Raw genomic sequence first — 71,137 nt, 5'->3', positions numbered from 1 at the left:
CCCTGAAAATGGCAAAGAGACACACTTATGAAGCACAGTTTAAACTGAAGGCCATCAGCTACGCGGAGGAACATGGAAATCTAGCAGCCGCGAGAGAATTTAAGATTAATGAAACGATGGTTCGCAAGTGGAGGAAGCTGGAAAACGAGCTCCGACAGGTCAAGAAGACGCAGCTGAGTTTCCGCGGACATAAGGTGGTCCAAGTTGGAGGAAAGACTCGAGCAGTGGATCATCGAGCAAAGAACGAGTGGGAGAAGCGTTTCGACAGTCACCATTCGACTAAAAGCAGTAACGCTAGCAGAAGAAATGAAAATTGAACATTTCCAAGGAGGTCCGTCTTGGTGCTTCCGTTTCATGAAACTGTGCCATTTTTCCATCCGGACCAGGACTACGGTAGCGCAGCAACTTCCAGCGGATTATAATGAAAAGCTGGCCATCTTCCGCTCCTACTGCAGCAAACACATCGCCGACAAACACATCCAGCCCAGCCACATCACTAACATGGACGAGGTGCCGCTCACTTTCGACATCCCGGTGAGTCACACTGTGGAGAAGAAGGGGACCAGCACGGTAGCGATACACACAACGGGTGTTGGATAGATAGCTTGGACTGGGAGGACTGTAAGGTGCTAGTTCGGTTTGCAGCTACCACTCCCCGGAGTGTCGGCCAGAACACTGCTCAAGGCCAGGATGAATGTTCAGAAGGGAGACAATGAAGACACCGAGGATAGTGCAGACTCTTGTATTGACTTCACACAGTTAAAGGTAACAGAGGAGCAGGTATTGCATACAGGTTCAGGTGCGTGGGCGTGTGTGTGTGTGTGTGTGTGTGGTCTCTGAAAGGAACAGAAAGAAAATACTACATTACTAAAGTGTTCACAACAATAACTCCAGAGTACATCAACATAAACACAGGTGGGAAATAAACTAACATCCCCTTTAATACCATAGGCCATATATTACCCACGACTCACTTATAGACCCACTGAGAGAGCTAACACAGTACACAGTTATACCCAACCACATGGCAGGAGAGTTAGCTTAGCTTAGCTTAGCTTGGCACCCGCTAACGGCACAGACAGAAACATAGTCATTTCCCCCCTAACCTCAGTTACAGTCCCAAACGCATCTTATTATCACATCCTCACACATCACAAACTTACGTTGCTCATTAACGCACACTTCTCACGGAATGACCAATTCTCTGCCGGTAATCTGGAGCAGAAAAGCTCAGGTGCCTTGCCCACGTTTCTCCCTGCCCACAGTCTCTCTCATACAAAGCGGTGGGGTGACCTCTACTGGCCACTCTAAAAAACTACAGGTGAACAACTGAACAGAATAAAACCATAACAGGCCCCGTAGCAGAGGACACCATGAGAACGTTAAAGGGGGAAGTGTGGGCGTAGATTGTATATAAAACCCGCGCCCTATAATCAGGAGCGCCTTATGTGTGTGTTAAATACAGTAATGGCACACATAACTGAGACTGCGCCTTTTAGTACGGTGCGTCTTATGGTCGTGAAAATACGGTGTATATATATATATAGCTCGCGAAATACCAAGGGCTCAGAGAAGAGCTGGAGAAGATGTGGAGGGTGAAGGTAACAGTGGTCCCAGTGGTAATCGGAACACTATGTGCGATGACTCTCATGTTAGGCGAGGTCTCTGTTCAGAGGAGTGCAATCCTTGGAACAGCTAAGATGCTGCGCAGGACTCTCAAGCTTCCAGGCCTCTGGTAGAGGACCCGAGCTTGAAGGATAAGACCGCCCACAGGGGAATTAAAAAAAAAAAAAGTATATATTTTTTGCTTGCTAATGTACTTCAAGATTATGTAGAGTAGTAAAAATCACACATTTTAGGATAAACTTGAAAGAAATATAGATTGGCAATACAGAAATGAGCTAAGATGTCACATGTGACATAATATTTGGATGAATTGTAAATGGTAAATCATGTATGATACTTTGAGGCCCCATACAACAGTATCATTTCCTAAATGTCACCAGTAAGTAATAAATATTTTATGAAAATTTGACCTTATTTGGCATTGCAGAAGAGGTCATAGGTCCAAAGTAACATGATATTTACAGTGCCCATATATCATTCCCTATATGCCTACATGTTTTCAATATGAATAATTGTAATGAGAAACATAGTTTTAATAAATAACCCTGTGTAACCTTATTATCACTTGGACCATTAGCTCCATTTTATGACCTTGAAGGAGAGGTCAGAGGTGTTGAACATGCACAGCACACATGTAAGAATCATATTTTCAATGGTTCACATTCGCCAAGTGAATACTGAGATTACTCTAAATCAGACAAGCATGGGGGCTTCCCCGTGTTTCCTTTTCTAGTTGTGTTGATTTGAATAATTAAAAATATGTCTGAATAGTCTTAAAGTGACACTTACAGGCCCTTTTATTGTTATGCCAGTGTGATCACTGATACAGTAGTTACAACCATCACAAATGAAACCACAGAAACTTCTGCTCCGATCTTCTTTCTCACTCTTCTTCTCTTCTTCTTCTCCATCCTGCAGGGCTCGTGCTTTGTTGACTGGTATAAAGCGTTTTGCTGTTACATGTGTTTCTGGTGCCAGATGCATCGCGAGGTCAAGATCAGGAACGGCCTGTAACTCACCAGCTCAATGATGGTCACTACTCAAGTTGTGAGAGGATAGCATGTAACCATTTTGGCTGTTGGTTGGGTGAATATGACAAAGTTATTTGGTATAATTTTGAAATAACACAATAAATAAGAAAAGTTGATTTCTGCTTCTATTAGGCAAAAACAAAAATATAGCCTGACACACCAGCTGCCCTGCCCCCACCCACCCACCCACAACACGAATGTGTAAGTTCCTGTGCTCGTGTGGTTCAGTGCAATATATAGAATCAACATTTTTTTTTTAGGTTTGGCAGCATGTTGGGTATATAATATAATTGAGAAAATTTCTTTACTCTGGCCAGTAAAATCTGTGTACTTTCACATGCTCACGGTTATTGTAATCTTTCTGAACTTTTGGTGAAATAAAAAAATATTCATATTCACCCAGTATGTAGCTCTACTTTAGTTTTTGTAGTTGGTGCTTTTGAGCTCTTCAGATGATGATGTTAGTTCCCTTATGTGTTTTTTTATGTCCCAGTCTTATCTCTGTGTTTGCACGTTGTGCCCAGGTTAAGGTTAAGACAGAAACCTTTCTGTCTTTGTGTCAAGTCTGAATGTTTGAGTCCATTCCTCTGTGCTAATTAGTCACCATCCCCTCATGTCTCCTCACTCTCAGCTACCTAATGTTTCTACTATGTTTTTTTCTAGTATACGTTTTGGTTACAGTTCTTTCGGTTCCCCTTTACATTCTTGCATTTTGTATTTGCTCATCGGCCAAATAAACGGCTCATTTTCAGTTTAACCTCACCTTCTAATGAGTGTGCATTTTGGATCCTGACCACTCACCTTTCCGGGTTATGACAACTCACCCTGGTCTTCTAAGTTGGATTCTGTGAAATTCAATTTTATTTGTCACATATCATAGTTGACAGATCATAATAATTGCTTTACATTGTAAAGTAAAGACCGAAGAATGCAAGATTGTGTTCAGCTGTGCATTTTAAAAAGTCAGGTAAATTAAAGACACTACTATTCTCCACCAAGATACCTGATCTAGTGCCACTTTCTGCTTAACAAGCTCATCATCACATTTTTAATCACATGTAGACTTCTTAAAACTCTAAGCACAAAATAAACTCTTCCAACTAAACCCAGAAAACCTCTGAAAGTTCCGGGCAACCCATGAACCCATGAAAGCAGTTATAACTGTGCTCACAACCACACAATGTTATCAGATCATGGGTGTGTATGTGTTATACATTTAAATCCCTGAAAACCGACAGTTAGGGGATGCAACATGTTTATAATAACAACAAAAAATGGATCTCCTACTAGCTAATCACTTGAGTGATGTACAAAAACATGAGTATATAGTGAAAATCACTGTGGTAACAAAGCATCTGCTAAAATTAACATTTTCTCTTTTTGGTACTCCTCTTATTGACATAAGAAATAGTGTATAGTAAAGGTAAAAGCCTGTTTATCACAGCTGCTCACATTGTTTCCTGTCAAAGGTGTTACCATGTGGTTGTGGTCTCTGATCACTCCTGTGGTTGTAGATGTCTATCACTTTGCAAAATGTGTTTCAGAGAGTAACGAGGTGTTTAGAATTTTGCAGAATGTTTAAATGAGATATGTAAGTGGTTTAGGTTAGTGTAGAGAATGGGAGTTGAGCTTTAGCAATTCAGAAAACTGCTATAATCGACTGTTGAGGAATAGCATGCACTCAACATTTATACTGTTTAAGTCTGTTTTTGATATGAGGAAATGAAAGCATGTCGTGTGTTTATTCATAGGTTCTGCCCCATTTTGATAGCTGTGGTCACACCGCAGATGAACTTTATTTGTTCATTTCTGTCTGCATGGTTTTAGCTGAATCAAAGTATGATGAACAGTTTCACTGTGACAAACAGAGGGAAGGTAGTCAGAACTGAGGGGATCGAACTACCAGAAGGCAACAATGCAGACACTGAAGACCGTTACAAGTACTTGGGGATCCCACAGGCAAATGGGAACCATGAAGAGGCTGCTAGGAAAGCTTCCTAGTACGTAGTACCTGCAGAGGGTCAGGCAAGTCCTGAGGAGTCAGCTGAACGGTAAGAAAAAGATCCGGGCCATCAACACCTACGCCCTGCCCATGATCAGGTACCCTGCTGGGATAATAAGCTGGCCAAAGGAGGAGATAGAAGCCACTGACATCAAGACAAGGAAGCTCCTGACCATGCATGGAGAATTTCACCCCAAGTCCAGCATCCTGAGGCTGCACGCTAAGCGGAAGGATGGAGGCCGGGGACTGGTGAGTGTCAGCACCACATTCCAGGATGACACAACAAACATCCACAAATACTTTAAGAAGATGGCCCCGACTGACTGTGTGCTCAGTGAATACCTCGGGCAGCAGAAACTCAAGAAACAGGAAGAAGGGAAGGAACCATCATGGATGGACCGGCCCCTGCACGGTATGTACCACCGGCAGATAGAGGAGTTGGCTGATATCCAGAAATCCTACCAGTGGCTGGACAAAGCTGGACTGAAAGACAACACAGAGGCACTAATCATGACAGCACAGGAACAAGCACTGAGCACAAGATCCATAGAGGCTGGGGTCTATCACACCAGGCAAGACCCCAGGTGCAGGCTGTGTAAAGATGCCCCTGAGACAATCCAGCACATAACAGCAGGGTGCAAGATGCTAGCAGGCAAGGCATACATGGAACGCCATAACCAAGTGGCCGGCATAGTATACAGAAATATCTGTACCGAATACGGCCTGGAAGTCCCAAGGTCAAAATGGGAGACGCCCCCAAGGGTGGTGGAGAATGACCGGGCTAAGATCCTGTGGGACTTCCAGGTACAGACGGAACAAATGGTGGTGGCTAACCAACTGGACATAGTGGTGGTAGACAAACAGAAGAAGACGGCCGTAGTGATCGATGTAGCGGTTCCAAATGACAGCAACATCAGAAAGAAGGAACACGAGAAGCTGGAGAAATACCAAGGGCTCAGAGAAGAGCTCAAGAGGATGTGGAGGGTGAACGTAACGGTGGTCCCAGTGGTAATCGGAGCACTAGGTGCGGTGACTCCCAAGCTAGGCGAGTGGCTCCAACAGATCCCGGGAACAACATCGGAGATCTCTGTCCAGAAGAGCGCAGTCCTGGGAACAGCTAAGATACTGCGCAGGACCCTCAAGCTCCCAGGCCTCTGGTAGAGGACCCGAGCTTGAAGGATAAAACCGCCCGCAGCGGCGAGATGGGTGTTAAGTTTTTATATGTATATATATATGTATATATATGTGTGTGTGTGTGTGTGTGTGTGTGTGTGTGTGTGTGCGTGTGTGTGTGCATAGAGAGAGGGAGAGAGAGAGAGATTGGATCAGTATTTGAGGTTATTTAATTAAGTGATTACTAAATCTAAGGCAAGCTAATAACATTGTTGCAGAGTTCGTGACAAGTTGGCCAGATAATGCACTGCAAGGAACATTTCTGCAAACATTAAATGACCAAATGAAAGATCAGTTGGTTTCCCTGGACTTTTCCACTTTCACAAGGCACTTCCTGTTCTGGTGTGCAGTACTCTCTGCGTCAAGTAACTTCAGAACCAATGTAGATGACAACTACATTGGTTCTGAAGCGCATTTCCTCACAACTTACCCGGTATGGCCAAAAGAGTCCACCTACCAGTAAGGTTGGGGATACTAGTGGGCTTCGCTATTCAATCTGTACTTTCCATTTGTCTGTCACCATTTACGCTGCACAACATTCTTTTCCACTCCAGGCTCTAATAAGCTCTGTCACTGAGCAGGTAAAGCTACCTCTGCAACTGTTAACCACTCCCATTCCGGCTACTGTGTTCGGCACCATCACCTACCAAACCAGGACCACCCACCTAGTAGTTTCAGGTAATCACAGAGAGACTCTCATCTTTCTCATTTTTGCAGCCCCTAAGACACCTGTCATTCTGGGATACCCATGGCTAGAGAAGTATAACCTCTCTCTTTCCAGCCCAGAATAACCTGAGTGGCCTAGTAAGAGAGTGGAAAATTGAGGTTTCTTCTGTCTCACTCATTGTTTGAATTCATCAGTTCATTTCTCAAGTTTGAAAGAAGTTTTTGTGTTAATTTGGGGGTTAAGATCTGTCTCAGTTCCAGATTCTACCTCACCTCCTTGCTATGTGACATCCTGCTCTGGCTTTCCCTGTGACTGTCTTCTTACAAATTCTTATTGCAACTAAAACTTCAGAACTCCTCAGAGTTGCTTCACTCAAGTTTGCAAGTTCAACTTTTTGTTTCAGCCTAAACAAGTGTGCATGAACTGTTTTTTTAAAGAACATTGTTAAGCTCTCCACATCAGCTCTTAGACTGATGTCGGTCTCTGACTGTTCAAGATATTTGTAGAACAGTTTTTTTTAAAAGCCACAAAATGTTCCAAATCAAAACCTCAGCCCACCCACTACTTCCCTCACAATTTACAGGTATCTATTCCTCTTGTTCTTACTCTCATCTTCAAAGCTTACAGAACCAGAGGAAAGGTAAGAAAAACCTTTTATACTAATGAACATCTTAAACACAGTCAGTTCTTTGTGAACATATGATACTGGCTGGTATATAGTTAGTTTCATCAGTAAGCTGCTGTGAGTTAGTTAAAGGAAAAATGTAAAAACTTACAATAAAAATGTAAAAATGTATATTTCTTCAAGAAAAACATGATCTGGATGTGTGATAATTATCACTGCTGTTAGCACAGCAAGGATAAAGGAAGTAACATTTGAGCCGTTTAAACTCATTTCAACGACTATTTTGTCATACACTAATCTGCATTAGTTCAGAGGTGGGTAAATGTTAGTTGATGGGTTTTATGTATGTATATATATATAATGCACTACTCTCAGTAGTACACAATTTCTGTGATGTTAATAACAACATTTTTGTTTTTTTCAAAGATTTTTTACATCAGACATCTTGTGGTGTGTTTCCTCCGAGTTACAGCCCAGAAGGCCTGGCAAACATGTTAGCCCCTATGTTATTGAAACACATCAACCTTTTAAGGATGCTATAGACATATGTAAAGTCTGGCTAAAACATTTCATGTTTCCATATAATTTTTGGTCACAAGCTAGTTCACAACCTCTGTTGTTCCCAAGCATGGAAAAATTGAAGGATTCTTGAAATAAGTGAGTGTTGTAAAGATAAAGTTTTACATTACTGATGCTAGAAGTTGTTGTTTACTCAACAACGGTTCCTGGGCCTTTTGCTCAGTGCTCAAAACCAAGCAAATAACATCGAAAATAATGGTACAGTACATGCCATGAACACTCTTCATAAGTTTTTGATGTAGTGTGTCTTGAATCCTCAGCATTATTTTGGATGTGTTACAAACAGTTTGTGATTTCGATCTGTTTAAAACAATGACTGTATAAAAGTTATTTGTTTGAAATGTGTTGTGAATGCTGTTTATAAACTGTGTTTTATCACATTTATGAGTTTTAAAAGATAATTTTAGTGTCAAGGGTCTTTGTAGTGATGTACACAAACCGGGAGACTATTATTTGTAAAAAAAAAAATAAATAAATAAAAATAAAAATAAAAATCTACAATGTGCACAGTAATGTTTCAAACCAGCTATTATCTTTTTCATATTCTACTAATTGGGGGTGGTAGAGCAGGTGGCAGAGCAGGTCACCTACTAACCGGAAGGTGGGTGGTCCGATCCTAGTCTGCTCCAGTCTTCATGTACAGTCCAAATATCCTTTGGCCAGATAACCTCAGATGCATCCGTCGGAGTGTGAATGTGTGTATAAATGTTAGTTAGATAGCACTAAACTTAGAAAAGTGCTTGTGTGAATGAACCAGTTGTGTAAAGCGCTTTGAGTGCTCAGATAGAGTAGAAAAGTGCTACATAAGAACCAGTCCTTTTACCATTCTCCGTACACAGGAGCAACAACCACTATAACCCTTCAATGTGTCTCCATTTTTACCTTCTTTCCTCCAGAAATGGCCGTCTACCAGCAGCCCACCCAGGTAGTGACGGTCACCACCACAAATCTAAACCATGGGGAGTGGAGCACTGGACTCTTTGATTGCTTCAGTGATATGGAAACTTGTAAGTTAATCTAGAAAACTCTACAAACAGTAGTGATTTTTGTATTAACTGTCTCATCAGACTTTTATTCAGAAGGTCTTGAGTATCTGACCATCTGAAGTTAGAGCTGAAGTCAGCATATAAAACACAGAATGCACAAGCCAGTTGTTGAAGGAGAACTTATTGAAAAGGGAAATAAACTTCTGTCTTTACATATTTTATTCTCTTCCGTCAAGGTTGCTGTGGCCTTTGGTGTTTCCCCTGCATGAAGTGTGATACAGCTGACAAGCACGGCTGGTGTTACTGCATCCCATTCTTTGACCAATGCTACATGGTGTCCTTGTTGCTCCGCCAGTCGATCAGAGAGCGCTATGGCATCCCTGTAAGGCTGGGTGGGAGGGAAACTATTTAATGTAAAATCTTTTTTTTTTTAAAAAGATAACCTTTGGGGAAAAATCCTACAAAAATCAACATAAAAAAGAGGCACTCTTAAAGCATCGGTGGGCAAGAGATGAAAATAGGGCGTTGTTGGAATGCTACTACGCAAGTAACCTTGGCAGAAGGGGTTACATGAATAGGATGAGGGACCTATGGAATCTTCGATGCCCAACATCCACATTGACGGCGAAACAACTAGTAGCTCAGTGTTCCAACATTCGAAAGAAGGGATTGCTCTCAAAGCTAGAGATTGACGAGGTACAACACAAATGCTACGGCAAGGGGGAGCCAGGATGACAGGTCAGGGTGGAGATATCACCACCCCCACCCGAGATTGGGCCTAAGTGTGATAGAAGAAGGGATGTTGAGTGAAAGAGGAACTGACCTGAAAGACAGGCTAAGCTTTAAACCTGGATTCCCCATAGCCGGTTACCAAGACTACTTGAAGTACCCTCAGATCTGCTAGATGATGTAAATGCAGCGCTACGGATGATACCTACAGCCACCATTACCGAGACTAACAAGCTGATCTACACTTCGGCAGCAGTGATCAGTGAGATGTTTGGCTACAAGTTGAACAGCCACAAGGAGCAGTACCCTCCATGGATAAGGAGACTAGAGGCCAAGATCAAAGTAGCACAGAGGGAGGTTAGCCAAATATCGGAGCTGCAGAAAGGTGCGACAAAGAAGGTGCCTAAGAAGTATAGCAAGCTGTCCATCCCTGAGGCTTTGGAAACTGCCAAGCAATGACTCACAGCCTTGGCCAGCCGCTTGAGGAAGTACACCGAAGAGGTCAAAGGCAGGAGAGTAAACCAGCTGTTCTCCAGTGAACCAGCCTTCTGCAGGCAAATGGGAACCATGAAGAGGGCGCTAGGAAAGCTGCAACCACCAAGTACCTGCAGAGAGTAAGGCAAGTCCTGAGGAGTCAGCTGAATGGTAAGAACAAGATCCGGGCTATCGACACCTACGCCTTGCCCATGACCAGGTACCCTGCTAGGATAATAAGCTGGCCAAAGGAGGAGATAGAAGCCACTGACATCAAGACAAGAAAGCTCCTGACCATATATGGAGGGTTTCACCCCAAGTCCAGCACCCTGAGGCTGTACGCTAAGCGGAAGGATGGAGGCCGGGGACTGGTGAGTGTCAGCACCACAGTCCAGGATGACACAACGAACATCCACGAATACTTTAAGAAGATGGCCAACTGACCGTGTGCTCAGTGAATACCTCGGGCAGCAGAAACCGTAGAAAGAGGAGGAAGAGGAGGAACCATCATGGAAGGACAGGCCCCTAAACGGTATGTACCACCGGCAGATAGCGAAGGTGGCTGATATCCAGAAATCCTACCAATGGCTGGACAAAGCTGGACTGAAAGACAACACAGAGGCACTAATCATGGTAGTACAAGAACAAGCTCTGAGCACAAGAGGCTGGGGTCTACCACACCAGGCAAGACCCCAGGTGCAGGCTGTGTAAAGATGCCCCTGAGACAATCCAGCACATAATAGCAGGGTGCAAGATGCTAGCAGGCAAGGCATACATGGAGTACCATAACCAAGTGGCCGGCATAGTATACAGAAACATCTGTGCCGGATACGGCCTGGAAAAAAAGGGAGACGCCACCTAGGGCGGTGGAGAATGACCGAGCTAAGATCCTTTGGGTAACAGTGATCACAGTGGTAATCGGAGCACTAGGTGCGGTGACTCCTAAGCTAGGCGAGCGGCTCAAGCAGATCACAGGAACAACATCGGAGATCTCTGTCCAGAACAGCGCTGTCCTAGGAACAGCTAAGATGCTGTACAGGACCCTCAAGCTCCCAGGCCTCTGGTAGAGGACCCAAGCTTAAAGGACAGACCGCCCGCAGGGGCGATCGGGGAATTATATATATGTATATATATATATATATATATGTATATATTGCATATATTGCAGTAAAATGACATATTTTAGGATACACTTGAAACTTGAAAGAAACATATATGTGCAATATAGAGATAAGGTCAGAGATAACATGTGACATGACATTTGGATGTAAATTATTTTGGATACTTTGAGTCTCCATATAGAAGTATCATTTCCTAAATATTGCCAAACAGTAATAAGTAAAATATTATGAAAATTTAAACCTATTTGAAATTCTAAAAGAAGTCATAGGTCCACCATGATATTAACAGTGTCCACCCACATAGCAGACAGGTCTGGCCTGGTTCTGGTGTCAATCCGGCACTGCTGGCTGACTTCTGGCATGGTAAGTGGCACTGTTGGGAAGTTTACTTTTAAAATGTATTCCACTACAGATTACAGAATACATGCCCCAAAATGTATTTTGTAACGTGTTCCGTTACGTTACTCATTGAGAGTAACGTATTCTGAATACTTTGGATTACTTAATATATTATCATGCTTTTTACCACTACATGAATGTACTATTGCTGTGTAATTTATTACTATTACTGAAGGTTACTCGCCATACCAACACCGACTTGATTTTTAAGTCTTAATATAAAATGAGTAACAGTAGGGTGGACATTTAGTAAGGCTGCACTTTTAGCAGCGATCTCGTATAGAAAACTATTCTGCCCGTATATAAAATAGGTCCGTGGCTCCGAACCGTAAAGGGACCTCTGGCTAATATGTCGGGTTCCGTGTCGGGCTCATAGCTGAAAACTAGCTTTACTTTGTTGTCTGGGTCAACTTTGCTAGCAAGAGACCGAGAGAGCTGTTGAACGACTGCTCCAACGGAACTTATTCTTTCAGAGGAAAACAGGAACACATTGTACAATCAAGCCTTAATAGCTTACTTACAACTGGGGTCGTCAAGCACTCTTTTTGGCTGCAGTGGTTATTATTATATTTACATGCTTCCATCTCCCGTTTCTGGTCGGTGACAACTCTTACTTTTTGACTGTCTTTTTTCTCCCTCCCTCGCGCTCACAGACACATAACGGGTATGGCAGTCCATTCTCCCCGCAGCACGGACTACACTGGCCATGAGGCTACATTCTTTATGGCTATGCCTGTAACACTCTGCCTATTGCCTTCATAGTAAATCATTTTTTGAATAACTTTTGAAAATATTTCTTCACGTCATTATGCAACTAGGGGTGACATGGGCCACGAGATTGAGACCCAGGCAAAAGAGCCTCTTAATGCGTGTTTTGTTTGGGTTTCCACCGCCGTGGAATTACCAAAAATAGAGAGGGCATAGCCTAACATATGAAACAGGAAAAGACCGCCATGTAATCCATTTATTTCAACAAAGTAACTGTATTCTGAATACCACCCTTTTAAACGGTAACTGTAATGGAATACAGTTACTCATATTTTGTATTTTAAATACGTAACGGCGGTACATGTATTCCGTTACTCCCCAACACTGGTAAGTGGAATGTCATCCAGATATGGGCAGGGCCTGGCATAGATAGCACTGTTTATGTGATGGCATGATACATCTGGCCTGATTGTGGTTTGGTTTATGTGGCCCAGGCTAATCGAAAACAGGTCTTCCCCGGATCCAGCATCAAGCTGGCACTTCTGACTGACTGGTGTCTTGGCAGGGTGAATGTCCGAAGACCGAAATGCCATGTTGCAATAATATACTGCTATGGTAGCCAACGTTTCAAATGCAGGTTTCACAGGTTTATGAGTGTACACTTTATCCAAAACCCAGTGAGGGTTTACTCATGTTTACCAACTGATCGGAAGGTTAGTGGTTTGATCTCTGGCTCCTCCAGTCTGCATGTCAAGCGTGTGAATGTGTATCAATGTAGTTAGGAAGCACTCAGTTTAGAGAAAGTGTGTGATTGGGTGACTGTGGCATGTTATATAGAGCACTTTGAGTAATCTGGGAAAGAAGAAAAAGGCTATATAAGAATCAGTCCATTTGATGTCTGAACAGAGTTTCGTCATGTTATTTTGTACTACTATGTTCCGGCACATGTTGTTATTACATGGCTTGATTAAGGTACACATTAGGCTGACATCTGGGGCGAGAGCTGAAACTGTTCTGGGCCAGCACAGGGCCTGCAGTGTGTCTGCAACTGGCCTTGTGCTGGCCCATGCGTGGGCCACCTCTGGCAAACCAGATCTGGGCCACCAATGGGCCGTGATTCTTTGCGGTATGTGGGCCATGTGTAAGCACATTGTGTGGGCCAGATCCGGGCCATACCAATTTTGCTGTGTGGGCATATGTTGTTCCCTATATGCCTACATCCTGTCAATAGGAGCAATGACAATGAGAAACATAATTTTAATAAATAGCCCTGTATAGCAATATTATCACTTGGACCATCCACTCCATTTATTGACCTTGAAGGAGAGGTTGGAGGTGTTGAATATACGCAGCACACATATAAGAATCATATTTTCATCTTTACAGGGTTTTTTGTGATTTTTTTTTTTGTAAATACACCCCTTTTTCAATCAGAATTCATTTAAAACATTATGAGTTATTCAAATCAAATCAAATCAAATCAAATTACTTTTATTGTCACGTCACATGTGCAGGTACACTGGTACAGTACATGCGAGTGAAATTCTTGTGTACGAGCTTCACAAGCAACAGAGTTGTGCAAAAATACAATAACGTAAAACAAGCAAAATATAAGAATGGCTAAATCTGAGTGTAAGAAATATATGTACAATATAAGAGTGTATGCATTACTGGATGTGTATACTAAATATGTTTTTGTTTTTTTGTTTTTTTACGTGTGTGTGTGTGTGTATGTGTGTATACATATTTTACAAATTAAATAGATTAAACAATAAAATAAAATATATAAAATATACAGAGGTTGGTAGTTGAGACGTGCAAAACAAGTGGCATTTATATACAGTGTGGAGTGCACAATGTTGTTGAATGTGGGTGAGGTGTCTATGAAGTGTTCAGCAGTCCGATGGCCTGATGGAAAAAGCTGTCTCTCAGTCTGCTGGTTCGGGACCGGATGCTGCAGAACCTCCTTCCTGATGGAAGTAGTCTGAAGAGTTTATGACTGGGGTGACTGGAGTCCTTGATGATCCTTCCCGCTTTCCTCAGGCACCGCTTCCTGCATATCAAGATGGCGCCGAGTATGGCAGCCTCGTCGCGAGCTCCCCCAAGCAACAGCTGTTTTTTGTGTTTAATTTTACTTTTCCTTTGTTTTTTCACGAGTAGCACATGTCTCCTTGTGTACGACCGACAAACTTTACTGGACATAAAAGACGGACTTTCTCATCACTTTCCGGAGTTCAAGTTTTGCAACACGGACCCTCCGTTTGCAGACCCCCCATTCATCTCACCTGAGACGCCTTTGTTCTGGGCCAGCGGAGGCCGCAAACGCCGACGCATAGGGAGAAGATCTGACATTCTGGTTCGCCTGAGACGGCGCACTAACAGACCACCGCTACCCAGTTTATTACTGGCTAATGTGCAGTCTCTGGAGAACAAGCTGTGCGAGCTTCGGGCATGGATCTCATTCCAGCGAGAGATGCGGGACTGCTGTGTGATCTGCCTCACAGAAACCTGGCTATCGGACAAGGTACCAGACTCCGCAATACAACTACCGGGGTTCTCTGTGCACCGCGCGGACAGGTCACAGGATCTTACTGGGAAAAGCAGAGGCTGTGGTGTGTGTTTCATGATCAACAACAGCTGGTGCGAACGTGTACCCGGTCAAATCCTTCTGCTCACCGGACCTGGAGTACCTGATGATTAAGTGCCGGCCATTCTGGCTACCGAGGGAATTTACAGCAGTGATTATTACGGCTGTTTACATTCCCCCACAAGCCGACACTGACCGAGCACTCAGGGAACTGTACAGCGCAATCAGCAGTGAGGAAACCGCACATCTAGAGGCGGCGTTTATCACGACCGGGGACTTTAACAAAGGAAACCTGAAGAAAGTTTCACCAAAACTCCACCAACATATCCATTTCAACACTCGTGGAGACCGGCTACTTGACCACTGCTACACCCCTTTCCAGGATGCCTACAAAGCCCTCCCCCGCGCCCCATTCGGCCAATCAGATCACCGCTCCATCCTGCTCCTGCCCGCCTACAGCCAGAAGCTGAAACAGGAAGCTCCAACCCTGAGGGCGGTGCACCGGTGGTCGGACCAATCGGAGTCTACGCTGCGGGACTGTTTTGATCACGCGGACTGGGAAATGTTTCACGTGGCTGCTAATGACATTGATGAGTACACGGACTCAGTCTGCGGATTTATCAGGAAATGCGTGGAAGATGTCGTCCCATCCAGAACAGTTAAATCCTTCCCAAATCAAAAACCCTGGATTAACGGAGATGTTCGCACGGCACTGGCGGCACAGAGCTCCGCTTTTGCTTCCACGAACACATCGGACTACAAACACGCACATTACCAACTCCGGAAGACGATCAAAGCAGCCAAACGTGAATACAGGGACAGGGTGGAGCAACAGTTTGACAACCCTCGGAGTATGTGGCAGGGACTAAACACGATCGCAGACTTTAGAGGGAAAACCAGCACACCGCAGACCACGGCCTCTCTGTGTGAGGATCTAAACGTATTCTACGCTAGATTCGACACAGCGAACACCATGAGACCGGACAGTGTGCGCACCCCGGATGACGTCAGTGCGCACACTGTGTCTGAGGAGGATGTGCGGAAGTGCTTCAGGAAGGTGAACGCGCACAAAGCTACTGGTCCGGACGGGATTCCCGGCCGCGTCCTCAAGTCATGCGCGGCTCAGCTGGCTGGAGTGTTTACACACATCTTCAACCTTTCCCTCTCTCTGTCTGTAGTCCCAGCCTGCTTCAAAATGGCCACCATCGTCCCTGTACCCAAATCCTCCACCATCTCCTCATTGAACGACTGGCGACCTGTAGCCCTGACCCCCATCGTGAGCAAATGCTTCGAGAAGCTGGTCAGGGACTTCGTTTGCTCTGCGCTACCCAACTCACTGGACCCTCTACAATTCGCATACTGCCACAACAGGTCCACTGATGATGCCATAGCCCTGACACTACATACTGCCCTGTCACACCTGGAGAAGAGAGACACGTATGTGAGAATGCTGTTTGTAGATTACAGCTCAGCATTCAACACCATCGTTCCCTCGAAGCTGGACAGGAAACTGCAGGATCTAGGACTGAGCAGCTCACTCTGCAGCTGGATCCTTAACTTCCTGACTGACAGACGCCAAGTAGTCAGGCTGGGCAGCACCACCTCATCCCCCATCACACTGGTGCTCCACAGGGGTGTGTACTGAGCCCTCTCCTGTACACACTCTACACCTACGACTGCACGGCCACTAGAAACTCCAACATCATTGTGAAGTTTGCGGATGACACTACAGTGGTGGGTCTTATCACCAACGGTGATGAGACGGCCTACAGGGAGGAGGTCAGCGCCCTGACCCACTGGTGTCAAGACAACCATCTCACCCTCAACGTCGCAAAGACAAAGGAGTTGATAGTGGACTTCCGGAGGTGCAGAGAAGTACACACCCCCATCACCATCAACGGCGCTGCTGTGGAGAGAGTGAGCAGCTTCCGCTTCCTTGGTGTACATCTGGCCGAGGATCTCACGTGGTCGGTACACACAAACAAAACAGTGAAGAAGGCGCAGCAGCGCAGCAGCGCAGCAGCGCAGCAGCGCCTCTTCTTTCTCAGGAGACTGAAAAGATTCGGCATGAGCCGAATTCATTGTGATGAACTGTGTGTTTTGCCAGTTTGATAAAACTTAGTAACATAGAAAATTGACATAAATAGTTCGATGGGCCATTGCTATGAATTGTGGGATGGCATTTTCTCGTCAAAGAACTACAACTTGACTGTTGGTTCACATTCGCCAAGTGAACACTGAGATTATTTTAAATCAGACAAGCATCTGGACTTCCCTGTTTCCTTTTCTAGTTGTGTTGATTTGAATAATTAAAAATATGTCTGAATAGTCTTAAACTGACCCTTAAAGGTCCTCTTATTATTAAGCCAGTGCGATTGCTGATACAGTAGTTACGACCATGACAAATGAAACCACAGTAACTTCTGCTCTGATCTTCTTTCTCACTCTTCTCCTCTTCTTTTTATCCATCCTGCAGGGCTCGTGCTGTGATGACTGGTGTAAATTAATTTGGTGTTACGAGTGTGTCTGGTGCCAGATGCGTCGTGAGGTGAAGATCAGGAACGGCCTGTAGCTCACCAGCTCAATGATGGTCACCACTCAAGTTGTGAGAGGATAATATGTAACCATTTTGGCTGTTGGTTGATTGAATATGATATATTTGGTATGATTTTGAGATGATACAATTAATAAGAAAACCTGACTGTTTCTACAGTATGAGGTAAAAATAAAAATATATAGGTTGCTTTTTCCCCCCCTACAGCATTTCAAGAATTTCTAAGTTCCTATGCTCATGTAGTTTAGTTCAATATGTAGAATCAAGATTGTTTTAGTTTTGGTAGTGTGTTGGGCATATAATATAATTGAGAACGTTTGTTTACTCTGGCCAGTAAAATCTGTGTAATTGTACATGCTCACTGCTATTGTAATCTTTCCCAAGTTGAATTTCACATTTGCTGAAATAAAAAAATTATTCATATTCACCCATTATATGTTGCTTGTTGTACATTTTTGCTCAACTGAGGAGACATGTTTCTTGAAACCCTGAATATGTAATTCGTACATTGGCAGCTGAGTAGTGATGGTAAATTCGATTCTTTTTACTGAATTGAGTTTGAGTCAGTTGCCCAGAGAGTGCAAAAATGTACATTTTCACTCAAACTTAATTTGTTTCTCTTTTCATGTATATCCTACTGCTAAGATGATTGAAAAAGAAAAACAACTATTTTTATAGAGCAAAAAAGAGCAAAAGAATTAAATTTCTAAAGGGAACATTTATTTTATTTATTTTTATTTTATGTTATTAGTATTTTCCTCAAATGTGTCAAATATATATTTTCTCATCTAAATGTCCACTGAGCTGTGTGCCAGGGGGCGGTAATGCGCCTTAACATTGGTTGCCAACCAAGAAGGAGAAGAAGAAGCTGTGAGCCAGGAGGGAGGGGGTGAGTGACTGAGGTCGTGTCCAAATTCATGGGCTGCATCCTCCTGAGGACGCATTTGTAGGCCGATTACGTCACAGCGACGCACCGAAGGCTGTCCAAATTCGTAGACTCCTCTGAATGCAGCCGACAAATGCTTCCTCCTTTTCCCCGAATTTGAAGGATGGGTCGGGTGTGTCCTTCTTATTATTCTGGGATATAATTCTGGGATATGGTGGGCCACCCCCCATATCCCAGAATTCATAGCGCGGCCCAGCCCGGCAATGGCGGCCGCTACTAAGTTTTAAAATTACTCTTATTAATCTTTCTGGGTCACAAAATAAACTTTTAACATATTTTCAGGCGAGAATGTAGCTGTGTAAACTTCAAATATCTGCTCGGTTTATCAAGATATCACATATTTGCAAAAGTGCTTCGACGTTTTCGGAGACGTCTGTTACCCACCAGCTCGATAGCTAACCGAGAGCTCGAGGGTCACTGAAGCCGCCGAGAACGGCACAACTCCCGGCACATCATTTTCAGATCACCGCGGACTTTCACTACTCAGGTTAAATGTAATATATAAGTCACTTAGACAACCTAAAAAGGATTGTTTGGCTTTTTTTAGTATTTTATTTGTTCGTGAGTAAATCAGTTTGGCTGAGATTAAAGATATTAGATTAGATTAGATAAAATAAAACTTTATTAATCCCCCGGGTGGTTTTCACACAGCATAATAAACGTCAAACAGAAAACTGATTAAACAGAAGTGTGAGATGGTCGAGAATTTATGCCAGTGTCCTGTTATATTTTAGATAGCGAGGAGCAAACGGCCGAGTTTATTAAACTCCACCGAGACAGCAGTGATGCTAATCAGAAGGCTAGACCGTCCAATTCCACGGCTGTTTACTTCCAGCCTACCCGACCTTCTGAGGACCCGGCCCACGCAGACCGCGAAGGCCGGGTCCTCAGGAGGATGCAGCCCATGAATTTGGACACGACCTGAGTGAGTGACGCCGAAACGCCCACTGACACCCTGGGCATTCTGACCTTAGGAAATCACATGATAGGGTGGGGCTAGGTTTCACAATGAGCTCACCTGAAACCTTGGCTGATTGTGACCCACACCCGTTTTCACACCTTGGCTCATGTGATTAGGTAGAGGATCATCAGGGGGTCCTTTTGTCCCCTTTGGGGGGATACTCCCACAGGGTTTAAATCTGGGACTCTCCACCATTTGACCCTAGAACTGAAGAAGCTTCTCGGATGAGAGGTGAAAAGTCTTCAAGCAACCTAGAGAAGTCCAGACGCTTTTCTTTCCAAGCTCCTTAGACTACGATGACCTGGATGACTGAGAACCTTCACAGACAGAGTGAGTGAGTGATTCGTTCATGCTACGATTCAGCACTACAAGGGAGGGGGTGAGTGAGTGAGTGAGTGATTCATTCATGAATTCATGATTCGCACACAGTGGCGGTCCTAGCCTGTCTGGCGCCCTGGGCGAACACTCCCTCTGCCCCCCCCCCCCCCCCCCCCCCCCCACACACACACACACATAAAACATATTAAGGCATGTACATTAACATAAAACTGTTGTCAGAACCATAATGAATTTCACCAGAGAAACACACACACATATGAAGAGACAGAGTATGCATAGCATGCAAACGGCTACCAAACAGCTATCATAATTCGTCATACAATGAGAACAGGACAAATCAACAATTGACAATGACTAATTAATATTAAAATCTGTAACATAATGTATTGTTTGAAGTTTAGTCTGTTACTGTTACTATTTTTACCATTTCTTCTTGGACCAACTGTAACCCACATATTTTCATTAGGGATTAATAAAGTGTTCTGATTCTGATTCTGATTTTTTCAGGATAGATGACCTGCCAATATCCAATGACACATCTGCTTATCTGTATCTTTTGCTCGTTTCTCCTCCTCTTCTTTTCTCTTTTTTCTAAACTGAGCACCTGATGGCTTTGAACTTTTCTTGTCCATCTTCCATTGGTTTTAATTTTGCACTCGAGTATGAACACAAATCCCCCAACCCGAGGATCACCACAACATAACCTAATAGACCTACACCTTAGTTCACAGATTCACTTTGTCTAGGGTTTATTTCTGGGATTTCGCACAACCCAGGATTCAAATCATGAATACATAATGGGCTTGGATTTACAACATTATGAATAAAATCTGCTCTATTTAGAAGCAGCTCCTCCCCTTTTGACGGGTTGTGTGTGAGACTTTAAATCATCAAACTGTAAATTATAAATTTTAAATTGTTATTGATCCCTTTACCCCTGGTCCTAAAGTGTATATTTATTTTCTTACTCTTCTTATATATATTGTTTGTTTACTTGCACTGCTGTAACTGGAGCTTCGTCGTCTCGTCTCTCTATATACTGGACTGTATATAGCGGAGATGACAATAAAGTTTACTTTGACTTCAGCAGCAAGCAGGCGCACCGAGGGCTCTCGCGCTCACTTTTCACGTATAGAATTTCGAAAAAAAACATCGGTGCAAATTGTAAGTCTGTATCATAATGTCTGGTGTTTTCGTGTTTGTTGGTTTGTTTTTATTTTGTTTTATTTTGCGAGTTGGTTATTAGATGCTGCTCCAGCCAGCCAGAGACTCCACCGCCACCCCACCCTCTTCTCCCTGTGCCGCAAGCAGCAGGCGCACCTCGCAAACGGAGGGCGCCCTTACTCCCAGCAAATGGGCGATAGAAAACCGATCGGTGCCTATGACATTCCCAATATGCGCTGGCATTTTTTTAATTTTAATTTTAATTTTTTTTGATGATGCACGTGATGCCGCTCCCCACCACGATGCCGCTCCGGGCAACCGCCCGTGTCGCCCGTATCAAAAACCGCTACTGTTCGCACATCACTACAGCTGAGTCTTGCTGGCCAGCTAGTGTCTTCCAGGGTGTCTGTTTAAAATCCTAAAATGATCAAACGAAAGACCGATTAATCTCCCAAGATGAGGCCTCTTCCTTTGAGGACTTTGTTTCCTTAGTTGTCTGGTACCTGGGTCTTTGACCCAGAGTTTTGAGATTGTTTAGACTTGTCATTTATTTCTTTGATATTGTGAAAAAGCCATAGACTGAGCAGTAAGTAAAGAATTTTGAAAAACAAAAATGAAATGTGGATTTTTTTTTGTGGACTTACGGTCTTTTGTTGTCTTGGCAGTTGTAAAGTGATCTAGAAGAAAGGGGGAGATGTCACACCGGTTCCTGTATTGTGTGGCATGCTGGGATATTATAATAAAAGTGTATCAAATGAGTATATGTCATGTAATGTCGCTGTCTTGTCAAACTGTGTTAATTTTCAGCAGATCACACACAAATAAGAAACAAGCAATCAAACAGTTACAGAGGCAAAAATAACCATGATCTTGGTGAGCAAACTGCTCATTAGCAGGAAGAGGACCTCGACAGGAGAAAGAGGAACTGAAGACTGCCGGTGTTTGGAGTAAAGCAGGAGTGGCGACCGTAATACCATGATACGATAATCGCCGTGGCGATTCGCTACCGGTATAGTGTGTAGGTGAGCGGCGGGGGCGGCTTCTTGTTAAGGATCCCTGGCGATAATACGCAGGAGCTGTGAGCACACGCTACTGAGTGTCCGGTAGCGTCAAGCTACAGAGCTACGCGCGGTTTTCGTTCACCACGAGCATTCAACGGATCTCACATACATACAGAGCTCTTTTGTGAGCGGCTTTAGACCGACCGCACCGGACGTCACGGCATAACGTGCTACGGAACTCACGTCAGTGTGAGCGCGCGGCTCTGACCACAGCTGGGTTGCTGTAACACAATCGCCCCGAGGAGCACCTGCGTACAGTGACCGATACCCAAATACCTGATACCATCATCTGTTGGCTCGGTGCTCTGAGGGAAACATGCCGAACTTAACTTCACAGCTGTGTCGGTTTGGTGAAAGCAGGAGCCGTGCGCTCTTTCCACTTTCACAGGCTTTCACCTCACAGGCCTGAGCCGCAGAGTTGTCTTTACCTGTGGACACATTCTCGGCTCGGTAATGCGCAGTATTACGCTCCATTTACTTAGTCTGACCATTCAGCACGGTAACCGTGTGATAACCGTCAACATCCAAAGAGACGCAAACATGGGAAATCACACCTTTGAGCTCCAAATATGCTTCAGCGGGAAATCTGACTCTTAACCAAACGCCGTATAACCGGACGTGCACCTGGCCAGCAATCAAACTACTTGGGATGATGCAGTCAGCGATCATTGTGATTGACCAGTTCAGCACCATCTTTTCCTTCATTGCTCCAACTCAAATGAAACGGAAGGAGAAAATGACTATGTACCACCATTTTTATTTGTACTTACATAATAAAGAATTTAGTTCATTTTTCCTGTTTCAGTCTTTTTGTGTGTGTGTGTTTCCACACTAAACAGCTAAAGTAACGGGGATAAGGGCAGCTTGAAAAGCCAGGACCTCATTTCTATAATGAAATAACTACTTTCATTAGCTGTATTCAGTCTCAAGCCATGGATTAATCCGCATCAGAAGATCTGAGTGTGACTTGCTGTGTTTTAGCCTTCAGCCTTTTAGCCTTTATGCATGTACAGTCTGTACTTCAGACTCAGCACAACAGCGACATCTAGTGGTTTAATATGCTTACAGCAGCCCGTTAACTCCACTGGATGAATGAATGATCATTGTCCATTCACTGATTAACCTGGAGGTAATGGCTGAGACATATGCTGCGATTTGCTTTCTGCACATCCTCACTTTATATTCGACAAGCCCTTTATATTTATTTCCCTTCATAACTTTACAGTATTCAGAGCTGTGTCAACATCAGGAGATTGCAGAGGTGCGTCATATGCAGAGATGGGCAGTAACGCATTAAAAGTAACGTGTAACTGTAATCCGTTTACCTTTTTCAAGTAATGACTAAAGTAGGGGATTACTATTGCAAAAAAGTAATTCGATTACTGTTACTTTCCCGTAAGGACGCTGTGTTACTGCGTTACTAAACCATGATGTTGTTTGTGAGAGAGTCTCATGACAATGACGTACGAGTGAGACGTCCGTGGTAGCAACAGACGTGTTTAGATCATATGGAGTGCGGGAGAGAGTACGACCATGCAGCACTCAAAGGTTGGAAGTACTGACATTACTTTTAGTTTCATTCCGTAAAAATTGACAAAAACATTAGCATCCGCTGTTCACTCTGCGTGGGAAGAAAACTTCTTTCTATAGCGAAAAATTAAACTTCAAATCTGAGCAAGCACCAAGCACGCTGCCACAGGAATGTGAAATTCAGAGAAACCCCCAGATCCCCCCACTGACATGAACGCTGCGGCTACCACATCCAGTTCCACCGGGGAAACCCCCCCACTCCTGCTAAACAGGTGAAAATACATTTAAGAGCGACAGGACTGTTTTACTTGTATCTATTTGAAAGAGTGAGTGTAAACACAAAAAATTATTTTATTTTATATGCTGGGGTGTGCAGAAAATAGGTTGAAATGTTAAACAAATTTCTTCCAGTCAGAGGATGTTGCATATAATTTAATTTTTGCTTGATTCAATGTGCATAAAGTTAAAAGATTAAAACTAATAAAACGAGTTTTAAAAAGAGACTTTTTCATGTGATTCAATTTTATATGATGGATTATGCAGAAAAAATAGAACTGGGATGAAAGATCTATTGCTTTATAACACATTCATATTGTGTATCATGTTTTTTTTAAAAGTAACTAAGTAATAAAGTAACTAATTACTTTTGAAAATAAGTGAATAGTAGAGTTACGGGATTACTTTATTGGAGAAATAATTTTTTAATTAGTAACTAATTACCTATTAACTATTTTCAAGTAACTTGACCAACACTGGTCAAATGTTTATCATGTGTAGTCCTCTAATGAAAGTTCACTATGAGCAGCAGAAGTGGCAGTTACTGTTCCCACCAGAGTCAGAGAGACATGCTTGATGAATATTCATGGATCTCGTTTTAGTTCGAAGTGCACTGCTTTTGCTGAAGCTTTTAAACTGGATCACAGGTTTAGTATAAACAGAAAAATAAATAAACGACGTTCTCAGACTTGTGCTTGGAGTAAATGGGTTGCACTAAGTATATCAAACCACTAGATGTCACTGTGGAGCCAAGCCTGAAGCACAAAGCCAACACAGAAATTTACTACATAGTGCAGTCTATTATCTGAAGACTGAAACATTCACGTCCTGCTTCTGCTGAACTAGAAACTTTTTAGACTTTGCCAGGATTCCTCATTAGACAAAGAGTTAAAAAGTAGACCTTTACTTATTTATTCATCTGTCAGCACACTGTTCAGATCATTTATTGCCTGCCTCTTCATGCAGGCATTAAAGCCCTGAAAATGACAGGCTTTACTTGATCTATGTAGGGACACATTTAACACACTCATTGTGTTACTTCACGCCTGGCACTCCACCTTCTTCCTCATACGCTCTGAGTGGAAACTTTAACATCACTGAAAATAGACAAGACAGTATATGTCTTGATGCATTCTCAATCATCCAGGAAAGTAAATCTCCAAAAGTTGAATCTGTTCATCTGGACGTAGCGTTTTGTGGGAGAAATGTTTCGTCACTCATCCAAGTGACTTCTTCAGTCTGGTTTCAGTCATTATGCAAATGTACTGTTTATAAGGTTTGGGGAAACCTGCAGTCAGCTGAGACTGAAGAAGTCACTTGGATGAGTGACGAAACGTTTCTCCCACAAAATGCTACATCCAGATGAACAGAATCAACTTTTGGAGACAAGACAGTAAAGACACTGTGTGAGACAAGCGTCAAAGTAAAGACTGAGTAGGAAAATCATCAAAGTGCTTTACTGTAAAAAAAAAAAAAAGTTTCTCCTCCCACTCAATCAGTGTTATGGTGCTGTGGGTCTTTGCGTTCACCAGTCAGACTCTGGCCAGCTCAAAAGTGATTGTTCCTGTTTCTCTGTTTGGAGGCTGACACAGAACAAGCTCAACCAAATCCTCAGAGTGGCAGAATGACGGATTATAATGCATGTGACCTAACAGAGAATTGTTCCACAGGTACAGAAAACCCTGCAGCTCAGTCAGAGGGGTGAAGTTAAAATACCATCAGTGGAGAGAGAACAGGTCTCCTGGTGTCACTCGGCCATCTTAAAAACACACCAAAACAATCTAGGTCAGGGCAGGGGTGTCAAACACACAGCTCACCAAAGCTCACCTTTCCACTGTGATCTGTAAACATATGTGTAGTGACACTGGCCTTAATGAATGTGGGAGAAGAAATCTGTGGAAATTGCACTTTTTTTTCTCCTTAAGACATCTCAGGCTGTTCATCATCTGCTGTCTGAATGGATCGCTCATTAAATGATGAAAACAATATAACAAGAAAAATACTTCCCTGCTGTTTGCTTCAATTTTAGGGGCAAGACTTGCGCCTGGAGACCGGCTGTGGCCCAGGTGAGCACTTTTGATGTGGTTGTGATGTGGTGCTTGTGCGTCTTTACACTTGCACTTTAATGTCTTCCTGAAAGTAGTGCTCTCTGAGTAATTTATTCTCTCTGTCAACAGCTGACTATTAGTTTTTATATCAGCTGTGTTGCAACAAAGACACAGTTTTCAGTCTTGCTGTTGTAATGTGCATAGACTTTAGTGTGTGCTTCCGATTTTATGTTTGGGAAATTAGATAAATGGTTACCTAACAAACATAAACATCAATCTTCCCAAACACATGTTTTCTATTAAAAAAAAGAAGGAAAATGTAGTATTCTGTATAGTATACTTGTAGCTAAGATGGGGAAAGAACGTGGAGTCCCCGTCTCTTATTCTTTCATCATGTGACCTAACATCTATTTACTTATACTTATCAAATTCAATGGGCTAGGACGGCTCTCCAGGGTGGGATTGATCCTGGACAGGATGCCTGTCCACTGCAGCGCAAACGCAAAGAGACAGACCTAGTTAAAACTGCCCGGCAACTTAACCTTCACACGACTTTGTGCTGTGGGAGGAAGCTATGGCGAACACTCAAACTCCACATAGGAGGCCCCTGGGAGTTTGAACGCGGACTTTCTTTTTGTGAGGCAGCAGTGCTAACCATTGCACCACTATGCTGCCCTGACACATTAAATCTAATATCCTTTGTGAATTGCTGTAACACCTCTAAGACTTCAAGGTTTAATAATACCACCAACTGAACTAACCCACAGTTGTTTGGCCCACAGCCACCATTTCCGAAAAAGTGCTTAGTCTAAACCAGAGAAAGACTTTTGCCACTGCAGACACGTGTTTTTACAGGCTGACACTTTATCAACACATGTGATACAAGTTTATAACGCTTCTAAATGCGTAACTAAAAAAAACTGACTCCCAAAAAATCTTTGAGAAAATATTGTGAAAAACGTGTTCTACTGTATCCAAAAGGTCCTTCCTTTCAACACGGAAAACAGAAAAATGAGGTCAAAATACATATATATTTTTAAAAAAAGGTGTTTCGTTGGTCTGATATAGAGAGTAGATCAACCTAAACTCTGGCTCAACTTACCTCAAACTAGTGTGGCAACTTTCGCTCAACTACTTTCATCTGATATTCAGTTTCTTTAAAAAGTACAACATATAAACACTACGCCGATAATATCCCGCTGATGGGAAGTGACATGCAACTGTAAGAATGTATAAAAATGTCAGTTGTGTGCTCTCGTGAGCTTATTTCACGCACACAGGAAGTTATGCTCGGCTCTCTACAGTCTCCTTTTGTGCACCGTTAAAAGAAAGAGGAAGTTTTCTGTCACCAGCTGAGTGCGTTCACATGCTGCGCACCGCCACACTCAGCCAGCGCGCAGAGGAGAGGGCTTGTTTTTCGGCTATGGATGTCTACCAGGAGGCTGTGCAATATCTGGAGTCACAGAACATACCAGGTGAGAGCAGATTTAACCTGAATGTTCCAGCTGTTTTCTTGTTTTGTTTGCTGGGAGGGGAAAAAAACAACTTAAAAAAAGCTCTGCTATTAATACTTTTTCAAAGACAGAAAGAAAAAAACAGAAGGAGATGTGAGAAATTGTGAGCTTTTCTCCCTCTGACTGAACAGTGTCTGCTGCAGTGGCAGAAGAAGCTGATGTCTTGGAGGAGGACGTTTTCCCAGAGGAGGCAGTGTCCTGTTTTCTCTCCCCGCTGAACACTGAGAGCGTGGACTTCCCTGACACCCCTGTGAGTTCACGACTCCAGTGTTTTGTATCACTCTGCGGACTCTGTACCTTCTTGAGTTTGTCTTCTAGACTGCATTTAGTTTTGCAGTACTTGTATTTTCATGATGAAAATAGAGAAGGATCAATGGCCTAGTGGGAAGTACATATAAAAATATCTCTAGCACTATAGTTTTCACCTTTTATACGTATGTAAATTTGAAAGCAACCAACACAGAACAGAAAGTAGACAGAGTGAAGCAGTGAAGTTTTGCTACATATTGGTAAAACTGACCTTTCTGGCTATTATGTTGTTAAAAAGACACAATTGCAGGTAGCACCCAGGAAGACAAACAGGGAGAAATCTAACTTTGTGTTGCAAAATCTAGAACAAAGGTGCCTTAAAGAGTTGTAGTGTGATTCCCATGTTTATCTGACTTATGCTTGAGTGGCAGTTACATCTCAGGAAGCTCTCGCATCATATACAAAAAAACATAAAAAAAAATTAAAACATCGTACAAACCTGTGAAACTCCAACAACCTGTATGAGATTCGTGAGAAAAGGCCTGAAGCTCGATTTGCCCTTCGTGACTTGCTTTAGCCACGGGACTTTAACAGGAACGTCTAACGTTCTGATTCACCCTGAAAGTCCTGCGGTGATGATAACTTTGGCCTTTTTTTTCAGATGTTAGCATCGCAAATTTTGTAAAAACTCTTTGACAATAACCTTGAGTCTGAGGGGGCGCTGTGATGTATTCTCATGCTTTGCACACCTGTGATCCAGACAACATGCAGCAAGGAGGAATGGTTGGAGAGGAGGCTCACGGTGCTGAAAGGCATCCTGGAGAGCGAGGAGATTTACCTCAGAGAGCTGGACACCCTGTTGATGGTAACATTAACCCACACAGACACAAGTACAAATTTGCATTTCTCAGTTCTTATGTTTAGCTCTCTGTTCTCGTTAGTCAAAGACAGGTGTGTCATCACTTGTTCACTGTACTGAATATTATTTTACAACAATAAAAACTATTAGACTATTAATGTTTCACTTCTGCTTTGTTGTTCAACTGTAACCACACTTACTATAATGATTTAGCCTGTTCTTGGTTAGTTAACATTACCTTTTTTTTAACATGTTACACAGGATCATGTCCAGCAATCACATATAACAAAGTCTTGATTATTCAGCTTCCTTCTTTAGTGGTTAATAGATTGTTCTCCTTTGTGGATGAGGCTTCCCCTTTTCTTTTTATAAAACTATTGAAACCACTCCCATGTACAAAGTAAACATGTAGCACAAGGTGCAAGAAGTTACCTTAGCTTTACGTGGCTCTGAACGAGGGGCAGACAGTTTTTAACTCTCATTGGTGCTTGTTTTTTTCTTTTGGGGCGATCGTGGCTCAAGAGTTGGGAGCTCGCCTTGTAATCGGAAGATTGCCGGTTCGAGCCCCGGCTTGGATAGTCTCGGTCGTTGTGTCCTTGGGCAAGACACTTCACCCGTTGCCTACTGGTGGTGGTCAGAGGGCCCGGTGGCGCCAGTGTCCGGCAGCCTCGCCTCTGTCAGTGCGCCCCAGGGTGGCTGTGGCTACAACGTAGCTTGCCATCACCAGTGTGTGAATGTGTGCGTGAATGGGTGGATGACTGGATGTGTAAAGCGCTTTGGGGTCCTTAGGGACTAGTAAAGCGCTATACAAATACAGGCCATTTTACCATTTTGTAAACTAAAGTACAGGTGTGCTCACTTTGCATACACTCATCATGAGTGTGAATGTCATGGTAATCTTGCGCTGCTATTCCAGCACCACTGATAGCAAAACAGCCCCAGGCCATGATGCTATCACCACCATGCTTGACAGGTAGTGCAGTGTTCTCAGGTTTGAATTCATCTTTATTCCTCCAAAAACTATTCTTGTCATATTGGCCAAATAGTCTGACCACAAAACTTTCTACCAGAAGGCATTTGGCTTGCACATGTGGACTACTGCAAATTTTAATTGAGCTTATTCAATTTTGAGGATTGAGGATTCAATTTTGGAGCAAGGTCTTTTTCCTTGCTTGCCACCCTCTCAGTCCACGTTGATGTAAAACTTCACTTCACTGTGGACAGTAACTCTGGTGTTCCAGCCAAAACATTCTCACTCCCAAAGCATAACATATTATGCTATGTGACAAATCGTTGGCATGTTATCTTTCTGTTTGGACTCAGTCTGCATATGTACATTTATTTTAATCGCTTTGGAAGACGCCACCTAACACCATCAAAGTTGTGGTTAAGGTTAGAGATAAGGTTATGGTTAGCATTAAGGTTAGGGTTAGGGCAGGAATACATGGCTGGAACAGCTGTAATCCGCAGCAGTGTCATTCTGTTGGATTTCATCCACAACCCGGCGCGTCCCGTGGGAAAGCAAAAGGTTACCTTCGCGTTCCCAATGGACGCCTCGGGATGTGACAAATCGTTGGTATGTTTTGCGTCGGGAATGAGAATGGGCTGGTTCCAGCAGTCTCCAGTTCATTGTAGGCTCGAGCTTTAGTGGGTTGTTGCTGAGCATCCTAACCAATTCCCTCTTGTCTGACTGTTTGGATCTTCTTCCATTTCTTGGGAAAGAGGAGACGCATCCAAATAACTTGCACTAAGTACAATTGTTTGAAGTGACGATCTTAGAATCTGCAGTCGTGCAGAAATGTCTCAAAGAGACTTGTGCAAATCTGCAGTTCTCCTTCTCAGAGTTTCACTGGGTTCCTTGGACTTTCCCATTGCTCTGAGTGTTGGCCAACCAAATGCCAATAAGCGCTATCAAACAAAATTAAGTCAGGAAATGATGACGCAATAACGAGTGCCTGAATCTATTTTTCTTTCTCTTTTTAGGGCTATTAATAACAACAGCTACACTCATTTCCCCATTCCTACAGTTTCTGACTCATTTAACATAAGACAAGAAAAAAGATGTGAGAAATGAAATGAAATTGTGCGGTTGATCCTTTAGCATGGCTGCTGTGTTTTGTGCAGTTGTGAGCTGACCACCGTGCTCTTATCACTGAGAGACTAAATGTAACATTTGGTATGCACTTCCGGTTATCGTGGTGGTTTGCATGTATGTGCCAAAGGCAACGAGATGGTTGAATAAAGCTTTGCAAGATGTATCACATGTGAACTGCACGTTTCACACATTCATGTCCTTCTCACTTCACCACAGCCTATTTCTCTTTTCAGCATACCACATTGTTCTTCTTTCTCACCCACACTGGCTGCCATTTAACACAACTTTTATTTTTTTTAATTGTTTTGCTGTCTAGCCCATGAAGGCTCTGCGGGCTTCAGCTGGGACCTCTCAACCAGTTCTGTCCAGCCAGCAGGTCCAGACCGTTTTCTACCAGGTGCCTGAGCTCAGAGACGTGCACCAAACGTTTTACACAGGTCTGAAAGCCCGTTTGAGTGCTTATGACCAGACTGAGATCAGCACTGGTAACGAGACAGAAATAAGATGCAGAGGCTTTGAGCTGGTGGTCGGGGACCTGTTCCAGAAAATGGTAAGTTTTTTGTTTGCATTGTATGTTATGCTTCAGTTGTGGAAATCCACAGACAGATAAACGACAGTTCCCTAATGGTTCAGTAGTTACTCTCCATTCTCCTTTTTGAGAATCATCAGTTAGCGTAACATGCATGCCGTTAGATTGTTGGAGGAAGTTGTGGGATAATCCGCACATGGACAGGGAGAATTAGGCCTCAGCTAGCCAGATGTTTGAAGGAGGAACTTTCTTCCTGTGAGGCGGCAGTTCTAACCACAGTGTGACTGATACTTTTTTTCTGAGCCCACGGTGGCTCTCGTTAAATGTGTTTTAAGTGACAGCAGGCAGCTGTTTTAAAAAAACAAACACTCCATTGTACACTGAGCAATTATTTGCTAAGCCATAGGCTCTGTATTTACGGACTTTACTATGATCACAGAGGAGCCTTTAACCACATATTTTATCAGTTGAGTCAATGAAGATCAGCAACACAGACAAAACGAGCACAGCTTCCTGCACAAACGCATTAACATAGTCATTGAAGTGGTCAAGCTTGAATATCAATCTGACATCAGATGTTCTGCAGAAATGCTTTTCTGGAACAGACACTGAACTTCTGATTGATGCCAATCGCAGCTGCTCAGCTTAAAACGGTGCTTACTGGGTAAAGATAAGCGCGTAATGTCCACATTCATTTGTAGCTTCATTGCTGCAACAACCTCACCTGAGTTGGTGTGCTATGGACACATCTGAATCAGTCATACAAATCAAACACTAACACACACACAACTAATTTTATTCTGTTTATGAAGTTACACACAAACAGGAAATAGGGACAACAAAGCTTAATGCAGTCGTCAATTTTATACATATATATATTAGCCTCCTTATCTTGTAGAGCAGGGGTGTCAAATATAAGGATCGTCTTTGGAAAACATTTTGTAGGAGATCAATTTTAGACTTTTAACTGTATTTTCATAAAATTTACAGCATCTCCTACAGATAAAAACCTCCCATACAGCATTTTGTACTATAGTGGCAAAGTAACCGATAAACAATTAAATGACAATGAAAAAAAAAACAGGAACATTCATATCTACCATAAAAAGATCTGGTTTTTACAATGTGTCCACAGAAAAATCATTTCTGTGTAATGATAAAAACAATCCCCTACCAGAACTTATTCTGTGATTTTATTTCTTACAGTTAAACCCAATACTACACTAGTATTTATTTATCATTTTATAAAACTGAGACATGTTGTTGAAATTGCCCTTCTTTTTCTCATATAAGATATGTCAGGGATTAAATGTGCAGTTAAACGTCTTTACATTGACAGAAAAGAAACTGTCATCCGTCTGGTTGACTTGAGATGAAAAGCTGTGGCCTGCAACGTAAAATGAGTTTGACTTCCCTGTTGCAAACGGTCGTGGTGGAGGGACTATATCCCCGCTGACATTAGGCAAGAGGTGGGCTTTACCCTAGCAGGTACCCTAAACTATTAAAACATATCTGTTTGCAGTTGCTGTGCATTTTAAATGTGGGAGTGGTTCAGTTCTTGATTGTGTTTGATTATTCTAAATTGGGCATAGGTGTCAATGTGTGGCAGCGAGATGATACCAATGCAGGACACAGAGCCATCTGAAGCGCCACAAAAAGTGAGCCTTCATTGGCTGACCCAACAAAAAGCTAAAGGGGAAAGAACAAAAGATCCCAAAGAACATTAGAGTCAAGAGGCAGACACAAACTGACCATATACTGTACTATACACATGCATATGAGCGGGTGATTGGAGGAAACAGTCAAACACAGATGACTACAATGAAAGATAAAGTTGATAACAATGAAAAGGAGAAGAGCAGAAAGTAAAACCAAAGCAAGACAACAGAGAAAACTAACCTTCAATAAAACAGGAAGTAAGAATGAGTCAAATAAAGGCAGGCATGACGACTAATGCTAAACATGATGACAGAGGCAAGAGAACACAAAAGCAGGGAGAACAAAGAAATGCAACAAAACCAACAAATACAGCAGTGACCAAAGGACAACAAGTGCTTTACCAAAACCTGAGAGCATGATATAGGCGTGAATGAGAGGAGGATAATGAATCGAATAAAGTGCTGTAAGGATCTACTGTAAAGTGCTACGAGTCCTCATTAAGACAAGAAACTGGCTGCAATACACATTGTGGTACAGCTAGCATACATTTCCAGACACTTTGATCATTTTCTGAAGACAATATGACTCTTCAAGTCTCATATTGCGATGAGTCACAGAGACGTGGTGTGACAGATGGCTGAATTCCATCTGGCTGTTTCAGTTTTAGGTTTGCTGTTATTATTTTACTGTAATGGAAATGAGCTTTTGTTTGTTGTATGTAACTCAGGTTTTGTCCAGTGACTCTGGTGAACTTTAGCTATAAAGGCCAAAATCGTCTTTAAAAAATCTCCCCCAGAAAGATACGGCTGACAAAAGGGAAGCATGACATTCACAGAAGTGTCATTTTTCCTGTTTCTGACTAAAAGTTTAGACATTGGGTTAAAATGTTTGCACACCAGGCAATTTTAGATGGCGATAAACAGCCTGAACTGTTGCAGATTTATTCAGGCTATTTATCAAGCGTCACACAGCTATATGTGCATCGAGGTTAGACTTTGGAGTCTTTTCATTCAGTGTGTTTTACCTTTGCAGGTGAGCCAGATTGGTCTGTATGGTGGCTTCATTGAAAACTACGTGAAAGCTGTTGAAGTGGTTAGGAAGTGCACACACTCAGACCCTCGCTTCCGAACTCTGGCCGAGGTACTAAAAACCCTGCACTCGCACAGTAACATTTAGCTGAGTCACACAGCATCACTGTTACTGCATCTTCTGCTGCTTTTTCAGAGCATGATGTCTAACAACGGCACAGACAAAGCTCGGACTACATACACATTTGAAGGTACTTAGAATAAAATGTGATTTTTAAATTTTTGTTGTTGTTTTTTTTTTTTACAAAATACATACATGTCTGCCAGGGTCTAATAGCTGTGTTTGTGTTTATAGCTCTTCTTTACAAGCCCTTGGACAGAGTTACAAAGACCACATTAGTGCTGCAGGTAAAACATGGACGATTTTATTAATATCCTCCTCTTAGAGTTTTTTAAATCGCTCTGGTGTTTGATTGCATCATTTTTCATTAAGAATCCCTACTTTTTTTTTTCCTGAAGCAGGAGCTCTTTCTTGTTTTTTTTCTGATTTGGCAAACTCTGTCATCTTGTAGGATCTCCTGAAGACGACGCCAACAGAGCATAGAGATTACACAGCCTTACAGGAAGCTCTGAGATTGTCTCGCAGCTTCCTGTCTGGTGTCAACGAGAGTTCACAAAGTAAACGGGAGGTCACATTAAGTCGTGGGATGGTGAGTGTAGTCTCCAACCCGATCCCTTCAAATGAATATGGAGAAATGTTATATAGGACGTATCCCCTGCTGAATACATGCGCCCATATTACAACATGTCTGTGTGTGTGTACTCTCCCAGAGACGCCAGCTAATGCGAGATGGCTTTGTGGTGGATGTGAGTGAGGGTGAACGCAGCCTGCGTCACCTCTTCCTTTACACCGACCTCCTGCTGTGCACAAGATTTAAACATGCAAATAGAGGGTGAGCTTAGCACGAGAGCACATTAAGGCTTGTGGGGAATGTGGTCAACCTGCAACATGCAGTGTTCATGTGCCTTTTCACAGTTAAAAAGGAACCCTCTTAAACCTGTTTAAAGGTGTCGAAAGACTTGCAAAAAAACCCAGAAATCTCATGACGCCTGTGTGTGCTGTGTTTCTCCTAGGAAGCAGGACCAGTACAGATTCTGCTGGTATCTGCCCCTCGCCGGTCTCAAACTTCGCTGGGTTGCAGACAAGGAACGGCCGCCAGAAACCAACGCGCGCTTACACAACATACGAACAAAGATGTACGTCCTGCGTCAGCAGCTACTACAGCAGCTCCGGCAAAATCCGGTGTGTGTTTATGACACAGAGAGTGAGAGAGTAACCAGATGACTGAAATGTAAACTTTTCTGGTAGCACTTCATATTACCGCCTGCAACCTACATTTAACAACGGGGTTTTTTTTTTGTCTAGTACCTAAACATACTCATCAGTCTGCACAGTAGAATAAGGGAGTAACAACTTTTAGTTTTACAGGAAAGAAGAAACAAATAATTGAAATAACTTTTTAAAGTAACCAGACAATGAGATAATGGTGATACTTAGGTATGACCGCCTAAATTCACAAAACATACATTACAAATGTCAGTAACTTCTTATGAACTGTCACTGCATTTCTCTGTATGAAGAAAACATCCAGGAGCCTGGCAGCCCGTAGCCAGAAGAAACTGGAACAAATGGAGCTGATGTTGCTCACACACTTGATTGCTTACAGACTGGAGCTGCACAGCCCCAGTGGCAAGGTATACGAGCGCACACACATCCTAATGTAGTTCACTTAAGTCCTAAACAACAGATTAAGATTACACAATGGCCTGTTTTTCTCTCATCACAGAGTCACGCTCTCCTCTTCTCCTCTCTCTATGAACTAGAAGAATGGAGGCAGGCCATACACAAACTCACCACAACTAGTGAGTACACAGCTTTTGACCACTCTGGAGTGTAATTACTCTGCTAATCTATTTGTAGCTTTTCAAGCACTGTTAAGTCTTTGTGGCCAGCTGTATGTCATGAAAGTTTAATTCAAGTGATTGAAGTCAATCTCGCCCCGGAGCATATTTTTAATTAGTTTAGTAGCTAAATAATAAACTAAACATAATTAATTATTTAGTTTAATTTATTAACATGTGTATTTACTTATTAAAATACCATCTTCTGTTGTGCTGCTAGCAGGTTGTGTATAAGAGTTGAGGGGGTTGTTTAAAGTGAAGCTGTAACATCTTTAACAATTGACTTAGGAGAGAAGAGATGTGAAATGTCTCATGGACAGCATGCGGTTTCTTTTTATAAAATGCCTACTTATTATGTTTAAGGAAGTTGAGGGTCTTAGAAAATGTTCTGTAGGTCATGTGAGGCAGTGTTGCATCATTTCCACGTGTAAAAAAAGAAAAGACAGAAAAAGGGCTGTATTTAATATTTTCATCATGTCTCTAGTAAAGTGCATACTTGTTTCTGGCCATTATACGCTGGTTATAATACTAGCTAGCTTGGATGCTATGCATGGGTACATCGCAGAGCCAGATAACAGCTAATTGTGAGCTGTTGTGTTATTGTGTGAGCTACCACACACTCACTGATGACTTCATTAGGTACAGCTGTTAAAATGTGTGTTTACTCGTATCTCATATCGGATATCTCATCAGAACACCACATGATATTAACTTGCATTTAAGCTTGTAGCCATTGGTCAAGGTCGCCTGCTGAATTTCAAAGTGATCATCAGAATGAGGAAGAAATGTGACATAGAATGTGTTGCGGTTGTTTGTGTCAGACGGGCTGCTCTGAGTATTTCAAAAACTGCTGATATGCTTGGATTTTCCCACAAAACCATCTATAGGGTTTATAGAGAATTGCATGAAAAAGAGAAAATATCCAGTAAGTGGAAGTCCCCTAGTTGATTTCAGAAGTCAGAGGAGAATGGCTGAAGTGCTTTGAGCCGACAAGAATGCAACAGTAACTCAAAGAACCACTTGTCAAAACCAGGGTGTGCAGAAGAGCGTCTCTAAATGCACAACATGCTTGGACGTTATAGCAGCAGAAGACCACACCAGGTGCCACTCCTTTCAGCTAAAGGAAACTGAATCTTATGTGCTCACCAAGATTAGATAATAAAATGCTGCCTGGTTTGATGAGTCAGATGTTCACATCAGAATTGGACATGAACAACATGAATGCATGGCTCAATCCTGTTTTAAATTAACAGTTCAAGCTGGTAGTGGTAGCATTTTCTTGGTGCACTATGGGTCCCTTAGTACTAATTAACATCACTTAAATCCCATAGCCATATTTCTTTTAAAATGGGAGTAGTTGGGAGCTGACTCGCTTTTGGAATCAGCCTCAAGTAGTCATTATGAGGAATGGCAGTTTAGGGCTTTTTTTTTTGCAGCCTGCCTTTTATATGCTTTATTTTTTGAGCTTTAATTGAGCTGAGCTTCAAGTTTCTCTGACTGGGGTCCAGACTAATGTGTTACTCTTCTGTCAGCTGATTGTTATTTGCTTTGTGTCATGTTTGCCAGACATAGAAACTGTCCCTCCAGACTTGCTCACGTTGACCAGTTCGTGTGTGAAGTTGAGAATGACCCAGCAACCACCTCTACATAGCACTAACGCCGGTACACATCTAAGACTCACGTTTTTCTCACCACACAATCACATCTGTGTCTGAAATGCAATACACTGTGTGAGGTTCTCTCTTTGATCTTTACATGAGACCCACAATACCTTTTACCACAGCTTTCCTCGTGTATGTCCTGTATTACCATTACGCTTTTATTCAGCATGAATAAATCCAGTGAGATTTGTCTCTGTCTCTTTCCTCAGGACTGAACGAGGAGTCGTTATGTGGGACTTTGAGTGTGGCCATTGATTCTGCTGTTGGCCTACAGGAGCCAGCTTGTATGCTTTGCAATATTTAGCAATTTTGAAGCATCATGAGAGACTGGGATGTCTTCTGTCTGAGCTAAATAGTCTTTGGGTCATTAATGATTCTCTCTTTCTCACTCAGGTGTGTATGTGTGTGTGGAAGTGGATGGCTTCAAGTTTTACGATCAGCAGACACAGACACACTCTTCAGTCCTCAGCCTAAACCCACACTGGGACCAGGTTAGACTCAAGCCCTTCGAAATATGAAATAACACATTTGGCTTTAATATTGAGCTAAGTAAAGAAAATAAGAGACATCAGAGCATTTGAGGAAAAGTCCTGCTATCTTCTAGATGGGATTTGTCAACCAGTTCAAGGTAGAAAATTCTTCACTTCTTCTTCATGTCTAGACAGTATCCGACATGATGTCAGGCTTGAGCTTAGGGGATTAAAAAAGTCTGCACTTTTGGTGTGACAATACCATGCTTTAAACATTATCAGAGGCAGTAAAATCGAAACTAAATCCAACTAGTAGGCAGAAGTGAAGGATTCAGAATAAGACATAAATTCTCCTGATGCAGCTTAAGAAAGTTAGTCTTTTTTCATTGTTAACATGTTTGTTTGTTTTTTCAAACAGGAGCTGTCTTTCCAGGTGGACGGTGCACAGAACTTGAGGGTGTTATGTGTGAGTCAGTCAAATGGACAGGATGATACTGTTCTGGGAAAAAATACAGTAAAGGTACGGAGATGCCAAAGAACTTCACCTTTATCTTTATTAACATCAGTAAGCTGGTTCTCAATATAATATTAAACATATAATCCAAGATCTTTCCCAGCAACACTGAAGAAAAAAAATATATGTTAAAAATGGTTTTTAACAGTTGTTTAAAACTCAAACAAATGTGTTTCTCATAGTGACAAACCGATTAATGTCTATTTTGGGTTTGAGCCCACAGAAACTGCGGTTCATGCTGCAACAGGACTCCACCCTTGTCACTCTCCTTGAGCTTTTTTGTGATAAATGGGGGTTTGTCCGGGATATTTAATACCAATTAGTGAAAATGGAGTTTGAGTCAGTGTTGATGGCTAACTTAGCTTGTACTTTTCTAAATGCATGCATTTGCATGTGATCATTGGTTATTATTAATCTCTGGCTTGAAATGAATTGAATGGAATGATTAGCTGAGTTGCTAAGTACTTTTACTGTTTGGCATCATGGCCATTTGTTGCAAACTGGCTCAAAATAGATGACGAGATAACAGTTCCTACAAGAGGTTTTATCAAATAAAACATCTTAAACATAAAAACATTTTAAATATAAAATACCTAAGACACAAACATCAAAGTGGGTGATGACAGGTGGAGTGAAAGCAGAAGGGAAATGCAGGCAAGTGTCTGGGCTTCAGGTACAAATTTTAAACTACAGCAACAGTAGTGCAAAGTTTGCAGTGACAGTAGGAGAGACCTGCCCTCCCTAAATGGGCCCCACTCACTCCCATTGTAAGCGATGAAAGCCACTCAGCGGAAATGAGAAGGAGTTATCCCTGGGTGAGTGAGAAAAAGAAGAAGAGAAAAGAGGAAGAGAAAAAGGAAAAAAAAGGAAGCTTTTTTGTTTTTGGAGCAATCAAATTAATCATAGATAACTAAAGGCTTAAATAACATTAAATAACTGTGCAAGACAGACAGAATAATAGAGCATCACATTATTTGTTTTTGTTTATTTTGATGTTCAGTAATATTTAACTTGGCTATCAGAGTAGCCTAATGTGTTCTCTGCTGGAGATTATGAGATTGGGCCCAGTGGTCAGGGCACCTGCAGTCAGCTTGTTTGGGTTAACTTGTTAGTGTTAACATTTCATAACCAATTAGCTTGGTCCTTTCTATTTCCAAAATAAATTTGGTTGTATAATCATTAGTCATAATTAACCTCTGGCCTCTCTTTTGTCACGTCTTCTTCCCCTAACCCCCACATGGTCACTGCCGATGGCTGGCCCTCCCTGAGCCTGCCAGAGGTTTCTTCCTGTTAAAAGGGAATTTTTCCTCCCCACTATCCTCAGCTGTTTGCTTATAGCGGGTCATTTGATTGTTGGGGTTTTCTCTTTATTATTACTATATCATTACTGTTGTTTTATAGAACTGATGTTTTAGGTGTCAGATCATTTATAACGAGGTAATGAATGTTCTTTGAATTTTTGCTTGGGGCTCCAACAAACCCTCAAATTGCCACTGAATGGAAGAGACAGAGAGTAAATAGTTCTTTTTGGTCAAGTTTTATACCCTAGGTTTTATAGCCTAGGTGAGCTACATTACCTGATGACCCTTCTATGTCAGGCAGTTATCAGTAAGAGTAGGCCAGGACATCCTTGAGACAACAGTAGGAGTGTCACATATTCTAGGTTAACCAATAGTGCATTGGACATTGTCTAAACTTGACCTTTGGCACACATAGCACATGAGGACCTATCCCAGCTACCATAGGGCAAGAGGCAGGCTACATAGAGACAGACATATTGCTTTATTTTCTGTCTTTTCTTGTAACTATTTTTGAAAGGTATTACATAAATGAAGCCTATTATTATTATTAATGTGGCACATGCCTTTTTTGCCAGTCCAGATATATAGGTTAGGGGTAAAAATGCCCAAGGTAATTATTTCACCAGATAGATTTTTTTCTAGCTAATGATCCTAACATTTCCTTTTTTTAAAACCCCATGTCAAGTTGAACTTTACTTTTTTCTGTATTCATCAGTTGGACTCTAAAACTCTGAATAAGCGATGGAAAAAACAGACCCTACAGCTGGGCCAGGTGGAGCTTACCCTCTCTCTGAAGTACTGTCCCCACCCACTGGGACCACCCAGCTCCACAGTTCAACAGCCGCCAATCTTTGGCGTCCCCATTGAAACCGTGGCAAAGTAAGTCCCTGCCTATCATGTCAGTGTGTCAGCTGGCCTACCCGAACAGTCTAGACACCTTGAAACTGAAAGCTGTAGCTCGGTTCAGAGTTTTATTTCCCCTGTGTGCCCTTTCGCGGAGCTAGTTTCCAGTTTAATTTGTGGGAAAGCGGATTAAAGGGAAGCAGAAGTGTGGCGGGAGTGGAGATTGAAATGAAATGAAACAGCCTATCAATCAAATGTAACATAACTTACACAATGCTTAAAAAGAACTCTCAATCCTCTGTCAGACAGGAGGGAGTGCTGGTTCCTCATGTGGTGCGATGCTGCGTGGAGGAAGTGGAGAGGAGAGGCATGGACGAGGTGGGAATCTACAGGATTTCAGGAACAACTAGTGAAATCAGCATGCTCAAGGCTGCGTTCAACACCAGTAAGAAAAACATAATGCAGAAAAATTATCTTTCTGTTGGAAAGTGCAGTGACAAGAACAGCTTTTGCAATGCAAGGAGCAAACGGGTGTGAGCTCCAGTGCTTAGACTCTTCACTCAGGTCTTCTACAACATGACCCAGACATTTTCAGCTGCCTCGTCCTCTTTCTTAAACATTATTTAGGACAGTCATTTTGTTAATAGTAAAAGTGAGAGAGAATCAGGAACTGCAGTAAAGGGAAATGACATGCATTTTTGTCTTTGAAATTGTGTGATCCTGGGTTTCATCTTCCTGCCAAATAGTGCGTCATATCAGCATGCTAAAAAGTTTTTTTCAAGTTTTGTTAGGAATTGAAAATGGATGCAGTGCGTTATTGAAACATGTGCAAACATACATGGGAGTACAGTATATAAGGTAAAAACAGCATTTGTGCAATTCTAACAAGATTAAGTCAATATTTCAACTTTATACTTCAACACAGTCTGAGCTCTCTTAGGCAGCTTGCTTGTCATTTCTGTAAGAAGTTTTCAGGAAAAGCTCTCCAGGCTTCTTTAAGGGCATTCAAAGCTCTTCTTTGGATGTTGACTGCCAGTTTAGGTGATCCCACACTGCTTCAATATTGAGGTCCGGGCTCTGGGGAGGCCAGTCTATGACTGATAGTGTTTCATTGTGTGTTTCTATCCAAGAACACTTTGACTGCAGTGTTTTTGGGATGCTGAAAAATGAAATTGAAATACCTCAGTCTTTTCTCCCTGTTTCCCTTCCTTAAGATTTCCCTTCCTTTTCACAGCCACATTTTTCGGATGAGGTTTCAGTGAACAGCTGATTGACAAACTTAAGGGTTAGATGCATATCTCAGGTCCTGTGTCAGGTCTCAGATGGAACGTTTTCCAATTTACTGTGCTGCGAATTGTTTTTTAGGCCTACTTAGCAAAAGAAAAGAAATCGGTCCAAGTGCTGGACTAAAAATGAGTGAAAAAGCTGCAAATAGCCAAAGAAAAATATTGAAAGACCTTCAGAAAACCTAGAGAACTATTGCTCAAGATCACTTGAGCAATACTTGAAAAAATGTTGCTGCTTTGAAGCAGCATAAAACAAAAACAAACAAAAAAAACAAGAAAAAGAAGAAAAAGAGAAGTGATTCCAAACTTTTGCACAGTCCTGTATGTTTGTATTTAGCAATAATGTTTTAGCACTAAACATACAGTATAACTTAAAGAGATATAATTAAAATGCTTTGTCACAAAACTGAAGGCTCAAAGAGGCATCAGTTCATTGGTTGGAGACCAAGATTTTTAAAAACTCAACTATCACCAAAATAATTAAAATAAATTTTCTTGAAATCGTAACTTTCTTCTAGGAGAAATGCTAGTGGTGACATTTGGCCTTGACTCTCAAGCCTAGGTGCAAGCCTAGGTGCAACGTCTCAGAAACATTTAGCCCATATATCTCTTGTTAGTGCTGCGCTGTGCCAAAGATAGCTGACTTTAAACCCAAATGTTTCTTCTATCTAGGAAAGAACTGACTGAAAGGTGAACACTGTCATTCTTGCTAGCGGCATGACTAAAATGTCTGTTTAGCTAAAAATACCTCATTGCTTTAAAAACTTAATAAAATGTACGCACGCATTCAAAATATCAGACAGCTTGTTCAATGAACAGCAGTGTTGGAGGATGAACACTTAATACGCAGACCAAAGTATATTATGGTCTGTTTGTCTTGTTTATCATAAGAAAAACAAAAACTCTGATTCAAAATCTTTTACCTGATGATCTATATCTGCAATGCAGTGCATACCCATACATGTTCTTGTGCCTGTGAGGAAGGAAGTGAAGGCCAAACGAAGATACCCGTAATACAGATAATTATCATTATCTGTCTCTTTTCTGATCAGATCTCCGTGAAGCGGTGACGAAGCTGAGAAGCGCAGAAGTGAACGCCGTGTCTGGTGTTCTCAAACTGTACTTCAGAGAGCTGCCTGAACCCCTGATACCCACTGAGCTTTTTCAGAGTCTGACAAGAAGTCTAGGTAAGACAACACATCCCCAGTACATGACAAAGCATATGCATACTGTATGCATACTTCACTGGAGTTTAACTCTAAACGTTTAAACTACTTACATAGTTTGTCTTTAGAACTGGTATCTCTTCACTGCAAATTCATCATCTAGAAGCTTTTTACTGCTTGTAAAGGAATGAAAAAAATGAAGCTAAAAACAATCATAGATGAATCATCTATCAAAATAGATATTCTGCTTCCTGTCAGTTTTCACGGCCTGAAAACTGAAGTCAGTTCAGAAATGCCTTAGATGTGCTTCCTTTTTAATGATGAGCAAGAGAGATCTGGCTGCATAAAGGCCGATGGCAAAACAACTGTTGATCTATGACCAGAGTGAACTGATAAGTTCTCGAACGCTAGTTTCAAGTGTTACTGAATACAGCATGATGCACATTTGCATGTGATGGTTTTCAGTAGAGCGAGAAAAGAGGAGAAAGCAGGGTACACTACAGGGTGGGCCTGTTTTACATTGTGGTTGTGGTTGATTACTCACTTGAGAGGGTTCCTGTGTGAACACAGAGGAAAGGTGCTACAGTGCGTCTTTGTTACCTCCCATAAGTGTATTTTGACCTATCTCTCTCCACTCACACCTCAGCTGGTCACAGCAGATGGCTGCCCCACCCTGAGCCTGGCACTGCTAGATGTTTCTTCCTGTTAAAAGGGTCTCCAAGTGCTTGCTCATAGGTGTTGTCTGACTGTTGGGGTTTTCTGTCTATTATTGTGGAGTCTTTACCTTACAAACAAGTGCTACCTTGAACTTGTTTTGATTCAATGGTAAATATATGAAAATGTAATTGAAATTGACCAGAACAAGAGGATAACACACAGGGTGAAGTATCTATGGTGTGCGTTTTGGTTCGTCTTCAGGACATTGTTAAGGTAAAGAAAAGAGCATTAAGATCAGTAACGTCTGCTGCCACAATATTTAGTATTATTATTAATATTTCACATTATTCTTTTATGTCTTCTGGATGTTTTAAATTGAAATCAGAAAAAAATGTTTAGGAAATGACATCTGCGGTAAATTTTTTCACAACCTTTGCTTGTGCTGTGTAACGTGCTTTAATTGTCAGAACCACCCCACGCTCACCACATCTGCTTTCAAAGCACAGTATGGCAACAGTCAAAATGCTTTGGAGATTTCACTGTGGCACCGTACAAACTAATGGGGAGCGTCCATCTTTTATATAAACTCTATTTTACATACAGGGGAAAAGGGTTTTGTATATAAACCCTGAAATTCCTTCTGCAGAAGTGAACAATAACCCTGTTTCCCATAAGCTTTAATGATATGAACAGCACCTTTAAATGATGCCCTTTGAGTCTCACAGACCCCACTTAGTTAACTGCATGCTGGCTGATTTTCATGTAGACATCCAGGATCAAAACCCACGGCTGGTCTCCATGTTGTCCCTGCTGCAGTCTTGTCCTGATGCCAACCGCCACACCTTCCTCTACCTGCTGCATCACCTCCAACGGTATGAATCAGGCACCACAGCTTCACCCATGACACGGTCATATTGGTTTAACCTTCAGGCTAATTATTAGAGTGAATTTTGCTCTCTCTGTTAGTCAAACCTGAAAAATGCTTACTTTCAAAAATATGTGGGAATATGAAAAAAAATACACTGAGCTCATTAAACAAACTGCACAAAATACTATAATGGTCAGTTAACCAGAACACCTTATACAGGGAAGTAAGAAATATAAACTTTATTTTTTATCTTTACAAATCAGCTGATATTTTCAGTCTGTGCCTAAAACTTTTTAATATTTTCAATCTTTTTTTTTTCTTCCAGAGTCTCAGAGAGGCAACACATTAACAAGATGTCTCTACTAAACCTTGCCACTGTGTTTGGGCCGAGTCTCCTACGCCCCCCGGTGGCTGGGCAGGGACACCTTGGGCCCACTGTGGATATCTCTCAGGAGGTGGTGGTACAGGTGAGTGAATACCTGAGAAAAAGAATGATGTCTGGAATTGGCCGTCTTCAACACAATGTCTGCAAATGTGTTGTATTTTATTTATTTTATTTTTTTCATGATTAATTAATGCCAAAGTGAAATAATTAGTAAAAACAAACGAAAGGTGAAAGTAAATGTCAGAGTAAAGAGCGAGCATTACTTACCAAAAAGGCGTGGTTTGAAAAGAAATCAGGAAATCACAAACCTAAACCACTGTTAGCTGGGAGTGTATAGACTACAGGTCAGGTGAGTGGGAAACTCAATAAGAGAAAATGTAATGATAAGTTGAGGTGGGGCATGAAAACAGGCATAAGGTCTAACCATCCAAACTCAACTCCCTGACTCCTTTTCTTTGGTCTCAATGGAAAAAGTTGTTAGGTCAATGAAATGTGTGATAAAGAGCCCAGGAAACAGTATGATGCCAGATGTTTTACCGTGTTGAAACTACAATGTCCAGGAAGCAGTCTACAAAATTTCCCCCTTACTTCAACCAAACTTGTTGGCACGCTGATCTCACAGAAAGAAGATCCTAGGTCTGAATCCACCAACCAGCTGGCGTCCTTGTGTGTGGAGTGTGTATGTTGGCCCTCTATGGGTACTCCAACGTCCTCCCACACTCCAAAGACATGCATGTTGGGTTACCCAATGATCTGAAAGTAGCCATAGATGAAAATGTCTCTGTCTCTATTTATCTATTTCAGAGAGGGAGGTTGGGGGCTCGAGCCTACACCAGTTAACCTGACATAAAAATTAATTTAAAAAATATCCTGAATGCTATCAATAGAGCAGTAGACTTAACTAATACAAATTCAATTACAGCAAACCTTAAAAAAACTTTGTAGTGAATGATATAAACTAGAAGCTTGATCTGAAGAGGCAGCATCTTCATTATTGTTCATATTTCAGCTCTGGGTTTAAAAAATGTTCTTAAAATTTAAAAACATACTAAAAGCTATAGTGTGAACATGAAAACATGCTTCTGTTTAACATTTATAGTATCTGTCCCACTTTTTCTGATAATTTTTGGAACAGTTTTTTTTTTTGTTTTTTTTTTGACTGATTTGTTATGAATAATTGAATTGCTCCGTTCATAAAGCATGGTCCAGCCAGTGCATCCTGTGCTAAAGGAGGTAGTAAAGGAAATGTTACCTTTCCTTGGTGTGTAGGGAATTCAAGCAGCTCCTTTTTTATGGCTGCTCAGACTATTCAGTTACACCTCGTGACTCGATCATTGACTGAAACTCCAAAAAAGTATGACATAATGACATCATCAGTTTTCAGTTTAAAATTTCAGAGTTTGTTTTCAGTTTCCAGAAATTGTGCAAAATTTTGAACTGAAATACATTTCAAAGCCCTGAGGTGTGTGATAACTTAGAAACTTGTGTCTCTTTCACCATGGACATGATGTGTGTGTGTGTGTGTGTGTGTGTGTGTGTGTGTGTGTGTGTGTGTGTGTGTGTGTGTTCAGGTCCAAGTCGTTTTCAGCTACCTGCAGTGCAACAACCTCCCTGAAGCCCAGCTCTCTCTGCCACATGACTCAGACACTGAGGATGAGGCCACCCACATATGAGACCACCAGCTGTGTCATGGCCAGAAAGACATATAAATGGTTAGAAACCACACTGAGAGACTGCTGTAAGATTACCAATAACAATAAACCTATTTATTGAATTTTAAAAAATGAGCTCTTGTGTGTTTTTGTAACATTTAAAATTTGTGAAATTTGTTGTTGAATATGTCCCGAACAGCAGCAGGTCATAAAAGACACGTCAAGCATTTAAACTGGCCAAAGTTAAAATAGTTCTCTACCTACATCACACATTATATTAAACTTACATAATATGAAGTAGGAAGCAAAGCAAACCTTTCAGTCATATCAGTATTTTCAGCATTAGATTCAGATAATGATGACTTTTCATGTCTGTTCAGTACATTCATGACCTGTTAGGTGTCCCAACAAAGTCGATTTAATTTTCAGTAAAAGGTCATCTTAAGGAATCAAAACTGAAATCTGTTCATTGTCAATTGCCTTATTTTTTTAATTCTCAGGATGACTGCCCAGGCAAAATTAAAAGCCAGTTTTTAAATTTCTGTCCTTTTCCTCATTTTTACTCAAAGCTGCTCACAGGAACTTTAGCAAAAAAGGGTGATTTTAAGTTGTTTTTTTTTTTTCAGAGTAAGTGAAGCAGGTTGCAGTGGCACACCAAGTACTGTGAAGGTGAAATGTGGTTGAGGAAAAATCAACCACATTTCATTTGTAAGAAGGTCAGCGGTCACCTCTGTGAGCCTGAAATCTAATCGGTTATGGTTCAGATCCAACTAGACGGAGTTCAGTGTGCTCCATAAAAGTCATGCACACACAAGCTCCACATACAGCACGCTGGAAGCCTCCACACACACACACAGCCCATGTTTGACCCATCTACACCACATATGGGAGTCTCTTTTCAGCCACGCCACCTGGGCAGGCCGGGCTAATGTTACCTCCAACCTTTTACCCTAGTGCCCCCGCCATCAGTCTTTTGATCGCTAATCCTGGACTCCGAGTCCAGCGCTCAGGGTACTAATAGACTGTAGAGTGTGTTTAGACACCATAAAAACATCCAGAATGAGCCCCCACCCCCAAAAAAAGAGAAACGAATGGCAGGGATCACCCTGTTGCTCCCTCCGCCATAAATCACCTGTCCCCTCTAACACGGTGGCTGCCAAAATAAGGTTCTGCTTAATGACTACAAAGACAAAACGAGCCTCCCATTGCAGACTACAAAGGGAGCAGAGCTGAGGAAGGCCTGACACATCCCAGACATTTGTGGCCAAGCAGGGACCAGACGACCGGTCAACACCTGCGACTGGTGGGAAAACTTTAATGGGAAAAGTCAAGCTGTGGCCACGTGACGGCAGGTCCTCACGGTCTCATGCAAAAACATTATACAGACGCACATGTATGCTTTGCATATTAAACCTATGAGTTCACTCCTCTTAAAATCGCCATGTTAAATACATTTAAAGGTTTAAAATGTCATTTTGGGATCTACCAGAATAGCTTTATGTGCTTTCATAGTGCAAGAAATACATTATTTTTTTACACTGTAAGTTGTCGCAGCACTTTTTTAACCCTTGAAAATCCTCTGGTTTGCTTTAATGGAGCCTTTCCCCAAAGACCAGCCTGCTCTGATTGATGAGGCATTAATTAAGTACCTGACCTGTAAGAGCGCAGTCAAGGCTGTTTAAGACATAAAGGATAACAACCTCAGAGTTCAGCTGGATAGAGTTAAACCAGGATCTAACCCAGAGCAGGAACAAAGAGAAAATCCTGCAGAAGTTACTATGTTACACAGCGCTTGTTGGAAAACCAATCTGAATTTCATTAAAATAAGTGGAGAGGTGGTTGACAGGCAAAGGAAGAACCTGTAAAATCTTGGTGTACATCCAGGTTGCTTTAAATAGACTATTAGTCTTGTAAGCCCTCTCTTTTAGAAAGAAAATCCTTTCAAAAATGCCAGTTGCAAAAAAAACCCCAAAAAAACCACACAACATGAAGACAGTCATATCTAGTGCTTTTTATTTGGTTTCAAGCTCGTATCAAAGACTCAATGGCATCTGATTGTGCGCACTACAGTTTACACAAATATTATGTGGAAAAATGTGCACATTACACCAACAGGACCTGCTCAGCCATGGAAACCATGACTCCCGGTGCACACTTTTTTTTTTGCTGATGTTAAGGACAGAAGAGGTTTGGAGCTATTACTGTGTCAGCAGCCACGCAGTCACCCGGTGACCCTGCTCTGCCACTTCATGGTTGAGTTGTTGTGGTTCTTAAACACTTTCACTTTGCAATCAAACCACTCATGGCTGATCATGAAATATGTACTAAGGAAGAAATTTCACAAACTGACTTGTTGCTCATATTCAAATGGCTCATTCCTTCACGAATGTTTGTAAAGGCAGACAGCATAGATAGGTGCTTGACTGTTGCAATGGGACTCAGTTATCGAGACTTTTCTCCATACAGTGTTGCTCTGGCCTGCTACTGGTAGCATCAGCTGCCCCTCATGCAATCACTAAGAATTTTCTGCTGTGGTTAGGATGTCAAAAATAAAAGTAATCCAGTGGATCTTCAGTTCCTCAGATGTCAGAAATGCACAAGAGTTATATCAGCAACAACTTGTTGAGTTACAGAAGTGAATCTGGAGAGTATATAAAAGTGTCAGAGTACGAAGCAGCTGCTCATTCTTTGTTTGCGGGTGTTTCCTACTAACTTCTGGAAGAGTGTCATGCACATTTGTTACATGGTGCCAAAAATAAGTGAAGGAAGACAAACCTGTACATTAAATTAGACCTTTCAATTCAGCAGCAGCGTTTTCTGAGGGATAGACTCTCACTGGTATGGAATTTGTGTATTTTCAGACATTTTATGTTCTGTAGGAAAGCATTAACCCTATAAAACCTGAACTATGAAAAACTGCCAGGAAATGTAACAGACTGAAACAGAAACAAGGAGCAAAATCCACATTATAAAATGTCGCATGCACTGTTAATAATGATACTTGATGCAAGCAATGATTTTTCTCTCTGTGGTCATATTTTTGGCAAATACTTGATCAGAAATCTTAAAGAGGAAGGGTTGGCACATGTTTGTAGTACAGTATATCCATGTGTTTGTCTACATGTGTGTGTCATGCCGTTGCTGCACTGAGCTGCGCCATGCTTGATTAGTCCTAATCTGGCCGGGAGTCGGGTTGCGGTGTCGGCGGCATGTCTGTATGGAAGGCATGTAGGCTGCAGGATCACAGGGATTGACCCTCTGCCTCTCAGGTTAACAGAAGCCCCCGTGTGTTTGTGTGTGTGCATCCTGAAAACAGTGTGACTTTCTGAACTTGGACTTCAGCTCTTGGGTGCGAGGCAAAAATTTGGAGTGTGTGTGTAGACGGGATGAGAATAGTGTTAAATGTGTGTGTGTGTGTCTGAGGACAAAGAGTACTGTGCATTGGTGTGTTTGCAAGAAGTCTAGTTGAACTTTGGCTCTGGCTGCAACACAGGAGGAATCACCTCTCGTAAAACGTGCCCTCGGCAGGCTGTAAACATAATACCACACGCTCACAAACACACACACTGCTGCTTCCCGTTCTGCAGAAGAAGAATCTGATCTCCTTTTTCCCCACATGCCACCAAAACAGGGAGCCTACCCCCATCCACAGCGCTTCAGAAAAGAACATGTTGTCAGTTTAACTGGAGCAAAGCCGCAGACTATGCGCAGCCCCTGCTGCAGAGCGAGCCACTGGCTTAAGTTGTCTGTTAGTGTCGGTGTAAGTGTGTGTGTTTGGGGAGTTTTGGGATCAAACCCTCATGTCGACAGGGGCTGCAGCGCGGAGACGACTGCTGACAGGTGCTTCCTGCAGCAACGCAGCAGGTGCTTCACACACATGCACGCACACACACACCAAGACATGATGTGCATGTGTTGACTTGCACTTTTCTTCCTCTGACACACACACATAATTTGTGTGTTACGCACTGTTAACTTTTACAGCCGCCGTGCCCTTCTCGTTTTGGTTCGTTTGGTGTTTCAGGGTGCAGAAACTCCTTTTCTTGTTTTTAGCTGCCAAAATGAAAACGTGAGATTGGATTGTTTTTGCTACAATTTGTTGTTGTTTGCAAGCTGGAAACACAAACCTGACATGAGTTATTTATCACTTTCACTGGATTTTGAAAAACAAAGAACACCAAGAAATTACTTGCAGTATGTTTGCGTCCACCTGATAATCACTCTTTTTGCTTTTAGCTATACTTTGGTCTCCACCAACTCCTGAGGACAATATCTGTTTCTAGCTACTAAATGACCCACTGTGTTTGCAGGTAGTTTTTCTGTCTGCTGTTTTGCTGGTAGTGTACAGCTGTGTTTTGGATTTTTTTTAAACCGAAAACAGCTGCCTGCTGTTGAAAGCGTGCTAATTAGAGCAGTGAGAGTGAACCAAAACAGTATATTGAACGCCTTAAAAACAAAACAGTGAGCTGAAAGATGCTAAAAAGATGGTCCATTCATTATAATCTCTTTAGGGTTTATATGTGAAACACTTTACATAGTACACACAGTACACATATCCACACATATTGTGTAATTAACATTTATATGTATCGTTTGAGAGCTTCTTTATCACCAGCTAGCATCAAAGTATTAGTCAAAGACACTTAGATGAATGGTCTGATAAAATCAACACACATTATGAAATGACTGCAGTTGTTTTTTTTGAAAAACGTAAACTATAGGCCAGTAAAAATGCCAAAGATGATTACATTAAATTTTATTAAAATTTTCTCTTTTTGTATTTCTGACAGTTTTGGCTGTTTTAATGTAATATTTATAGTATTGTTATCATTCCCATTAACTCAGTTTAAGGTGTTGAAGAATATGTGTGATGAATATAGATCCGTCAAAATGAGATATTTAAGGTCTTCACAAGTGCAGAATCGTGAATGTGCACTTAAATTTGAGTGATTTCTTACAAAGGTCACCCTAAGTGGTTAAAAAAAGTCTGTATTTGAATAAGTATAAAACTAAGTCTTTTTCTGGTAAATGATTAAAGACAGTGTACAGAAAACATGCTGCATGTTGGGTTACTGTATAAAGACATCTGAGCAGCTTGTTTGGAAGCATAATTAGCATGGTAAGCTGCCAGCTGGATGCACGGATCTTTGGACCTCATAAGAGTAGGAAAAGAAGCCCCAAAACAGTCTCACACACTCTTCGGTGTACTGTATGTTCAGTCCCGCTGCGAGGTCATCAGTCAACGAGTCTATTTTTCTCTCTTTATTTTCAATCATAGCCTTCACCACAGCTGCACAGCCAATCACTGACACAGGTCCCACCAAAACAACATGGCTGCTCAACAAATAGGAACTCTTCCATCTGTCTTCATAACCTCCAACAACCCCCCATTTCCCCTGGGCTATGACGCGATGTGTCCCAAATGGAAACAGGAGTCATGACGATAGGTTGGACCGATGTTTTTTAGATCCGTATCTGGGCTCCTTATGGTGTATCTGAGGATTCCTAGAAAATGAGGTTAAGTTAGTTTGGTCTTTGTGTCAGCTGTCCAGTGAGGGAACAGATTGTAGATAAAGTCTCTTTTCATCAAATATTGTACAGTTTGAATTAAAGGTGTGAGCGCAGTGAGGTTTTTCGTCTCCCACTACTGAAATGCATGCGAAAAGAAAGAAAGAAACTCAAAAAGAAAATTAAAGCAATAAATGTTTTTTTTTTACATTTTTAGAATTTAAATGTACTATATGTACATACATAATAAAGTGTTCTTATTTAAATGTTTTAACTTAAAAATCAATGAGTTTTCTTTGTCTAAATTGAATTAGCCTAAATGAAAAATTTCAGTTTTTAATTTTTTAATTTCATTATTTTAGACAGGCAAGAGTAAAGATACTTTTCAAATTTAAAAACGGAATTTAATAATATAATAATATCTTGTCTGTGCTAACCCGGCTGCCCAATGCACCCGTGGTGTCACAGCTTTGTTTTTCTTACATGAAGGTATAAAAACACAATCTGACCAAATGAACTGTAGAGCAACACATTATGGAAACTATTTTAACCGCTGTCCATATCAGACAGAAATAACAAAAATAAATACACTGAAATTATACTTTTACGTGGGATATACATATTCTGCAAATATTTCAAGTTGATTAAAGGGGAACAAATGTAAGTAGTTCAACAAAATAAATAAATGACGTTTTAATTAATCTGTTTATTTTTGAAAGTTTGGGGTTTAAACTGTAAAACTACAGCATCGGTGTAATATTAAATATTAGTTATTTATAATAAATGCAAATTTGCAATTTCCAGCATGGTGTTTTCTTTTACACAACAGACACATTCTTTTGTGATTATCCTGCAACGGCAGTGTGAGCTACATGACTTTCAACTTTGTTTGGTTATTTTAATTTAGTGAAATTGCTTCAGAGATTATTTTCAGTATATGCTTTTCCCAAATTTACACATGAATTAAAAATAAAGTCTAACATGCTATAATGGGCAATTTACAATACAATATTTACTAGTAAAAAAAAATCAATCACATTTTTGCACATTAACTAAACCATGTGTCATTGTGTTAATTACTATTGTAAATATTTTTTATGATGTCATTTATTGTAATATTTTCCCTTTAGGTAGAACAATTCAATAAATAAATATGATTTATAATCTATAATATAGATTTTCTTTTTAAGTTTTCAAGACAAAATGCTGATTGACATTTTTCAAAGTTCAGTCAGACTTTAATTTTCAGAAGTTTCCTTAGTAGAAATATTAAAATAATGATACTTACATTTTACATTTCACCAGTTTAGTCTCACAGATTCATCATCACTGAGTGTTACCACTTTATGTTGCTGCAAAACTCAGTATGCAATAATTAATCTCTTAAAAATGTACATAAACCTAAAGGTGGGTATGTGTTTCGGTATTGAAGGGTTTTTTTGAGCTTTCTTCTCACCTGAATATCAAGTCCACTGACAAAAAAATGGAATAATGTACATTTTACTCCTTGTAGTTCTTCTGTTTTTTGAGACTTAGAATTTGAGTCTTTAAATCTTCTCACTGTTAAAGTTTTCATGAAGGATTTTGAGTAGAACACACTGGATTGGGTGAAGAAGAAGAGGGTAGTGTCGCCTCAGTGGATTTAACTTTGAACATATGCGGCACTGCTGTGCTTTCAGTCTTGTGTGTGTTTGCTGCATGAGGCTCGGCATCTTTCTCAGTCAGCAGGTGAGGGGGAACATAACCAGACTGGGGTTTTGGGTGCTCCCTGTAGTGCTGGTGGTTGTTTGCCTGTTTTGGTGGACAGCGGCCCCTCTTGTCCTGCCCCCGGAAGGCCCTGAGTTTGGGACTCCAGTGTTCCTGCCACTGGAGGGCTAGAGTGGAGCGATCTGCCACCAGGCGCTTCTCCTCTGGCACCCAGGGCTGCTCTCCTTCGTCTGCTCCGATCAGGAGGACTGTCCGACCCACCTGGAGGGCGGGGCAGCCGCAGCCAAGGTCGCGGTCAGGTACCCAAAGGGACTGAGAGCCCCTGCGAATGCGGGAGTGGGACCCAGTGCGGAAGACGACTTGCACCAAGATGGAAAACTGCCACCAGGGACCTGAGCGCTCCATACCTTTCACCTGCACCTTCAGCACTAACAAACACAGGCACAACATAGTAAAAAAATATTATTTTGATAGATTCTTTTGATCCGCACTTTAAATATTTGTTACAATTTAGATTTGATTCATTTGAAGAAATAACTAAAAGACTGGTTATACTTTTTCATTATATTCTTTCATACATATACTGTGGATGCTCATATCAAATATGGATAGCAGGAACAACTATAATTGTTAAATTATATTTAATAATATAATAATGGCCACTAACCATAGTTCTTTCGACAATAGGTCTCCAAGTTCATCCTGACTTTAACTTGAGAAGGCTGGCAGTATGAAACGCACTCCTCCGCTACATGAGAGACAAGCAGAGGGGGGGAGAGGGAGAGAGAATCGTCAAATGAGGGTGGATATCATTTCATAGCAAGCATATCAGCACATGTCTTTTCCCCTAATTACAATATGGCTGCTTCTATTTGTCATCACAGTATCCTTTGACTAACAGATGATCCCAACTGCAGCAGGTGGGACATTCCTCGAGCCGCCGCTAGGAGGGAGTGGTTAGCCACTCCGTGGAGTGTGAGCAGCGGCTCCCAGAGCAGTTTCAATTCAAGGACCGATCTGTTAAAAAATATGTGGCGTGCCTTCAGAGGAAATCTGATATATGATCACACAAAAAAGCCATAAATCTAAATGCTGCGGTGACATCAGCAGGGGAGAGAGGATAGAAAAGGAAAAAGCTTTATTGTTATTACTCAATCAAATATTGTTGTCAGTTACACAATTTCCTGCATGAGGCATTCGGATATCATACGTTATTATGGCAGGTTACAGCAGGCAGAAAATTTTACAGTAGAAAAATTAGATATTGGTTTAATATATTTAAGTACTAGAAGTTTAGTTAGTAGATTAGTTTAAAGGTTTAAAGTTATAAAAAGTTATAAAGTTACTTTCTGTATAAAACTGTCTTTCAGGATACAATGTTCCAGACTTGCCTTCTTCTCCATTTTTGTCTATGAAGGGATTGTCTGCTTAAAATATTATTCAAGGAGCTTCATCACATTGATGCAAAGCATTTCTCCAGGACTGCCATAAATCAGACCTACCTATGCTGTACTGAGGTTGGTACACTGGAGTTGGAGCAACTTCCGGAATTCCTGCAAGCATAAACACAGTTTTAGACAAAACAGACACACAGAGAAACTTCAGGATACCTACCACAGCTGTCAGTCTGTTTCACTTCTGTGCATTATATGTGTGTGTTTGAATGACCCTCGCTGCGTGAGGCATGCCCATGCAGAAGATAAGCAAATGTCAAAATGAATGTGTGTGTGGTCCTTTTATAGTCTACAAACCCATCCCGTGGCGCTCTCTCTAACACACAGACAGATGCAAACTTTACTTTTTGGAATTTAATAGGGTCAGACCGTCACTTCTTGTATGGTTTTGTCTCAAACATTAAACAGAGTGAAGTGTGTGTCAGTGGTGTGGATTAACAACCTGGTTGGCGACGCGTGCATAACCCAGGCTCTTGTAAAAGTTTGTGTGTGACAGTGCCGCCATATAAGCTCACGCATCGTCCTCTGTCCAGGTCTGGTCTTCTATGACACAACTGGGCCACTGACACCCAACACCCCCTTCCAGCTGACAGTCCCTCATGTTTAAAAGTCAAGAAGGTGCTGTTGGTTTCTGTAAGTGTACTTATAGTACATGTCAAGGGTTCCAGTGAGGCAAATGGGGCTACCTGCATGAGCAGGGCTAGTGACAATATGATATCCATGTATGCGACTGACAGACATAGGGATATCTTTTTGTATGTAAGCATGAACATGTAAAAACTACCAAGCCCGATCTCCTAAAATTTCATGAAAAAGGAAGAACCTTTTAACTCTTTCCCCATTGGACACCTAATAGGAGCAATCCTTGTTTCCCTTTTCTGAACTGAGCAATTTCTGTCATGTCAGGCCTGCTGCCAGAACAAAATAACTGGGTCTCTATCAGAAATTAGTGACTAGCTGACTAGTGATATGCTATTCTATATACACTACCAGTTAAAAGGTTGGACACGCCTTTTCATTTAATGTTTTTTCTTTATTTTCATTACTATTTATAGTGTACATGCTCACTGCAGGCATCAAAACTATGAATGAACACATATGGAATTATTACTAAAAGTGTGAAGTAACTCAAAGCATCTTTTATATTTTAGATTGTTCAAAATAGCCACCCTTTGCTTTGACTGCTGCTTTGTATGCTCCTGGCATTCTTTTAATGAGCTTCATGAGGTAGTCGTCTGAAATGGATTTCCAACAGTCTTGAAGGAGTTCCCAACACTTGTTGGCCCTTTTGCCTTCACTCTGAGGTCCATCTCATGCCAAACTATTTCGGCTAGGTTTAGGTCTGGTGTCTGTGGAGGCCAGAGCACCTGGTGCAGCACTCCATCACTCTCCTTTTTGGTCAAATAGCCCTTACACAGTCTGGAGGTGTGTTTGGGGTCATTGTCCTGTTGAAAAATAAGTGGTGGTCCAACTAAACGTAAACCGGATAGGATGGCATGTTGCTGCAGGATGCTGTGGTAGACATGCTGGTTCAGTGTGCCTTCAATTTTCAATAAATCCCCAACGGTGTCACCAGCAAAGCACCCCCACACCATCACACCTCCTCCTTCAAGCTTCAGGGTGGGAACCATGCATGTAGGGACCATCCGTTCACCTTTTCTGTATCACACAAAGACAAGGCACGTGGAACCAAAGATCTCGAATTTGGACTCATCAGACCAAAGCACAGATTTCCACTTGTCTAATGTCATTCCTTGAGTTTCTTCTCCCAAAGAAATCCTTTCTACTTGTTGCTTTTCCTTAGTAGTGGTTTGTTAGCAGGTGTCTTTGGTTTCTTAGCAGCTGTTTGACCATAAAGGCCTGATTCGTGCCTTCTCCTCTGAACAGTTAATGTAGAGATTGTGTCTCCCACTGGAACTGGCCTTCTTTTCCTGGGGCGGTCCTCATGTGAGCCAGTTTCATCGTAGCACTTGATGATTTTTGTGACTGCACTTGGGGACACATTCAAAGTTTTAGGAATTTTCCAGACTGACTGACCTTCAGTTCTTAAAGTAATGATGGACTGTCATTTCTTCTTACTTTGATTGGTTCTTGCCATAATATTCCATAATCTGACAGTTGTCAAATAAGGCTGTCAGCTGTGTAATAAGGCAAGAAATTCCACCAATGAACCCTGACAAGGCACACCTGTGAAGTGAAAACCATTTCAGGTGACTACATCATGAAGCTCATTGAGAGAAGGCCAAGAGTTTGCAGCGCTGTCAACAAAGCAAAGGGTGGCTACTTTCACAGATTTAAAATATAAAACATATTTAGAGTTATTTATCAATCTTTTCTTTGGTACATAATTCCATATATTTTGATTCATACATTTGATGTCTTCAGTATGTATCTACAATGCAGAATGTAGTAAAAATAAACAAAACCCATTAAATGAGAAGTTGTGTCCAAACTTTTGACTTGTAGTGTATATACAGTATATCGATATATACTATGCTAATATCATCAAACCATGTCTTTATTGATATACGCCGAGTCATTAAGGGTACAGGGGTTTCCAAGATTCAAGATCTTCAAGATTTTTTTAATTCTAAATAATAAAAAAAAGCAGCTGGAAACAATTCATGATGGAGTTATTCTTTCTAGCAAGAGAAAGTCTAGCACAATTGTCCAGGCGACATTGAAGAAATACCTCAAACCAGCAGTTGGGTAACATCTGTGATTGATTAAAACTGAAAAGCAAGGTTATTGGTCTCGGTGGAGAATGTGTGGGTGCGTGGGCTTCTAGTTTTTAATATGTTTCTAAATTTACAAGGCAAGTCAAATGTCTGAATCGTCACATATCATAATATTCCAAATAGTGTAGAAACACAAGATGCTGTACATACATTCATAATTAATCTATATAGGAACTATACATTATAAATTTTGCAAAACAGAAAACAAAAAAAATATGATCTAACTCAAGAAATATCAAGTGAAAGTAAAAACAAAACAAAACATGACACTAGGAGAAAAGTCAGTACTGACTAACTAAATCAGATAACTCATCTTAGTGTGAGAAGACTTTTCATTGACTGATATTTCATGTTAATGGGATTCAACTATTTTCTTTTCTTTGGCATTCATTGAAACTCTATTAACAAAAACAGAAGCCACTATCAGAGCGACATGCTGCTAAGAGGATTCTGAAGTGAAATCAGCAAAGATGTTGGTAGAAATGTAACTTTCAGAGGAAAAAAAGTTAAATTCTGCAAAGTTATCAAACTTTTAGACATGTTTTGTTAATCAGATTTAACTGGTGAATGTACAGATGTCATTTTTATCTCCCAGTGGCCACTGAGTTATTTCAGATAATACTTCAAAATAACAGTTCCAGTAACCTTTCACGATGGCCCTCGCAGGATTAAACCCGAGGTCATGGATGACTTTGGCTGAGGTGACAGCACATCAACTTGGTTTAAATATGTGAAATAACTGTTTGCTATTTTGTAACAAATCATAAAACTTAATCATCTTTCATTTCATAAATTTGCAGTTAAAGCTTTAGCAAAAGTTAGTTGGGGCTATCTCATCAGCTAGCTTGGACTCCGTATTGCTTTAGCTTTAGTTGCCTGAGTTTGACCAAAATATGCAGCCCTGTCAGACAATTCTGCTGACATCCTGGTCTATTCAGAGCATAGATAAAATGGTTTAAAGGTAGCTAACATTGAATTTAGCCTGACTGCTGAACACATTTAGGGCTGTCTGATGAGGTGTAGGCGAGATGTAGGAGGTGGTGGGAGCAGAGAGGTGCTATACATAGACTGAGATGGTCTGGGAGTAAAAACAAACAAGGTTCTCTTTCACTCACTCCTTTCACTAGGAGAGTTATGAGTCTGGGCCCTTCGATGGGGGCGGTTTGAGGCGTGCAACAGGTGCGAAGCTCCCTGCTGCTGGCTCCCTATGTCACCTGATTGGGACTAACACAGCGTCAGAGCCTGTGTAGTTGTCGGCACTCGTGCGATTAGCCCGGGATGTGTGCATGGATTAGCGCTCATGGCTGATGTTTGTTGCTGGCCAGGCGCAGAGATGTGAGTGGCAACAATCCTCTTGATCTGACGCTGATACCAGATCAGCGGGAGATGAGGTTTCCCTGTAGCGCTCAGCTCATGTTATCGCTGCTGTGGAAACCATCTCCAGGGATGATGAAAAGGAGACACGCCGGGGAGATTGGGCCAAATTAAACTGAAGCGCAGCGGCCCTATTTATGTTGAGCTACAATTTGATAAAGGCTTACACAGCTTGATAGAGTCGCTTAATCCATTTAGGCCACGAACAAATGAGGCTGAAGGAGAAATTAAAGAAGTCACTTTGTCATGACTGACAACAAACTATTAAAAGCCAAAGGGTGTCGAGTGCAGAGAGAACATTTTTAATTACAGTAAGACTAAGTGCTGTTATGAAATCAATCCTTATAAAAACAAACAAAAGAGGTTGTCATAACTTTCAGATTTGAGGCCTCTATTCATAGTTTTCAAATCCGTGGAGTCCTGGAAGGCTCCCACGTGTGTGCAAAACTCAATAGGTAAAAAACTTCAGTGCTTAACACCAGTTCATTTTCTTCATGTTGCAAACCAGAAATGTTTCTACATTAACATTCATTTTGAGTAAAATGCAAATAAAATATATCAAATTTAAGGTTTATTTATTCAAATACTTAATCTTTAAGTGCTTGTTGTAAACTGAAGCTATACCATTTGACCAGGTTCCATCAAATGTAACATTTTACATTCTACTTATGTAACAAAATTACATGGGAACTTGGACTTGCAGGCTGAAGTGAGACACTGCAAAATGTGATCTGTGTCTGATGGGTGTTATGGCAGTTTCACCAATTTCCACAAACACACGAAAAACCTTGAAACAGAGCGAGAAGGAGAGAAATCCCTCAGACAGACCCAGAACCCCTGGGACAAAAGACAGAGCCCACTGGCAGAGTCCTCCCAGAGAGGAAATGAATATCCAGATGTGGTGGAAGTGATGTTTCAGTCATTAGTTAATGTTAAAAGTGTTATTGGTCATCACAGTTGTGTCTTTAACAGGCTGATTACCTATAGACTACATTCAGACATTCAAATAATAAATTCAGCCCAATATTAAATGTTAAATGAATGTTAAATGTTTGCTTTATTACATCTGTGTCCTTCAAGCATGAATTATGAAAACGTCTGATTATAATAACCCTTTTGTGTAAACTCTCAAGTCCAGATGAGAACAATCAATAACTAGTTAAGAGGAATTAGTAAACTAAGCCACCAAAACAAAACAAAAACAGAAAAACATTGTTTTTGTAACTGGAGTAAACTTATGGAATAATGCCAGTGATCGTTTGTTGTTATGTGTCTTATGTTCTTTTTTTATATTGCTTGTTTTGCTATGATCAGACTGAAATGCAATGAATGAATTGAACCAAAATGGTTTCCAGAGAAATGCGTTTACATTCCAGGTCTCAAGTGAGCCCAGTTTCAAAATGTTTACATTGTATCAACTAATTAAAACACATTTTGTGGTCTTGAAAATGTATTCAGACTACTGATGATGCACTGATGATGCATTCACCTCATAAATTATGCCACAGAGCCTACATAAGCTGCCTTTATAAATTAAGCGTTTTGGCATATGTAGTGCTGTATTGGATAAATATCAAATTTTGCATACTGAGCTACTGGCTAACATTAACTAGCTACTTAATATCAATCTGCATGTTGCTAGTTTTAAGGGAGAGCTATTCGGGTTAGGTTAGCATAAATGCATGCCAAAAACCCATTTCCAATTTCATTTTTAATATTGCAATATTAACAATCTGAGTTGCTGTAGATGAGGACAAACTGGTGTGATCTGCGCTTGTGTTAGCATTTCCTTGGGTTAGGAAAAGTGTTAGCATGCAGTGACAGCCTTTATGCTTTGCTAGCAGTTGTAAACAGACTGTGTGGCTCATTTGTGCACTCTTTAGTAGCACTAAGCCTTGTGGAATCAATAACTGACAGAAAGAGGAAGAGGGTCTTGTTTTGCCTTCAAAGTGAAAACTCTTTCTGACGACACTGCTAAAGTTAGCAGATTTAAAATGGACATCAGCGTGGCCGGTAAACTCACGTATGCAGGGCTGCAGAGGAGATTTCCCCTGTTCATATCCTGGGGCACAGCGGTTACACCTGAGGCCGGTTACACCTCGTCGACACAGGCACTGACCAGACGTCTGGTTACACCAGCGACCCACTGCCCCCACGGCATGGCACTGACACGCTGAGAAAGAAAAATGAACAGATTAGAAGCTGAATAAGCACATTTTTTGGTAGGTACTCACATGAACTGTAAATCCAACACTGACATATTATCACCTTACAGTTCAGGCTTATTAGGCTGTATTTTAAAGATCCGTACTGTTTTTGCCTCAGTTTTGTTGTCTACCAAGCAGGTTGTAAACCAAAATAACAAGTTAAAAGATGCTAAAATGGTGAGCAGAGCCAGTTGGAACTATCAGTATTTTGGATAGGTTTAAGATATGTTAAAAATAACATGACTTCAGTGACAGGACCAGGTTTAATCCTGAATGACAAGCATGTGTCCTCAGGTGTGTCACTGAGCATGACAGAAGGCCTACACTAACACCAGGTGGGCGTCTGTTTCCTGATGGGTAAACAAAGACAAATTCCTCAGTGGAGATATTAACAAAACTCCACAGCATTGCAGGGAATCATTATCATTCTGGTGTTTCTTTTTTTTTTAGTAAAGATGCGCCTTCTTAAGTAGATATTAGCAGTATTGCCTGTTACACGGTATAATGATTACTGCCTGGATTTGCCATAGTTTACATTGCAAAGCTTTTTATTTACCAGTGCTTTCAAAGGATAAGGGCCAATGAGAGAAGACAGATGGGGAGAGGAAGCCTCTCCTCAGCAGCTCTGTTCACACTCGAACAATGTTTATACAAATCCTTACAATAAGTCCAAACAACCTGCCTGGAGAAAATGAGTAATTGTCTCACCGCTGGCCTCTGAATGGTTACTAAGTGAAATGTAGCAGCAATAAATCAGGACTAAAAGCGTATAAATTTGCAGGATACTCTTGTTTCATGCATTAAAAGTGATAAAATATTGAGCGTGTTTAATATTTTTTATTATCCCTGAATGTGTGTGAAACTCACAAGGCCTGTTAATTCTGGATATAAGCAAAGTATTAGAGCAGAGGACGAGCTTGCACACAGCTAAGCTAGGGTGTCACAGTCACTTAGGACACCGGTCAAAGGTCAGGGGGGGTCATTGCAGATGCCACAGGTGGTAATAATGTGGATGCATGAGGCAGCTCGGTGTGGTTTGTGTGTGTTTTTGTATATCGCTAACAGGAATAGCTGTCCTCTGTCACAATGTAACCACCCCATTAACACTTTTGTACACTTGTACAGAGGCAGAGCGGGCCACGTAAGCTCAAATAGCAACACACATTCTGACAGTCGGGCATAAACACGATCACACTCTGATTTACTTTTCATCTTTCAGGGAATATACAGTCAGTCAAAGGTATGGGTCACGCACTCGCTCTACCCTCCGTCTTGTGTCCCCCACCACATATACAGTAAACACACACACATCCAGTCACTGACGTTGGCAGGCTTTGCGGTGGCTGAGTGGCTTTTTGTGGTTGCGGGTGTATCCATTTTGGCAGTACTGGCAGTGGCGTCCGGCCGTGTGGTGGCGACACTTCTGGCACACGCCTCCACTGCGCCGGCCCGACTGCTGAAACACCTCCATGCTGAAGCGGCATTTGTTGGAGTGGCCGTTACACTCACAGGCTGGACATAGGCAAAGCAAAATAAATACTGATGAACACCAACGAAGAAAAGAGTTTCAGGGCTGGAGAAAGTATTATCAATGGTTATTCAAATCCAACAGTTTGGCTTTAATATGGTATCCAGAAAGTACCAAATAAGGGAAATTTTGGATTAAGCCAGATTTATGACTTTCAGTTTGATTGCAAATATGCTGACACCAAGCTCTCTTACACTTAGATCTCTTCCACAGCGCGTCTTTTGTTCTATTTTTATAGCGAGAATAACTTTCACATCAACTGTATCGGGGGGGGCGATCTTTTAAAACGCCCTCATTTCAATTGTATTCATGTTTGAAGTCATGTATAATTAACGGTGTGTTGCCTTGAGTAACAGTCACTGAACTGGACCTCTGCAACATATTTGTAGGCTGCTGAGTATCGGTCAGGATCTGATGTGCAAAAGTTTTCATGTTAATGCTGAAAACAGATGTCTGGCTTGTGCTGTTTGAGCGACATTAAGTTGCTGGATGAGTTATAGCCTTTATAAACCTGTACTTGAAATTGGGATTCAATCATGCTGTCTTTACTATATGCACAGTTTTTGACAGTTGCAATATTTTTTCTACTGATTTGATTGATTTCTTTCATAAGACCAAAGGTGGGAGTGCTTATGTTAGCATTTTCAAAGGCAGTATGATGCAGAACTCACCAACACAGGGGTTTGGGTTAGTGGGCGTAGCTCGATGCCATGGTCTGTCAAAGTAGAAGTCCTCACACACATCACAGTCTGGCCCCGCTGTGTGATGCTTGCACACACACACTGCACGACCCGTGTCGTCACGGCGACACCTGGAAGCGTGTCCGTTACATTTACACCTGCCCCCGACCTGCAGGTCCGAGAGGGCAAAAGGAGCTCGGCCGGGGGGCTTAAAAGCAGAAGGTTGGGCCGCCTGCAGATTCCTCGGCCTTGTATTGTGATTGTTGTTCCTCCTTTTCCTCAGCTCCTGCCCTTTGTTGCTTCTGCTCCGCCCCTCAACTGTCCAATTGCAATCTCCATTGGGGCAAGGCAGCCAATGATTGTTTTCCTTCTTGCGGCCACGCCCTCTGCCTTTCCCGCCCTTTTTAGGAGAAGTGAGAGTGTCCATGCTGAAACTGTCCCCCCCTTCCTTGCTGGTCACGTTGTGCCCGTCTTCATCTTGACCTGAGCTTTTATAATGACCCTTCCTGACTTGCTTATCTATTCTAACCCCTTTGTTTCTCACCCTTGTCTCTGAGTTTTTTGTCTCCCTGTCAAAAAATGCCAGTGTATTTTCTGTGTTTAACTTGTCCACCTGATCTCCAGTCTGACCCTTGAAGTCCGTTCTCCATCTCACAACACCATCCTCTCTGATGTCGCGTCCACCATCAAGCCGTCTTTCTTCTTCCGTCTTATCCATGTGGCCATTCTTAACCTCACTGGACACCTTATGGAAGACCACGCGAATGTCGGTGGCTGTCACCCAGTCCTGGAGAGTGGGGCTATAGTCAAAATCAGGAGAGGATGGCCGTCCATCCAGAGTGGAGAAGGCCAACACCATGCCTCCTCGCTGCTTCTGTAGAGGGCGTGGGTCTGAGCAGAGGGGCTCCGTTTCTTGATGTCTCGTTTGGGCCACTGTTTGTGAAGGTAGCTTGAAGTTCCTGAGGCAGTCGCCGGAGTAGTGCTGCATTGGCCTCCAGGTGCGCCCGAAGTCCATCGACTTGAGGATGGAAATGGAGATGGGGTCCAATGGCTCTCTTTGGTGACAGAACTGAAAACTTATGTATGTGATCTCAAAGCGGCGGCCCAGCGGTAGGGTAAGGACCCAGTCTCCTGTGTCAGTACCTGCATCGGCCATCCAACATGTGAGGTTGTGAGGATTGTTGAGGTCGGTTAAGGTGGTGATGTGGCTGTCATAATCATTTCCTTGTAAAGAGTGGTTCACGTTGACTGGGACCCCGTAGGCAGCATTGATAAACTCTGACAGGCAGTGTCGCGGACGGCCATCTGTGTGGTAGCAGGGGTCATTAGGTGAATTCCAGCTCAACGGCGGTTGGGGAAGGGAAGAGGAGATGAGGGAAAGACAGAGGAAGAGGAGTAGAAGGAAAACAGGACAAAAAGAGGTGGAGGGAGGAGGGGAAAAGGGTTGGAACATCATGTCATCCAGCCTGTGAGAGGGGAAAAAAATCATTTTTTAAAGTGGAAAACCACAGGAGTGTGATCAGAAAAGAACAAAAGACTAACTGATTGATTTATATGATACGCATTTGAAGCCGAAGAAGGAAATCTAAGAAGGACCACCTGTCCCCTTATTGAAAACACACCATACCAACTGATTGCATCACTGCAAGTTCACCTTATTGGCTTTCGGTAGTTGCCAGTAAAGACCTCATCCTGTAAAAATGTAATCTCCCATCTTCCCAGTAGTGTCAGCCACCGGTTTGAACCCTTGAACTTGACAACTTATAAGAACTTATCCATCTTAAAACTCTCCTTAACCCCAAAACGAGTGGATGACTGCGGGTGAAGAAGGGCGCGCACCCAACAGGTCTGTCTGAAATAACAAAAAACATACCCGACAGCTGGGGCTAAAACCTGAGCTGGACCACATCCATCATATTTATTGCTCCCTTTCCAAATATCTTTACCGTTGGTCATTGCTGCAGCCACCGCAGTGAGGGCCCCGACCATGAGCAGTGTAGTAGTGTCATGGTGTAGGAAAAAGGGCACGAAGAAACAGAGAGGGAGGAAGAGGAGTTGGAGATTAGCATTTGGGATGGTAGAAATGATTTATGGAATGAAATGTGTGTTCGATTTGAGCCCCTGCTCGGATACTTCCGTGGAAGAGACAAACCCTGACTTGTGTAGGTCTGCAGTGGAAACAAATCCGCTTCCCGTTTCGTATAATTGGTGATGAGTGTAATTTATTTTTCTGTCATGATTTGATACTAGAATTCGTCCGCTTTGGCATCCGGACAAAATGGACAATGCACCTACTTTCTCTGGGCCCAGTGATTTATCGTTTTTTCGCTGCTCACACAAAGCCCAGAAGCACATTTCCCAATGAGCACTACGTAAGTTTCTCCATTGCAGGGTGAGTTCAGCACCTTTCTCCTTTCACTTTTGGGAAATGATTTCTTTTCTTCATTAAATGGCCTGTCATCTTCTCATTTATATCCGCCATCCTTCGGCGGTTTCAAACAACTTTTCCTCCACTCTCCCGTCTCCCTGCCCATCTATCACCTGCCCCCTTCATTCTGTTCTGGGAATATTCTTAACTGCTGTGAGATTGATGATGCCCTAACAAGCGTTTGACACTGACAGCAAAGTCAGCAGGGCTGCATAAACCAAACCCGTAGGAGAGGAACTGGGCTGAGAGCCTCTCCGGCCTCGTCATGCCGCTCAATTAGCCAACGACCGAAATATGAGGCCTCCCTTTTGGGACCACACAACTCTGAGGGGTCCTGCGTGCAGGTCACGGCGGTCTCTCGGCTGCCTGGGGACAAACCGCAAATGTCCAAAAGCAACCAAATGCTAGAAAATAAATCGGCTAAACTTGATTGAGCACAAAAGGGGAATAACAGGCTGAGCAGGCGCCTGTGTTTTGTGGCGTTGCTACAGGAAACAAGTAACAAGTGCAGTGATTAGTGGTCTGACTGTGACCCTGGTCCCAGTGAGCCACATTCCTATGATCCAGAATGCCTCGGCTAGCCATTCCTGACGTGTCGAGACATGCCCCACGGGAATCTGAACACACTGATAAAAAGCAGGACGTATAAGTTGATCGGCTGATTAATTGGGTCTCTGGTTTCATGTGGTGTCGATATACCGGTTGTATAAGAAGGGGAGACAAGTCAAAGGGATGATGAGCGGAGTAAAAGGCTACCAGAGGATTCAGGGAAGTAGTGGTGAGATTACAGTCAAGAATTCAGCGGATGGGCAGTTACAAGCGTGTAGGCGGGTGGTAGGGGTGAAGCGTACACATGGCTAAAAGAGAAAGGGGTAGGTTGTTTAACATTCCCGTGACATGCACTTGCTCTTGTCTTTGTCACATTACATGACTAATTAAACATTTGCCCATTACACCCACTCTGATAAATGGATGCTCATCTAAGTGAGGCCCTTGAGGTTTTTAATGCGCCCCTCTAGGCCAAATGCAGAGACTAGATCAACTGTCTGGCACGGCCAATGCAACCCAGCGGATATGGTTTCAACTACGGTTTTTCTCTACCGCTTTCAATAAATTCACACAGCCAGGATGCCAGGGGGGAAATGCTGAAGACGAGCGGGATTTCCTCTGAATGAATTAGCAACAGTTTCCCGTTAACTCCAAAAAGAGGCCTCGATCTCCGTTTCAGTTTTGTCTACTTTATCTTAGTTACAAACTTAATGCACACAATAGCTGTTGATATAACAAATATGCATTCAGTTTGAGGACCCTGTGAGCAGAAGTTTTGAAATAACTTGGCAGCAATCTGCCTCTCAAAAAGCTTATACAGCCAAATAGTGGTATGATGAGATCAACAACATCTCCGGCGGGTGATCTTTAGAAGCAGCTATGCTTGGCTGGCAAGTGGCTGGAAAAATACTTGCTGACAACCTGGGGGCATGTTTACAGCATAGTCGAACAGGAGAGAGCAAGGAGAGCGGCGCTGGTGTTCGTGCTCTGCAGTCCTAGTTTATTTCCCGACGTAAATCTCCCGTTCTTCATAACGCTGAAATGTGTCTGAACTTGAAAGCAGCAGAGATGTCGGGAGCAGAAACAAAAAAGTGGTTTAATGATTTGGTAGAGGCTGAAGCTGCAGGAGTTCATGCACATGCATATAAGTTTTTCACATCTGAATAAATGGATGGGAATATGTAAGTGAATAGGAAACTCAATAAGGTGTTTCGGTGCAGCTGAAAATGCTGTTTGCAAAAGCGTTTGCTCGCTAGACAGTTCTGCACTGAATCTTTCTGTAGATTTACGAGTCTGGTGGAGCTTTCAGAGAGAGAGAAGGGATCTTATGGGGTAATAACAGCAATACATCCATAGTTTTCCATATCCATGCATGTTCATTTTTCATGCTTGGCCTGTCTCTGTAAGTAATATACCATGCCTTTTGCTGTATTATGATTCTAACTGAAGAACGAAGATCATATCCTTCTGAAAACTTATCAGCCATAATTTAACTTTTCTTTTTTTGCGTGTTTAATTGTTCCGCAGCAAACTTGTCTTTTTTGTGTATGATTTAGCAGAAAGTGTGTGTGGTTCCTCTCTCTTGCTACCTGCTAACTCGCTTTGTCCCTTGCAGAGCTTTGCGCCTGTCTGCGTCTGGAGCTATTCTGCTGAGCAGATGAGCTGGATTTGGCCCGTCTCGCACATTTTAACATTCCTCGTCATGCGCAGCAGTCCCGGCCAACCGCAGCGAGGGAAAATATGCTAAATTCAAATAGTTCTGCAACCTCTGTGATGAGTTTCAATAGATTAAAATGTGGATTGTGCAAATAAACACACGGCTGTGTTGTTTAATAAGGTGGATTTGTATCGAGCTGATAGCATCTGGGAAGATTTCCCAGGGTTTTACGTTGCAGCTCTGCTCCAAGACACGGAGCCTTTAAATAAATATGATCAATTATATAAGCTCTGTCTTATAGCCAGCGCGTTTGAAGCTGAACCAAGCGGGCACCTGTTGGCGCATGTTACCAAACTGACACCTTTGTTAATTTGCAATTGTCCTCAGCCGTCAGAAATACAACCCTGGGCTCTGGGTGAGAAGAGAAAGGCTATGCATGCGCTCTGTATTCCCAAACTGCATTCCTGCCCGCACAGTTGAAGCCCATGTGTGTGTTATTCCACGCGGAGCAGATTCCAGGAGTTCTGTTTTAGGTGTAATAATCTAATTTTAGTGGGGTGGCCCGGGAGGTGGAAGCAACAGACAGCACAAAATGGATTATCGCTGCTCGTATCTTTAGCTAAAGGCCTCTGTCCTTCATGTTTGCACCTCCAACAAACAGCCAGTCCGGCGCACGTGTGCCGCATCCTCCTGGGCCATCTGTGCCCCCTCAGATCTGAAAGGTGTCTCTGCACCGACCTGCAAGATTTACTTGCTTCATTTTTGAATAAAAAAACACATGTTGCCCGCTTGATAATACAAGGGGAGTTTCCTGTCAATTTTCCCCTTTACTGCCTCATACAAGTTGGCAAGAGGCTTTCAGCGCAGCTCCAGCTTCACATGATCTTATTGAAAACCAGATGGAAATGAAATCATTGGGAATCCATGCTGCAGTCAGGCCAAAGACAACTTCGGGCATTGTGGGAAAAAACAAAATTCCTGTGCGTAATTGTGTACCAATTAAATCCACACAGTGTCATACAGCAAGTTAATAATGAGAAGCAGGCGCGAAATGAATCAAAATACACCGCCAGGTTTGCGCCTTTTATGAGCACTGGACGAAATTTAAAAAATTGTTTTTAAAAAGAAAGAAAAAAGAAGAAAAGAAAAACAGCCGTGATTTGCGTCAGCTAATTAATCATTAATGTTATAGTTTCATTTAAAAAACAACTTTTTGTTTACTAAATCTTAGCTTGTTTTAATTAACACTTCACAGCAATCCAGTAAACCCGTCCCTGAATTCTTAAAGAAAAGAAAGACAGAAAAAGCAGGCTGTCTATATTAAGACAAATGCGGTTATATTTTTATTAAACTGGATTTTTAGGAAAACCAACAAACTGTAAACGGACCTTAAAAGGCAAACAGCCCGCAGATACACGCTGAATGCCGGAGTTGACTTTAACCTGAGTCCTTAGACTTTAATGATCCCTTTGCCACGGTTCATTAAACGTAAATGTTTATCATATTTAGTCTGATTACTTTGGCCAGAGCTGAGAGCGAAGCCCGGAGACTAATTGGCTCAATTCAGCAGAGCTAATTGCGCTTTTGTTGAGCGCAAATTAGCTGCAGCCAATTATGAGCTTTATTTACACAGCGAGGCTATCGCAACGTGATCAGAAAACTCTCACTCTGATGTTTAATGTTGATCATTATTCTCGCTTGTGTTTAACGTTTAGGATAAATAACAGCGCCGAATTCCCGGCCTGCTAATTGGAAATCGTGTTATGAGCGTATATTGTGTTTTGATTTATTTATTTAATTTTTCTTTTACCTCAGCATAATGGGATATAATGGCAAAACCACGTGCTTACGATTATATTCAAAAGAAATATATAAATGAAAATATATATTTTTAAAATTGTAGTTCTGCGCAATGTTGCAGTAAAAAACAAACAAAAACTAAATACAGATTATTTTTTTAGAATTTTTTCTTATTAAAAATAAAATAAAATAAAAACAAAAACAATAAGCAATTTACATTTCAGTAACACTCGAGGTAAAACAATTTATACTACATGAGGTCATTTTATTTTCAAGAAGCATTAAACGTGGGGGGGGTTTTCTAGTTCAGTCCTACAGCTTATTTGTAAGCGCGTTAAATAATCAGTAATTACATTTAAAAGAATGAATTTTTAAGGAGATTTATTCTCAAATATAACTCAGCAAAAAAAAAATATAAGTGTATAAACGATAACTGAAGAGAGGAACGTAGCTATAACTCTCCCCCTGATGTAATTTATACGAGTTTTTCTTCCCCACAAATGCTTTTCTGCCTTTATTTAACCCTCTTTTAGCCCTCAGTTCCAGCGACAGAAAATACAGTCTGCACTTGCAGTTCAGTCGCTGCTTTCTCCAGCGCCACAAAAGCGCAGATAAAACTTCACACCGCCTCAGCTACCGCAGACCTTGCCCCGATAAACGATCAAAACTCAGTCACAGGAGCTCACCATGTGCGTCGTCGCTGTGCTTCTCCTTCCTGCTCCCGCGGTGCCTCCTGATCATTAAGAGCAGCGCAGCAAGTGTCCGGACATCCAGCTCGGTGTGCAGAGGAGAGCTGAGCAGAAGGCAAACCTGCCGGAAGGGGGCAACGCACCGGGTAGGGGTGGGGGACTGGGGGTGCAAATTAATGGGATAATCTGGGAGGTGTCTCTCCTAATAGCAACAAAACTGAGCCAAGAGCTCCCACCGAGGAGAGGAGTCACATCATGCTGTGCCAAACTGGCTCCAAGTGCCGAATGCGTAAAACCCCGATCCAAAGCTTTATTCTTTAAACACTTGTTTTACAGCTAAGTGTTCTGCTGGTATCAGCTTCAAATGTTTGGATAACATTTACTTTTCTTTTTTTGTGGGAAAGTCCAGTGTTGACGCCCCCCATTCTATGCTAACAACCTGTATTTTTCCAGTTAATCATTGATTATATAAATAGTTATGGAAAAGGTTTTCTGCACCAGTGCATGCTTTCAAGAAATATCTTATTAAAATAA

The 71,137-nt window shown here is 41.8% G+C and overlaps 4 protein-coding genes across 6 annotated transcripts in view; 3 read left to right on the top strand and 1 right to left on the bottom strand.

Moving 5' to 3' along the window:
* Positions 1–3,414, top strand: part of LOC109200085 (cornifelin homolog B-like) — a 12,838-nt gene extending 9,424 nt beyond the window's left edge. Inside the window, exon 4 of the mRNA XM_019355492.1 lies at positions 2,545–3,414. Within this exon, the coding sequence (XP_019211037.1) occupies positions 2,545–2,640 (96 nt within the window). The 3' untranslated portion in view covers positions 2,641–3,414. The remainder of the gene's footprint in view (positions 1–2,544) is intronic.
* Positions 3,415–5,952: 2,538 nt separating this feature from the next.
* Positions 5,953–17,686, top strand: LOC106097031 (cornifelin homolog B). 2 transcript variants are annotated; one of them, XM_019355501.2, is made up of 4 exons: positions 5,953–6,510; positions 8,600–8,710; positions 8,926–9,071; positions 17,184–17,686. In XM_019355501.2, exons 1-4 carry the CDS (start codon positions 6,219–6,221, stop codon positions 17,277–17,279), a joined length of 645 nt encoding a protein of 214 aa, XP_019211046.1. In that variant the 5' UTR covers positions 5,953–6,218; the 3' UTR covers positions 17,280–17,686. The 2 variants fall into 2 exon arrangements, with proteins under 2 accessions (XP_019211046.1, XP_019211053.1); XM_019355508.2 differs by lacking the exon at positions 5,953–6,510 and adding an exon at positions 6,529–7,139.
* A 9,206-nt stretch (positions 17,687–26,892) lies between these two features.
* On the top strand, positions 26,893–46,416 carry si:dkey-33c9.6 (active breakpoint cluster region-related protein). 2 transcript variants are annotated; one of them, XM_005463849.4, is made up of 22 exons: positions 26,902–27,061; positions 27,232–27,350; positions 28,110–28,214; positions 30,620–30,853; positions 33,524–33,631; positions 33,716–33,770; positions 33,875–33,927; positions 34,092–34,229; positions 34,351–34,472; positions 34,654–34,822; positions 35,161–35,274; positions 35,367–35,442; positions 37,048–37,143; positions 37,352–37,426; positions 37,536–37,633; positions 38,031–38,132; positions 40,143–40,306; positions 40,576–40,715; positions 42,609–42,743; positions 44,146–44,251; positions 44,573–44,714; positions 46,204–46,416. In XM_005463849.4, exons 1-22 carry the CDS (start codon positions 26,953–26,955, stop codon positions 46,303–46,305), a joined length of 2,562 nt encoding a protein of 853 aa, XP_005463906.1. In that variant the 5' UTR covers positions 26,902–26,952; the 3' UTR covers positions 46,306–46,416. The 2 variants fall into 2 exon arrangements, 1 of the variants encoding a protein (XP_005463906.1); XR_002060301.2 differs by lacking the exons at positions 44,573–44,714; positions 46,204–46,416 and having other exon boundaries at positions 26,893–27,061; positions 40,580–40,715; positions 44,146–44,212.
* Positions 46,417–50,785: 4,369 nt separating this feature from the next.
* ntn5 (netrin 5) lies at positions 50,786–70,732 on the bottom strand. The gene is made up of 7 exons (XM_005463848.4): positions 70,601–70,732; positions 63,472–64,946; positions 62,596–62,784; positions 61,089–61,238; positions 55,002–55,052; positions 54,167–54,247; positions 50,786–53,927 (listed from the first exon to the last, which is right to left on the bottom strand). Exons 2-7 carry the CDS (start codon positions 64,934–64,936, stop codon positions 53,365–53,367), a joined length of 2,499 nt encoding a protein of 832 aa, XP_005463905.1. The 5' UTR covers positions 64,937–64,946; positions 70,601–70,732; the 3' UTR covers positions 50,786–53,364.
* Between the last annotated feature and the right edge of the window lie 405 nt (positions 70,733–71,137).

This window comes from Oreochromis niloticus, linkage group LG3 (assembly GCF_001858045.2).
Source record: "Oreochromis niloticus isolate F11D_XX linkage group LG3, O_niloticus_UMD_NMBU, whole genome shotgun sequence".
Taxonomy (NCBI): Eukaryota; Metazoa; Chordata; class Actinopteri; order Cichliformes; family Cichlidae; genus Oreochromis; species Oreochromis niloticus.
Note: the sequence above shows the minus strand (reverse complement) of the source record. Positions and strands in the feature narration are given on the sequence as shown.

Excerpts from the sequence above, each read along its gene's own strand:
- LOC106097031 (XM_019355501.2), top strand. The coding sequence starts at position 6,219 with ATGACAACTACATTGGTTCTGAAGCGCATTTCCTCACAACTTACCCGG. Across the intron at positions 6,511-8,599 it reads CACCCACCTAGTAGTTTCAG|AAATGGCCGTCTACCAGCAG; the intron begins GTAATCACAGAG and ends TCTTTCCTCCAG. Across the intron at positions 8,711-8,925 it reads CTTCAGTGATATGGAAACTT|GTTGCTGTGGCCTTTGGTGT; the intron begins GTAAGTTAATCT and ends TCTTCCGTCAAG.
- si:dkey-33c9.6 (XM_005463849.4), top strand. The coding sequence starts at position 26,953 with ATGCTGCGCACCGCCACACTCAGCCAGCGCGCAGAGGAGAGGGCTTGT. Across the intron at positions 30,854-33,523 it reads GGGACCTGTTCCAGAAAATG|GTGAGCCAGATTGGTCTGTA; the intron begins GTAAGTTTTTTG and ends TTACCTTTGCAG. Across the intron at positions 37,427-37,535 it reads TGGCCTACAGGAGCCAGCTT|GTGTGTATGTGTGTGTGGAA; the intron begins GTATGCTTTGCA and ends TTTCTCACTCAG.
- ntn5 (XM_005463848.4), bottom strand. The coding sequence starts at position 64,936 with ATGATGTTCCAACCCTTTTCCCCTCCTCCCTCCACCTCTTTTTGTCCT. Across the intron at positions 62,785-63,471 it reads TAACCCAAACCCCTGTGTTG|CCTGTGAGTGTAACGGCCAC; the intron begins GTGAGTTCTGCA and ends GCCTATGTCCAG. Across the intron at positions 61,239-62,595 it reads CCACCGCAAAGCCTGCCAAC|CGTGTCAGTGCCATGCCGTG; the intron begins GTCAGTGACTGG and ends TTTCTTTCTCAG.